The following is a 72,089-nucleotide window of genomic DNA, read 5'->3' on the forward strand; positions in this document are numbered from 1 at the left end:
GAAGACCGGTAAACCAAAATAACTAATTAAAAACTAAAACAAAAACAATCTCCCCGGCAACAGCGACAAAAATTGATGTATCTCTCGTAATCGTACGATATCGTGTAGGATATAGCTCTATGCAAAGAGGATGTCGAACCCACAGAGAGATATAATTTGTATTTTAGTTTTTAACTTTGTTCTATGGTTTACAAGTAACTCAATTGGGAAGTTTGTTAGTTGTCACGATTTAACAAACTTAAACTATAAAATAATCAATTAAAACAAATTAAACTAAATTAAACGATCAGAAAGGGAAAGTCTTAGGGCTTTGACTTCACCACAGTCGTTATACTATGGTCAATTGAATCAACTTTGGGATTTTAACCAATTCTGTTTTCGAATGAACTGAACTCAATAACATTCATTCAGTTCGGAGTTTAAAGAAAGATATTTTACAAATTTAGCTAACTATAACCTATCTGCGGTTAGCGTGGACTATTCACCTACCTCCTCTACCTACTTTAACTACTGTGTGAATGAACCACCTTTCCTAAGCATAGATTATGAAAACATTCGTTTGTAAAATTCATTGGAACACCATTATATGACCTCTATCCTTGTGTCCGGCAGGGCTCCGCCTGTGATACCCCCAGATTTCTGGATGCGGGTTGGCCAGGCCCATGCCCGATTACCCGAGGATATCAAACCAATTAGCAATAATCGAACACAGAATAATTATATCAAAAGAGATAAATAAAATTTGCTGAAATGAAAACTAAAAGAGTAATCCAATATTTGAAAACCTCAGAATAAATAACTCCATTGATAAATAAGATATTTCAGATACAACTGATTCACCACGAACACATATCGTTCTCCAACTTATACAACTCGGGAATCCATCCAGTGGACCCCTAAAATAACCCACTGAACTCAAAAGACTGGAAACAAAACCCAAGTCTAAACACAAAATATATTCCAATGTCATCGGTGGAGTGAACAACTATATCTGCTCAGCACGATTAAGCTCTGCAACCTGGAACTGACGAACACCTGTAAAGAATAATAGAAGAGTGGGTCAGGCCCACGAGCAAGTTCTAATCTAGCTGCAATCCATACAGTGACCCGATACGCAGATACACCGTAGATACCTCACAATATCTATCTAGTCCATACATATATATATCCACACTATGGGACATTCACTGAACTACAATAGGGGTCTCAACCTGAATAGAAGGAAACATGCGAAAACGCACCCAAAGGTGGGCATGAGTACCTAGACCTAACAGGGTACACCTCAACCTACTATAGTTAGCTACGCATCCACTGCATATACGCGTCCTAACTAACGAGTTTGAGACTCAAGCTCATCTCGTGGTACCAAAACCATATATTTAAAATCCATTCAAACCCATCCATAGAAACTCCAATAAATCGTTCAGCTTATTCAGCTGCACAGACTTATATAAGAGATCCAGTAAGTCGTTCAGTTTATTCAACTGCACAGACTTAAATATAAGGAGAATTATGTTTTTTATAATTCGTACCCTTCTTCCCAAAATAGGTAGGACTGAGTATTTTGAATCAGTCTGTCCCTAGTATGTCACCGTCCCATACCGGTACATACAATCCACAAAATCCATATAATTGATAGAACAGGCAAAGCTGTTCACCAATTAAAATCCATAAGGTAGGAATTAGCATTTTAAGCTAAACCATACCTAGTATGCCACCGTCCCATACCGGTGCATATAATCCTCCATATCCATGTAAATTACAACATTCAAATGATAAGCAAGTAATTTACAATGCAAAACCAAATCCAGATAATTGACAGAATTTTAATGTGAGAATTCAGCAATTAAAATCCAATACATAATTCCAAATAATTGGCCAAATTTAATATAAGAATTCAGCAATTATAATCCAATACATGATTCTAAATAATTGACCGAATTAAGTATAAGAATTCAGCAATTATGTTCCAATACATAATTCCAGGTAAATTACAAGGCATAAATAATAAGCACGTAATTTATAGTCCAAAACCAACCATCCATATCATTGCAAAATAGTATTTAGTATTTCAGCAACGTAAAACCAAGCGTTAATCCATGTAAAGTTTAATATTCCAACAACCACCTCCAAAACCATAATCCAACTCCAAGCCAAAATCCAGTTAATTGCTTAACCGTGTGTATATTACCCCAATTAAATCCTACAATACCATTCCGTTCAAAACCATGCAAACTACAGATTTATAACAGAGTAGTTTAGCAACCAAAATCTGAAACATGCATAGGACCAAGTCTGTTCACTAGAAGACCCTAATGTCCATTTAAACCAGTTTTAAATTTATGCTACACTCATTAAATCACTAATTTAGAAATAAGTAATTTAAATCTTTTCCATCCATTATTCACATTCAAAAAGGTTTAAATACGTATTATGCATTCGACTTGTCTACCTGTATAAACCATGCACTGAGAACCCTTAAGAACACCCAAGTGACATGTTAAACTCCTCTATTTACTTCCAACTCAGTCCCAGACTCACAACCCTCCAACAGTAGCAAGTAATTCGTAATTAAAAAAATATCAAAAATCAAATTCCAAGAGAGCCTGCTCAATTTTTGGAAAGAGCAGGCTCTTTAAGAGCCTTGAGCCAGCTCCATTACTTCACGGAGCCGACTCTTTACCTAGAAAAGATGAGGGAGCCAGCTCCCTCATTCCATGGAGCCGGCTCTCTCCCCTTCTAAGAGCCGTCTCCAACCTCTGCAATTCCTGCGACTCTCTGCTTTGCTTCCGGCCACTTTCCACCTCTACCAGCCTTTCTATTTGGCTTTAAAACAAATCCTAATAGTCTTAATAACACCCAATAGCATCTTAAAGGTTTGTTTACAGTTCGTTGGAATCAATTATAGAGATTGGACTTTCAACAGTTTTAATAGGCATACAGAACCAACACTGAACCCAGATTTGCAACTACTGTAACAGAGTTATTTTAACACATATAGATTATCAAAATATCATATAATAAACATGTATTCTCAGTTAACGATGAATTAAACCCTAGAGAACATCTAGGTGCACAGAACACAGGTCAAGGGAAAGAGGAAGAAAAGAACTCGCCTTTACAATTTTGGATGAAACCATGTCGCCGTCTTTCTAAGTTTTTCCGGCGATCTCGACTGCCGTCAAGGACTCTCCTACTCCAGTTCTAACCCTCGAATAGCCCTCAACCATCATCCTTGGTCTAGCCCAAATCCCTTGTGCCAAAACCTTCATCCCCTTCTCTTTAAACTCTCTGTTTTTCTCTCTAACTTATAGGTACGTGCAAAGAGTTTTGCTAACCCTAACAGACCACTCTATTCTCTATATATATGCTAGAACAGAACCCCGTCCATATATAATTAGAGTAAAACCCTAATTAAATCCTAGTTAGCCCATAGAGCAACCTAGGTTACAATACTCAGCCGCCTATACTTGAATTGCTATCAAAACTATAATTGAACTTAAATAAACTAACTTAATTTTAATTAAACTAAATAAAGAATAACACAATTAATTAAAATAAACAAACAAATAAAGAATTACACCCTTAATTAAAATAAAGAAACAAATAAAAAAATAACACAATGAATTAAAATAAACAAACAATTGGACACATAAGCATATAGATACAAAATCAATTTAAAATGCACAAAAATAAAATTTAAATTCCATTTTTATCCCTTTTGAAATTAGGGGTATTACATCGCCAGATACCGTACAACAAGGTAGGTTGATAATAGAACATAAATTATTATATCTAAGACAAGGTAATAACAATTTATATTTTACTAACGCATGAAAAACCACTTGAGTTGTCTCAAGTGCTCATGGTCATATAATCAAGAAAACATAATATATTGAAATAAACCCAGAGTCAAAACGATCAAACCATAATATAACGTTGGGTTACATCAGTGCCCTAAGAAAGGGATTAGCTACTCATGACAAGGTTGGATAGCATCTGTGTTAAGTTCATCTCCATCGTCACGGACGACACCTTTCTTCTCAGGATCTGCACTTTCAAGGTTATAAAAACCCTAAAAGCCACCACACCTTCAGCCTTCTGAATAATACGTAAAAGATATTGGAATTTTGGCCCTTTTCTATCAAGGCTTACGCCTTCTTTTATAGAAGAAAATATGTATTTGGTGGGCTTTTAGGTCTTCTGGCCCAACTGGGATGAGATACGGCTGAAAAGATAGCAATCCCGCAGCTTTTAATCTGACATGTCATGCAATGCTCGAGCTTCAGGAACGGATGCTCGACCTTTAAGGCTCATGCTCGAGCTTCAGGAACTAATGCTCGAACAATACTGGGTGGATGCTCAAGCTTCAGTGAATGGTGCTCGATCATTACATTAATACTTAGCCAATTTTCTTCAACTATTTTTCGAAGCGTCTTTTCCTTTTAACATTGCTCAATCTAAGCTTCTTGGGCTCGATCACTAGGTACCATGCTAGAGCATCTGGGTACCATGCTCGATCCTCTGTTGATAGTGCTCGATCATGGAAGTGATGTACGAGACCTGGGAGCATAGGCTTCAATTCAAAATCAACTCATTAATTTCCGATGCCTCATGCTCGAGCTTCAGGGTCAAGGCTCGAGCACTTTTGGTTAAGGCTCGAGCACCCTTGCAGTAAGGCTCGAGCATCAAGCTATTGATGCTCGAGCATTTGGCCTTATTAACTTTTCTTCTTTTCTTTGTTGAAATGCGCGAGCCTAAACACTTTGGCTCGAGCTCTATGGCTTCAATTGCTTCAAACTTCACCAATTCAACTCTCGGCTTGCTCTGAATGACCGGCAACGACTTGGTAAGCTTCGATATCAGCATAAAGTCTCGGTTTTAATCATTTATCAGGGAAAGTACCTGAAACACACATTAAGCATAAATTAGTCTAATAATGGATAGAAATATCACTTTAGGCCCTAACATATACGTACTTAGGGACTCGAATATGCATATATTCAGCACTCATCAATAACCCAATCCTTCAATTTATTATTTTCATGAAACTGTTCCTTTTCTTGTCTTAATCATCACCAAATTGGCTGGCTATATCATCAACACGTGATTTGTCAAAATGGGTGTTAACAATGCCCAAAAATTTTAAATGTCTTATCGGCCGTCGGTTACCCAAGCCAATAAGTTGTCTGAAATTTATATTATTTTGGAAGAAAATTTTAAACCATGGTTGAGTTAATCACTTGAAATAAGTCTATAAGATGACAAATCAATGATCTCTAAAGCTTTATTTATTATGGATCACCCAAAATATGATCTTTATTTCACATCAGCCATTTCTGATGATCTCGGCTTCTTCCTAACTTCTCAAAAAGTTGGCTAATATCAGTTGTTATAAACCCACAAAGAACTTGCCCCCAGCGTTTACCAACTCTACTAGGAAGGCATGATCACGATCAGCTAAATTAAGTTATTGTGTGATAAGTGCTGAAATGTGCACATTTCAATCCTTAATCTTAATAATTATAGAACCTTCATCTATCTTTATTTTCCCGTCTTAGTAATAATTTATTTCATGTCCGATTCCAAGCAATTAAGACTAATCAAAGCTTATTTCAGGTTATTACAGCTTGTTTGATCTCTCAGCAAAGGACAAGGGTTAAAAAGGGCAAAGAGGCTGCAAAAGATGATTCCTCAATCGATCGAGCCAGAACCCTAATCGATCGAGCGGGCCTGGCAGTTACGAAAATCAGATTTTAAGCCTTGATTCAAGGGGTTCGTGGTGCAATCCTTCAGGTGTCCTTATATACTGGGTCTGACTATTATTGGAGCCTTAGAGTCACATATAAATAGAATATATAGACCAATTTGAAGGGAGTTCTTGATTATTCATTGGATTGAATCCGGGGAATTCTAGATCTACAATTGGGGTTTCTCTCTCTCTATAGGGTATGCTCTCAAGGAGGATGAAGAAGATGAAGCCAAGCATAGATATGGGAATTAAGGCCATCAAGATCACATCCATCACCTTTATGTCCGGCTAAATCATCACTTAAGGCTTGGATGAGCCCTAAGCTTGTGTAGTTGTATCTTTTGTCTTTTTATTTGGGGAACTATAAGTTGTATATGTGTTTACTTAGTCCTGTGAATTCTAATTTGTTTGTACCAAGGTTTATATTGATAATTCTTTCAATTGATCCTCTAATTGATTATATGTTGTCTTATGTGTGGTTGATTGAGGATTGATCTTTACATTGAGTATTTTTTGTAATTGTGCTTAATGATGACCATACATTGTTCTTATTGGATACAATTACTCTTAGTTTGATGGATTATACTTAGTCTTGATGGATTGTTCTACATCTTAGATTAATGGTAGTTAGGTAAACAATTCATAGTTGATTTAATATCCTTTTATTTTGATAAATTTAATTTAAACAAAAATTGAATAAACCAGCAAGTTGAACATATTCACCCCATTTAAGTTGTTTATCCATATTATATTCCACAACCATTTTGCATAGTGCAACTCACACATCTTCTAGCCTATTGTGGTGTCAAAACTAGACTTATTGTCTTTTCAAAAGCTTCCAAACTAAACTCCTCCAACTAACGGTTGTGCAACTTAGTTAGTTTTTGGTGTGTTTTAAAAAGTTGCCCTTAACTTGTTGATTAAAAAAATTGAATATTGTGAAAACTCAAAAATGTCATAAGGTTAAGGCATGTTTGGTTTAATCTGTTTAGAAAATATATATATATAATCAAAAAATAAAAAATAAAAAGTCAGGAGCTGCCCCCTATGGGCATTAGGTGCCTCTGTCCTTGATTGTATTGAGCCAGTCTTGTGACAGGTTAAATAAAAATATAGTATTTTTCATTGGGGATATCCTAAAAAAAAAAAAAAAAAAAAATATCCTATTTCTTCCAATTTCATATAAAAGAGATTCAGTCTATTAAAAATTGAGTCAAATAGGTATCTTTTGTCTCATGGTAACTTGCCACAGCCCCTAATAAAGTTTTATTATTAAGTTAGTTGTAACACCCCCACATTTTCCACGCATAAGTTGATCAGGCTTATACACGAAAAACGAGGGATATCAAAAACAATTGGCAATATACAAGCATGGAATACAAAATGATGGAAATAAAAGAATTTAGACAGGAAAGGAACATTAAATAATACAACATCCATCCATCCTTTATTTAATACAGTACTTCATTACAACTTGGAAAATCCTACGTCAGGGATCCCTAAATATAACCCTGAGAGTTCAACGTCAAAAGTAAATAAAAACTGAAACTGAAGTATTACATAAAACTTCTACCCTGCACTGGATCGTAAGAGTAGATGAGTTCGGATGATGGTCCCACACTGCTAACCTCAGCCTTGAAACGGATACTGACCGTATCCTGAAATAACAACAATGGTGGGTCAACCCCACGAGCAAGTCCTCTCTACTATGACCCAAATCAGAGAATCAAATAAATTAATCATTATGAATCGGATGAGTACTATATCTGTATACATCCTATGGGAACTATCCAATGTATAACATGACCTCAACCAGAATAGACGGTGATCACTTAGACTCACACTAGGTGGTCAAGTGTCGCCTTTCCCTACCCGGGAAATCAGCTATTATACATGGTGCACGGTACTGACAACACAGACTATAACGAACTACACAGTGATAACACCTCGCAAAGTACTGATGAATATACTGAGCATATCAATTAGGCAACACATGCCAACAATATTAATAAATATACCGAGTATGTCAATTAGGCAACACATGCCAATAATATTAAACCACATACCCCGACAGCCACACACCTGTCTATCGCAACGAATGCATAAGGTATAAATGAGTCTAAACTTATTAGCCAGCTCATATGGTTCTATATGGCAACACATCCATATAATATAAATGCGACATAATTAAACAGTCCATTTATTTCCTGAAATGCACACAGCATAATATTCATGGTTTATATATCAATTAACAGTATAAACATCCTATAAGATATCATGGATAATTTATCTGATTAAAACCATGGCCTTATTTAATTTAACAGTAATGTTTGATACCATTAAATACGATAATAACACTATTTATATTTAACAATGTCGTTTAAATAAATCACATTAGTATCCGTACTGCGAACGAGCCAATAAATGCTTAGAAAAGATTAATCGGCCATAAGAATAAGTAATGGGTGTTAAAATAATAATTTCGTGGCCCGTTAAACCCGTAATTACCAACACAGTACCTAAAAATCCAAGTTTAAGGTTCTGGAATTTACAAAACAGGCCCTAGGGGTATTCTGGTAATTTCCAGCAGCTGTAGGGACCCCACACGCGCCCTCACGCGCCTCCCAGAGCCTCCCCACGCGCAGCCCAACCTTCCCCACTCTCCCACGCGCCTCCACGCGCGTCTGGCATCAGCCACGCGCTCCCACGCGCGTCTGGAGAGTCCCACGCGCGCGCACGCGCTGCCACGCGCGCACTAGGGGTGCCTTGCTGACGCGGCGTGTGCTGGTTGGTCGGTTGCATCAGATTTCCTACGTGCGCGCCACACCGGATCAATCCACTTACATCTCCTCCATCCAACGTCCACGGATCCGGGTGTACCGCGGTATCATGGACCGCGATGCACCGGATCAATCAGACTCCACTAATGGCCAGGATGCGCGCGTACACCCTCCTATGGTGCGCCGCGTCGCACCGGATCACTCCGGTCGTCTCCCCCACTGCCGGCGACCGGAAAACTCGCCGGAAGGTCGCCGAAAATTGCAGAAAATGCTCGGAAAAATCTAGAAAATTCTAGAAAAATCCCTAAAGTCTTATTTAATTATTTTTAGCCATTATTAATTTCATAGGACATTAAATAAATATATACTATCCTATATAATTAAAATTCCATTAATTTAATAAAATAAAATTAATTATTTATTAACCTCCTAACCTTGGCTCGATGCATAAAAATAAGCTAAACAATTAATTTATTAATTCAAAGGGGAAAAGTAGATAATAACTTGCCTTTTTGGATTTAAAATAAATCCGCCGGTCTGCGCGTAGTCGGGTAAAATTGCCTACACCGGTCCAAGCTTCTTTCTCTTTCTCTTTTCCTTTCACTCTTATAAAATAGCTCTCTAGAATTTATACTTTGCTTCTAACTCCCTTTATTTTCTTCTAAGGCAAGCTAGTTAATTTATATACAAAATATATAATATAAATATTACAAATATCTTATTTATAATAACTTCTCACCCATTTCTCATACTCCTACCTATATGGCTTTAAGACAATGCTATCTTTAATCAAGATATTTGATCCACCATTCTTACCATAGTAAATGAAATTCTATCCTAGTATTTAATTTTTCATCATTACCTTGATTTAATACTAATATTATTATTACTAATATTATTATTAATAAAACTTTTATAATTATTATTATTATATTATTATTAATATTATTATTATTATTATTATTATTAAACTAATATAATTATTATTATTACAAAATAATACATTATATCATCATAATAATGATTAATATAAGCATAACCAACAAATAAAATTATTAATAATAAGACATGCATATTTACATGAACAAATTTACTATTTTAACATACACAATTAATTTACATGCACAATTAAATGAACCTAATATAATAATGTAGTATGCACAAATAAATAAAATTAATTAACCTAACACAAAATTAATTTAAATACATTCTTTAAAATTTCGGGGTATTACATTCTCCCCCCCTAATAAAGGAATTTCGTCCCCGAAATTCACTACATACCTGTATTAAAAAGTTCTGGATACTTGGCACGGATAATATCTTCCCGTTCCCAAGTAGACTCTGTAGCACTATGATGGCTCCACTGTACACGTACTAATGGAATAGTCTTCGTGCGCAGTATCTAATTCCTACGATCGAGAATACAGTAAGGTTGTTCCAAATAGGTTGCATCGGGTTGCAACTCAATCTCACCCACATCAATGTGTTGGTATCGATCTTCATCCCGTAGAAATTTTCGCAGCATAGATACATGAAAAACATTATGTACCCTATGAAGATTATCTGGTAGAGCCAGACGATAAGCTACTGCCCCAATCCGATCTGTAATCATAAAAGGACCCACAAAACGAGGCGATAACTTACCCTTTGACCTAAATCGCATTACTCCCTTCATAGGAGAAACCTTAAGCAAAACCTGATCACCAACCTTAAACTCCAAAGCACGAGTTCGACGGTCAGCATAACTTTTCTGTCTGCTTTGAGCTGTACGCATCCGATCCCTAATAATAGCAATCTTTTCTGACGTGTCCTTAATAAATTCAGGACCCAGAAAGTTGTTCTCACCAACTCCAAGCCAACAGACAGGAGACCTACACGGTCTACCGTACAAAGCCTCAAATGGTGCCATACCAATAGTTTTCTGATAACTATTGTTATAAGCAAACTCTGAAAGCGGCAAATATTCCTCCCAATTGCCCTTAAAATCAAGAACACATGCCCGCAACATGTCTTCTAAAATCTGATTAACTCGCTCAGTCTGTCCATCTGTTTGAGGATGATAAGCAGTGCTAAGATATAGTTCTGTACCCAAAGCCTGCTGAAAGCTCCTCCAAAATCCTGATACAAACTTCGGATCTCTATCTGATACGATGGACAATGGTACACCATGAAGTTTCACCATTTCTGCAATATACAGCTTAGCATACTGTTCTGACGTAAAGCTTGATCGAACAGGCAGAAAGTGAGCGGACTTGGTCAATCTATCAACAATGACCCAAATAGAGTTGTGATTATGCTGTGAAGTAGGTAATCCCTCTATAAAGTCCATGGAAATACTTTCCCATTTCCACTCTGGTATGGGAAGTGGCTGTAACGATCCTGGCGGTCTCTGATGATCAATCTTAATCATCTGACAGGTGCTACATTTAGAGACAAAGATAGCTATATCTCTTTTCATGCTGGCCCACCAAAACTGGCGTTTCATGTCCTGATACATCTTGTCTCCCCCTGGATGTACAGAGAACTGAGAAGTGTGTGTCTCTCTCATCACAACATTTCTCAAATTATCAGCTGAAGGCACAACTAAACGTCCCTTGTACCTCAATCCTCCATCAGTCCCTATAGAATAAAAAGGAACATCTCCGGAGGCTAACTCCGAAACCCGGTCAATACACTGTTGATCTGAGAGTTGCGCTTGAATAACCTGATGAATGATAGAAGGAGTTACTACCACACATGCCATAAAAGCGTCTGCTAACTCATCAACCGTCTTCAAAGCATCCCACTCTGTTGTAAACAAAGCTGAAAGGCTGACATAGGGTCGGCGGCTGAGTGCGTCTGCTACAACATTCGCTTTCCCTGGATGATACTGAATAGAGAAATGATAGTCTTTCACGAACTCCAACCATCTGCGTTGTCTCATATTCAGTTCCCTCTGTGTGAACAAATACTGTAGACTCTTATGATCGCTAAACAATCGAAAAGTCTCCCCCAAAAGATAATGCCTCCAAATACGCAAGGCAAAAACCACTGCTGCGAGCTCTAGGTCGTGAGTCGGGTAATTAAGCTCATGAGGCTTAAGCTTCCTAGACCCATAAGAAACTGGTCGCTCTTCTTGCATCAACACACAACCCAAACCCTTCAGAGAAGCGTCGGTAAATACTAAATACTCGATTCCACTCTGAGGTGTGGCTAAGACAGGTGCAGAAGTTAACTTGCTCTTCAATTCAGCAAAAGCAGTCTGACAAGAATCATCCCATACAAATGGTACATTCTTCTTAGTCAGATGAGTAAGTGGACCCGCAATTTTGGAAAATCCCTGGATGAACCGGCGATAATACCCCGCCAATCCCAAAAAACTGCGAATCTCTGTCGGTGAGGTAGGCTGTCCCCACTCCATAACGGCCGCAACCTTGGCTGGATCTACTGCTAACCCTTCTTCTGACACTACATGTCCCAGAAATTTGACCTCTTTCTGCCAAAATTCACATTTCTCAAACTTCGCAAACAACTGATGTTCTCGAAGTGTCTGCAATACTGTGCGTAAATGTCTGGCATGGTCCTTCTCCGACTTAGAGTAAATCAGAATATCATCAATGAAAACAATGACAAACTGATCTAAGTATTCTCTGAATACTCTATTCATCAAGTCCATAAAGACAGCTGGAGCGTTCGTTAAACCGAAAGGCATAACACGAAACTCATAAGACCCGTACCTCGTGAGAAATGCTGTCTTTGGAACATCTTGTTCTCTGACTCGTAGCTGATGATAACCAGACCTCAAATCGATCTTTGAGAAGTAAGCAGCTCCCTTCAACTGATCAAACAGGTCATCAATTCTGGGCAACGGGTACTTGTTGCGAATAGTGACCTTGTTCAGTTCTCTGTAATCAATACAAAGACGAAGAGATCCATCCTTCTTCTTGACAAACAATACTGGTGCTCCCCATGGTGAAGTACTCCTGCGAATAAATCCCTGGCTGAGCAACTGTTGAATTTGATCTTTCAACTCTCGCATCTCCACTGGTGCCATTCTGTACGGCGCCTTAGCAATAGGCGTAGTGCCTGGAGCTAAATCAATAACGAAGTCTATCTCTCGACTCGGTGGCAAGCCTGGAATTTCCTGGAATACATCCTGGAATTCCTGTACTACCGGGATGCTGTCAAGAGATACTGCAGTCGCTTCCTGTGAGTCTTCCTCAAGAACGAATAAATAAGTGCTAGGCCCTCTATCAGGTTGTGGTACAACAAGAAGATACATCTCCTGTCCTGGTATAGAAAATACAATAGACTTTTCGTAACAGTTAACCTGAGCATGGTACTGAGATAACCAGTCCATCCCAAGTATAACATCATACGAATGCATATCTAACACTAACAAATTTGCAAGAAATCGAAGTCGGCCCATATCTATAAGGATATCACCGCTATACTCTCGTAAAATTGCGCCAACTCCCAATGGTGTATAAATGTTAAGGGGTTGGTCACATAACTGAGTCGTCATACCAGATAAGATAACAAAAGATCTAGACACAAAAGAATGTGATGCACCAGTGTCAAACAGTATACGAGCAGTTCTACCATGTATAGAAAACATACCCTTAATAGCCTGAGGAGCCTGCGCATTATGTGGCATGAAGTTATAAACTCTGCCATGATGCAACTGCTGTGGAGGTTGTCCCGGAGGAAATGGTGGTGCTGGAAGTGCCGGAAAATTCTGAACTTGCCCACGTGGCATCGGTGGGGCCGGTAGAGGTAACGGCTGATTAGGTCTCGGCTGCCCATACTGTCCCTGTTTAGCTTTGGGACACATCTTGGCCGGATGCCCAATCTCTCTACAGTGATAACAACGTCCCGTAAAAGGACCTGCCTGCCTCCTCTGTTGACTTCCCGACCACTGTTCCTGTCCGGTCTGAGGTATCCCACCTTGTCTACCCTGATTAGGGACTCCATCCCTCTGCACATCTAGGTTTCCTTTGTTTTTCTTCCAAGGTTGATGTCCTTGAAATCTGCCCCGATCATTGGACTTGGCACCACTGCTGCTTCCTTTCTCCCCTGTCTGGTAGTCTCGGTTAGTCCGCTTATCTCCCTTGGACTTCCGGTAATCACTCCTCATCTGGCAGTGCTGTAAGGCGGCATTAACCACCTGGATATAAGTAGTATATGCCGGACTACCTAAGATCACCACTTTAATCGGCCATATTAACCCCTTCACAAAGCGGTTTCTCTTCTTTTCTTCCGTATTGACGTCCTCTGGTGCAAATAATGACAAATTTATGAACTTCTGTTCATACTCAGCCACAGTCAGATCTTCCTGTTGCAGATCCAGAAATTCGGTCTTCATCGCTGATCTTACTGACATAGGAAAATACTTGCCGTCAAAGCGAGTCTGAAATTCAGCATACGTCAATCTGGTCCTCTCATCGACAGTAGTAATAGACTCCCACCACTGCAATGCATTGCCTATCAACATAAACGTAGCTAGCATCTGTTTCTGCACTTCGGTACAGATTACCATCCGAAGATGACGCTCGCTCTCCTGTTTCCACTGATATGCTAACAGGACATCTGTGGACCCCGCAAACGTTGGTGGATTTCCCCGGATGAACGAGTGACGAACTTTGTCCCATGACATTGGCTGTGCCACTGGTTCAGGAACAGGTACTATCGGAGGAGGTTGCTGGTTTCGTAAAGCAGATGCTACTCCTGCTGCCACAGCTCGTGCAATGATATCAGCAACTTGAGGAGAAAATTCCTGATTCTCATTTTGAGTTGGGGAAATACTGCGATGACGGTTCGCATTCCTTGTCCCACGCCGAGACATCCTTCTATTAAATTCAGAAAAATCTAACGTCAGTACATTATAATGGACCGACTAAAAGAGTACAAAGAACCCTAATACTTAGGCTCTAATTATCAGAATACACAACGCGGAAGTATAGTAATCACAGATCCCTAAGACACTCGAACCTGGAATGCTCTGATACCAACTGTAACACCCCCACATTTTCCACGCATAAGTTGATCAGGCTTATACACGAAAAACGAGGGATATCAAAAACAATTGGCAATATACAAGCATGGAATACAAAATGATGGAAATAAAAGAATTTAGACAGGAAAGGAACATTAAATAATACAACATCCATCCATCCTTTATTTAATACAGTACTTCATTACAACTTGGAAAATCCTACGTCAGGGATCCCTAAATATAACCCTGAGAGTTCAACGTCAAAAGTAAATAAAAACTGAAACTGAAGTATTACATAAAACTTCTACCCTGCACTGGATCGTAAGAGTAGATGAGTTCGGATGATGGTCCCACACTGCTAACCTCAGCCTTGAAACGGATACTGACCGTATCCTGAAATAACAACAATGGTGGGTCAACCCCACGAGCAAGTCCTCTCTACTATGACCCAAATCAGAGAATCAAATAAATTAATCATTATGAATCGGATGAGTACTATATCTGTATACATCCTATGGGAACTATCCAATGTATAACATGACCTCAACCAGAATAGACGGTGATCACTTAGACTCACACTAGGTGGTCAAGTGTCGCCTTTCCCTACCCGGGAAATCAGCTATTATACATGGTGCACGGTACTGACAACACAGACTATAACGAACTACACAGTGATAACACCTCGCAAAGTACTGATGAATATACTGAGCATATCAATTAGGCAACACATGCCAACAATATTAATAAATATACCGAGTATGTCAATTAGGCAACACATGCCAATAATATTAAACCACATACCCCGACAGCCACACACCTGTCTATCGCAACGAATGCATAAGGTATAAATGAGTCTAAACTTATTAGCCAGCTCATATGGTTCTATATGGCAACACATCCATATAATATAAATGCGACATAATTAAACAGTCCATTTATTTCCTGAAATGCACACAGCATAATATTCATGGTTTATATATCAATTAACAGTATAAACATCCTATAAGATATCATGGATAATTTATCTGATTAAAACCATGGCCTTATTTAATTTAACAGTAATGTTTGATACCATTAAATACGATAATAACACTATTTATATTTAACAATGTCGTTTAAATAAATCACATTAGTATCCGTACTGCGAACGAGCCAATAAATGCTTAGAAAAGATTAATCGGCCATAAGAATAAGTAACGGGTGTTAAAATAATAATTTCGTGGCCCGTTAAACCCGTAATTACCAACACAGTACCTAAAAATCCAAGTTTAAGGTTCTGGAATTTACAAAACAGGCCCTAGGGGTATTCTGGTAATTTCCAGCAGCTGTAGGGACCCCACACGCGCCCTCACGCGCCTCCCAGAGCCTCCCCACGCGCAGCCCAACCTTCCCCACTCTCCCACGCGCCTCCACGCGCGTCTGGCATCAGCCACGCGCTCCCACGCGCGTCTGGAGAGTCCCACGCGCGCGCACGCGCTGCCACGCGCGCACTAGGGGTGCCTTGCTGACGCGGCGTGTGCTGGTTGGTCGGTTGCATCAGATTTCCTACGTGCGCGCCACACCGGATCAATCCACTTACATCTCCTCCATCCAACGTCCACGGATCCGGGTGTACCGCGGTATCATGGACCGCGATGCACCGGATCAATCAGACTCCACTAATGGCCAGGATGCGCGCGTACACCCTCCTATGGTGCGCCGCGTCGCACCGGATCACTCCGGTCGTCTCCCCCACTGCCGGCGACCGGAAAACTCGCCGGAAGGTCGCCGAAAATTGCAGAAAATGCTCGGAAAAATCTAGAAAATTCTAGAAAAATCCCTAAAGTCTTATTTAATTATTTTTAGCCATTATTAATTTCATAGGACATTAAATAAATATATACTATCCTATATAATTAAAATTCCATTAATTTAATAAAATAAAATTAATTATTTATTAACCTCCTAACCTTGGCTCGATGCATAAAAATAAGCTAAACAATTAATTTATTAATTCAAAGGGGAAAAGTAGATAATAACTTGCCTTTTTGGATTTAAAATAAATCCGCCGGTCTGCGCGTAGTCGGGTAAAATTGCCTACACCGGTCCAAGCTTCTTTCTCTTTCTCTTTTCCTTTCACTCTTATAAAATAGCTCTCTAGAATTTATACTTTGCTTCTAACTCCCTTTATTTTCTTCTAAGGCAAGCTAGTTAATTTATATACAAAATATATAATATAAATATTACAAATATCTTATTTATAATAACTTCTCACCCATTTCTCATACTCCTACCTATATGGCTTTAAGACAATGCTATCTTTAATCAAGATATTTGATCCACCATTCTTACCATAGTAAATGAAATTCTATCCTAGTATTTAATTTTTCATCATTACCTTGATTTAATACTAATATTATTATTACTAATATTATTATTAATAAAACTTTTATAATTATTATTATTATATTATTATTAATATTATTATTATTATTATTATTATTAAACTAATATAATTATTATTATTACAAAATAATACATTATATCATCATAATAATGATTAATATAAGCATAACCAACAAATAAAATTATTAATAATAAGACATGCATATTTACATGAACAAATTTACTATTTTAACATACACAATTAATTTACATGCACAATTAAATGAACCTAATATAATAATGTAGTATGCACAAATAAATAAAATTAATTAACCTAACACAAAATTAATTTAAATACATTCTTTAAAATTTCGGGGTATTACATTAGTTGTGCACTATACATATTTCCAGTGACTCAAATAGAATCATTAAATGACACAAGTCTTAGACTACAAAGGCGCATTTATCAATTAGCATGCATTTGTGAATTTTTTGGTCTTTCCTTAAAATTTGTTATTTTCTTTTGTTTCATGTTGGTATTTCGAGTTTAGAATCCCTCCAGTGTTATTAAGTTTAAGGGCAAATTGCACTAACACCCCCGAGGTTTTGGTCAACGCCACTCAGTGGACGGTCAATGGCTTTTTTTACATTGACACCCCCTCCAAACCTCTAAGACCGTATGAAATTACATTGACACCCCCTTGTCAACAACTCCATTTAAATCATGAAATTACAAATTTAATCTCTTAACTAATTTTAATGGACCACACTATTCTCTTTAGCTCTTCTATACATATAGATATAGTTTATATATAATAATACTTATACGCCATAACTACCACCACAACCACACCCAAACACCACTCTAACCATTATAACCACACCCAAACACCACAACCACAATCACCACCACACCAGTAGAACAAAAAATTGAAAATAGCTATGGCCAACCTATATTTATACATCTCAAATGTCACCAGAACCACCACCATACCAATATAACACCACCAACACACCCAAACACTACCAGAACCACCACCACCACCACCACCATAATAGAAAAAATAAAAATAACCTAGACACCCTGATAGCCTAGACACTGCCATAACCACCACAACCACACCCAAACAACACCCCACCAACCACCACCAAGGTAGGAAAAAAAAATTAAAAACAGTCATGGCCAGCCCATACCTACCACAACCCCGGGGGGGGGGGGGGGGGGGGGGTGGTGTGGTGAATCAATCATGTCCAACCCAAACACCACCACCATAATCAAACAGGAAAAAAAATTAAAAGTAGCGATGGTTGTTTTTATCTCACCATTCCCACCAATTCTCTTCTCGCATCTCACACCCACTTTCCTTCCCTTACTCATCTCAATCACAAATCCAACACCGTCATAACCACCACACCGCAACATTCCCCCCCCCCCCCCTCCCCCCAAATTTTACAAAATTAACTTTCCCTAGCCATCATCTCCTCCACCACCAATTACGTTTCCCTCCATCGGCCATCAGTAGCTCCTCCACCGACGAGAAGAATGACGAGGGGTCCAATTTACCAAAAAATAATAATAATAGCATAGTAAGAAAGAGGGGAATAAGAGAGATCGAGAATAGAGAGAGGGAGTGTCAACGACTAAGTACTAAAATGAACCAAAAATAAATAATAATAATAATAAAAGAGTTAAGAGATTAAGGTAGAGAAAAACGCTTAATTATGAGGTTAGTTTCGTCAATTAACAGGGCTAATATTTTGTAAATTAATTGAATTAAATAATCGGGGGCAAATATGACATTTAAAACCACAGGGAATGTCATTGTTAAAAAAACTGTTGACTCACATCTGAGTGACATTGATCGAAACCTTAAGGGGTATCAATGCAATTTACCCTAAGTTTAAAGTTTGAACTACAGTTGGTGCAAGCATTAATGAAATAATGATGTGATAAATTAAAAATAATAAACAAAGTTGATATTTGTTAAGAGCCGTCTACTCGAAAAGGTTAAGCTGTTAGAGATGGTTAATTTAAATATATAAATCCTTTAACACACCCCCTCATGTGTTATCCTATCTTGGTCCAACACAAGTGTCAATTTTAATTATCAGGGTGATGGTGCGCTTTGAACAAAAGACATTTGGTTCTGATACCATGAAGAATAATATAAGACAGAAAATAGAATAAAAGAAAGAACAATAGAAGAATATTACCTGGTTCAACCACTAAACCTTACATTCATGGAAGAAGAGAGAGGAATTCTTCTTATTAAGTTCCAAAGCAAGAAGATTTGCTCCGATCATCTTTCTCAACCACAAGAGCACTCTACTCAATTTTCTCATACGAGGATTTGATTATGACTTCATGGTCTACTTTCAAGTTTTTTCGTGTCGGATAATAGCACAAATACTGGAAAATGAGGGTAGTGTAGCATCCATCAGGATATTGCTCTCGATGTTTTCATATTCTGGCTTAATGCTACTAAATAAAGAATTTTTTTTTATTTTTTTTAATCTTTTTCAGCCCTTTGCAAAAGAACCTTCGCATCCGTAGTATGTGGGTGACACGTATTCAATTCATCTCGCATTCTTTTTCGACTTCCAAGACGTTCACTGAATGTCTTTTTACCTTGTTGAGTTATTGCAATCTCAAACTTTAGTTTAAAGAAGCGAATGACATTATTCTGATTGTCGTATAAATTTGCTATCGAATCCCATGACTTTTTTACTGAGCCAGAAAAAGTAAAAATCCCAACAATATGTGGTTCCATCGAATTGAGTATCAAAGATCTAACAAATTGATCAATGGAGATCTTAGGACAAACTTTTGGTCCATTGACAAAACACAATATTTTCTTCCCACCAAGATACAAAGTTACAACCATTGACCAAGGTACATAATTAATACCATTCAAGAGGACTGATGAAAGTCTCCAACCAGGATTAGTGTTTGATTCTCTCATTGATTAAGGGTGAAGAAACAATCAGAACGCAAAACAAATGAATCGAAAAAGAACAGAAAAACTTACTACGATATGAACTTTAGGGTGAAAAAAAACAAAACCCCTGACTTTGAAGTCGATTTTGGTCCCTCAAACAATCTCGAATATAGCCCGAATGACATATTATTAGTCACGGATGATACAGTTCCAACCGTGCTACATTCTATAAATTTCAAGTTACATTTGAAAGTTATGGCACTTTTCGTGACAGTGCGAAGAAACCAACAAATGACCGAAACAACAACTTGCTCAATGATGAATCAAATTAGAGGAACTTGCTTTGATACCATATTAATAGTTATCTACTTCAAAAACTTAAGTTGTTCGAAAGGGTATAATTTAAATATATTAATCCTTCAATAATAACAATTTTGTAACCAACATCTAAGGTTTGCTGCAGTGAGACAAAATAGTTTAGGAAAAGGTTACTTACAAGTCCTAGGTTTCACATTTAAAAAAAAATAATAATAAGCACATCTCCCGTTTGAGAATTTTTTTTTTTTTTTTTTTTTTCAATTTAAGTCTTAAATCATTAAAAAAATTCATTTGTAACCTCAACCAAGGAATTGGACGTGTTAACAATTCCTTAACTATCAAAATAGAATATATTTAAAAAGGTTAAGCGGAGAAAAACCCTGTAATATAGGTTTGGTGCACAAATAATTCTTCCTTTTCGATAATGTGCATTTTAGTGCATAAAATAAAATAAAAAAAAGTGCAAATAAGCCTAATTGAGTGCACTTTTTGGTCAAAATTGACACAAATTAAATTTAAAAACCTAATTTGCCCTTTCCTTTTCCTATTATGCCCTTCTCTAAGGGACTTGTTTCTCTCTTACGCCGCTCACCACAACCAGTGGGCGCGGCACATCCAACTGGCAATGATCTGAAGTGTCTTGGATGGTTGCTTGCAACCTACCCTTTGGACAGTTGAAGTTGGGTCGATGTAGCTCGCCGAAATTAGTTTAAACGTGACCTGCAATTGGGTTCGCCGAAAATCGGTATGTTTGAGGTTAGCAGTGATGTACGACAGTGAGTTAACGATTCAAATGGCCCCGGCGCTGACAGTGCCGGCGATCTGAAGCATCGTGAGATGGTTAAGAATATCGGTAGTGAGGTCGTTGACGCGGAGGTCGAAGGCGCCACGACGAGAGCGGGACTTAGTCGGAGAAGCAGTCGGCGTAGCAACCAGAGCCTGAGCGAGAGCAGATCTAAACAGAACAGGTCATGTGTCGCCAAATGTGAGCCGTCGCCAATTCGGACGGTGAATATCACAGCGATCACATCCATGACAACCAAGTCTATGCGAAAGATGTTTATGTTTAGACCGGTGAAGTTCAAGCCGGAGATGGAGATGAGTGCCATCAAGAAGAGGCAGAGCCGCCGCACTACAGCGCCGATGTTTTCAGTGGCAGCATAGAGCTCTGAAGAAACTACTAGCGATTGCTCGGTCGACGGCGGTTATTGGTGAGGCGGTCGGAGATGAGGAGAACATCGGCGATCTGTGAGGCGAAGAAAACAGAAACCAGAGAGAGTTCAGAAACTGCATTGATCTATGTGGCCTTTGCAAGAGCTTGTCGGTGAAGTTCCATCCCCGAACGCGGCTGTTGAAAACGTATCGATGGGGTTGGCTGTCACCGGAGTTTCTGGGCTAAAACGTTTGTTGTGGATGTCGCCGGAGTTGAAGTACCGTTTACGAAACAAAGAGGTGGAGGACGACGAGTTTGAGTTTCCCCGCCGCCGCGGATCCACGACAGTGACCGTTGTTTGGAGAGAATCTGCGGGTTAGAGCACTCAAACAGAGAGGACTCGCTGTCGAAGAAGTCGGAGAGATAGGACCACAACAGAAGATCCGATTCTAGTTTAGTGGCTGTTGGCGACGGTGAAAGATGGCGAGCTCGGGACGCTATTAATAATGGTGTATACAGGAGGCAGGTGGCTGTCGGCAACGACGAAGGACGGTGAGCTCGGGACGCCATTAATGATGGTGCATATAGAAAACGGTGTCATTACTGTCACCGGAGATGGCAACTGATGAGAAGGGTATGGATCTGATGCTGTCCATCGTGCCCAGTTCAAGGTCCATGAGGATGGCGCGTCTAATGTGTAGGATCGTGGAGAGTGGGGCGCTTAGATACATCTAAATTGGTAATTTTACCTTTCTTTATATTTTTAATATTATTTTATTTTACTAGCAAAAAGGTATTATAATTTTTTTCTGTAGACATGGATATTTGCATCAAATTAAAGGTAAAGGAGTGTTTCAACCGGGCGCAAATCCTCTCCATAACACCTCATCATATCCTACTCATCTCCAACTCAGCACAGGAATAAAAAAGTTTATTAAGCTAGTTTAATGTTTACTACAAGCCTAAATGTCATATATTATACAATCTATAATATAAAAAAATTATACAATACATTTATTCCCATCTCTCTCTTCCTCTTCTAAACTTCTCTTTTCAAAATTAAAGACCAAAAATGAGATCTCCTCGCACACAGATGTCCAATCATGGCAGATGTTGAGATAGAGTTCAAAGGAGCACAACCTCTTCTCTTACGAGCTCGAGGTAAGGGAAGGTTGTGAGGATGGTGCGGCGGAGGTCGGCGCGGCAGTGGGCGGCGAGGAAGTGGAAGACAATGTTCTCCTTGACAGAGGAGGAATCAGGGTGTCTCTCACAGATCCATCCTTCCCACGTAGGTAATTATTTCTGCTTCTTCTTCTTCTACCACGGTGGTTAGGGAAACCTCCGCTAGATGTACCTGGCTTATCTAATAGCCATATCAGTTAAAGCAAAAAAAATCATCTATTTGAACAAAGCAAAGAAGGAGGGCAAAGAATCTGATGACGAAGTCCCAATCGACTCAAGGTCCAAGGCCTCCTCCCCTCTAAAGCATCTTCCAAAGTCAAAGTAACACCACTCTACACCACACCAAATGGCTCACCAAGCTGCAGTACACCTCTACACACCTCCTATCACAAGCGCGTCCCAACAAATTTTATAATTTCACCACAATTAAAAAAACCCCCAAATTGAATTTCTTCAAACCCTAGGCCGAATTGGGTGGTCTGTGCACAAATTAAATGTTGGGATGATGTTAGAGAGGATGAAGGGCAAGGAAAATGGAGGATGGAAAATGGGTCGTGTGAAGAAAAAGACAAAGGTGCAGAGAGAGAGAGAGAGAGAGAGAGAGAGAGAGATATATATATATGTATACGTATATATGTATATATATGTATATAGAACGAAGAAGGGAGATGAAAACGAAGAAGAGTAAATACCATAGGTGCAGATATATATATAGGTACAGATTATATACATACATAAGAAGGGTAAATACCATTTTTAACCTGCCATGTCACCCCTAGTCTCCATGTCAGCGATGGACACCCTCCAGTGAGAGGGTGTCTGGAGAGTATTTTTTCCCGTTTCAGCCGTGTCTTCTCTGATCCGAAGATTTCTGACAGAAAAAGATGCATCAATAACGTAAGATATGACATAAACACACAACTGGCTTAAGTATTCTCAAAACACACAGAATAGCCAAGCATACATACACAACAGAAGAGAATTGCAAAAGGGACCATTTGAACCAATATATGACTGCATATGCAAAACACTCACCCAACAGTCCCTGTACTTCCACCTCCTGCAGTACGCACACGCTTGTTGACCTTTGCAAATTCCACTTGGCTCTCTCGCCAACCTGGTCTTCATCATTAATTGCTCACCCCCACATTCTCCGTTTTGGTGGTTGCTTTCCTCCTCAGATTTTGCATTGTGGGTTATAGCTCCATCATTTTGGTGGTTGCTTTCCTCCTTCGATTTTGCATTGTGGGTCATAGCTCCACAGCTGCAAAAGGCACATACAAATTCATGTCAGTAAAATCATAGTGTTTCCCACATTTATGATATATAAAGATAGAAACTAATATTTTCATCTCTGATTCTGACAGGATGGTATAGAACAATGGGTTGGGACCTAGGGACCACGAGTAAGAGGAAAAAGAGGGAGATAACTCTCTACTTCAAGCATAGATTCTGAAGTGTTTAAATAAGTTGTTGGAAAAAAAAAAAAAAAAATTGAATATAGGTTATACAAAATTTTCATTCCTCATTAATAATTGAATACATGCATTTCTTTATCCCATGCTCCTCAACATCATCTTTCTACTGACCACGATGCGAAAGGTTCCATTTTAGAGACTGAAAATAGAAAAATATGATTGCATTAAATCATATGTTGGACATACATAAATATATATATATATATATATATATATATAGTCTCTTCTATGAGATCACATCTCAATCTCCAAGAAGAAGAAAAAAAAAATTATAACAAACAAACAAATAAAGAACAAAATTTCAAGATAAAAATCAGATTTTAGAAGGTTCTCACCAGGGACGGAGCTATATGTGGATTTTTTTTTTTTTTTTACCCTTAGTTAATTTAATTTTTTTAATTATACACTTATAAAATATTACTATTGCCCACCTCAGCCTGCGAAATTACTAAAAAGTTTCATTAATGCCCCCATCTATTTTCTGGCTCCATTCCTGCTGGTTTTTACTGTAGTTCCACCTTAAGATCCGTTTGGGAGAAAGAGCTGTCGGAAAATTATACGTTAAAGTTAATCAGTTTACGGAAGAGGAAGATAGAAAGAGAAAGTTGTGTTGCTTGTGGAGGGCTTCCCGCGGAATTATGATGCATGGAGCTGTGAAGATGATATATGGCTGTAGTCTTCTAGTTTTAAGGCTTATTCTTATCTCTTAACATTACCAAAACCAACGACTGACATGGATTAATACGTGAGTGATGTAATCTTATATAATTCTATAACTTGATTAATGAAAGGATGTGAGTTGAGTCAACTAATTTATTATATCGGGTAAACCTTTTAAGTATTAAAATGAAAAGATATATGAATCTTTGATTAGCGAACTTGTTCATAGTCTATACGAGTCAAGCGCAATATTGCTTGGGTTTGGCTCGTTTATTAAACGAGTTTGGAGATTGAACCCAAAGAGCTTAAATCGTTCACTTAACAAACAAACCCGAGCCAAATTGAGTTTGATCCCAAATTGTTCATGAACAGCTCAGTTCATTTACAATCCTACACAGAAACAAGACAAGACCACCAACACCAAAAAGAAATGATTAACTAGGAACAAGTATAAAGTGCCATGAAAAAAAAACTCTCACCCAGAAACTTGAGTTATAAAGTAATATAGAGGAAAATCTTATTAAACGGAAACACGAATTTAAAAAAATATAATAAAAAGAAAATTAAATAAATAAAAAAAGAAAAGAAAAAGATCTATATACAATTTACGATTTATTATATATGTTACAGAGGTATAAATTCCAGTTTGTTTATACCATGGCAATCGATAAAACTAGATTCACAAACACAAAAAATGAAGTAAAAGAACAAGCCATATGTTTTGTAATATAAATATGAAAAAATTAAAAATATAAACACCAAACGTTGTGTGATGTAGGTTCTCGTTTTTAATTTCATTTTAAGATAGAAAGAAGGTGGAGTGCCAATATCCTGACGAAAATAATATATATTTATATATTTATTATAATCGAGACAAATTCAAAATTTTGACGCTTAACCAACCCATTTCTAACCTTAGAAGCAACACTCGTATTCATTCCTGTATGTGTGGAGTGGGGTTGATTAATAATCGAATAATATCGTGTGTTTGTAAAAAGCCACATTGATGAAAAATATATTAATCAAGAGTGATAACACTCTCAGTGCATTGGAGATCAATTCAGGAAATTGTCCAATAAGAAAATCATTTGGAAGAGGGGATTTTTAAGGCACTTCTATCTTATGCACGAGTCCCTAGTAATAATTATTAATGCTAATTATTACTAATGCTAATTTGAAAGCAAAATTTGCATTTGGCCACCAGAATTCCAGCCCCCTTTTTTTTCTTGGTTGTGATAACAGGATATAACAGCGACAGCGAGCGAATATAAGTGTAAATTGACCTATTAATAAGAATATTTAATAATATCAGAATTATAAACCGGATAATACGTCTACGGTGAATCATATGTGTATGTAACTTCCTTCTCTCTTTTTGAGGTGCCATATAGCCCTTGACCAACGACTTTTCGATTTGCCCTTAATGGGCTACTTCAGGTTGGGCTTGCCCACTTTGCACTCCTAAATGTCCCGAGCTAAGCATGAGCTTATGCTTAGCTCGTTTTTTACGGGCCAAACCATTGTACAATACTACAATTGTACATTTCACACATTAATGAAAAAATAATAATTTTCCTGTCTGATTCCAAATATGGATGATAACCACACCGAGATTTTAAAAATATGTTGTGATTCGCTTGAAGAAACTTGTTAATCTTCAAATTTCCCATATTATTGTGCTTTCTCTGTTAATAGGAAGGTAGAAATTGTAGCATCTTGTTAATGCCGCCATACTTCTCTCCAAGGCTCTGCTTCATATGCGCCTTTAGTTGTTCCTTACTGTTTTTGATTAGTTCCCTGAAATTTAAAGAAAAGCAAAATCAATATAAAGGATTTGAATGACCACGAAAACAACAATGAGAAGAACAATAATAATAAGGCAATGCTTGAACTTCAAAAATACTCACGGTATAGAATTTATCCTTTGGATACATATCAGGAAGAGGACGCTTTCGGATTGTAGTACCCAGAGTTGGCATCTAGATTTCTAAGCACATTCCTGATATAGAAAGATGTGCATCATTAGCATAAAATACGACCAACACCACACAACTGAGTTAAAAGTATTCCGAATGCGCAAAGATCAACCGAGCACTTGAACTAGTATTCTATTCCAGAAGGGATCATTTGACCCCCTCCCCAAAATATTAAAAGAGAACAAGATAATATAAGCCATAGGTTATATATGACTCTATATGTAAACGCTCACCTAACATTCAGTACGCACATGCTTCTTAACTTCGTCATAACTCACCCCACATTCTCCATTTTGCTGGTTGCTTTTCTCCTCAGATCTTCGAAGAAATTGCTGCTTCGGATACCTCTTCCTGGATTCATCCCTGGCCTCAAATCTGTCAATGAAATCTGCATAGCTTGCTGCCTCATAACCATTCCGACCGTCACTTTTGACATCATAATCCAGCTCAAAGGTCTCCAATTTCTCCTCCGGCGCAATGTTTTTATCTGTCCACTTTGCTTCCACCTTACTACGCCTTCTGAAAAGGCAGACACAAAGTTCATGTTACTGAATCATAGTTTTCCAACATTTATAATATAGATAGATAGAGTCTGAATGAAAAAAAAGATGAGTTGTTGCCACAATTGAATTCCCAATGCTCACAACCCAAGAGAGGGCGTTCTACAAAACACAACCCACTACCCATCATGAAGTAGAATATTTCATCTCTGATTCTAGCAGGATGGCATAGAACATTGGGTTGGGGGCGAGGGACCACGAGTAACAGGGAAAAGAGAGGGAGAGAACTCTCTGCTTTAAATATATATTCTGGAAGTGTTGAAATAAGTTGTTGGCAACTTCTAAAGTGCTATAAGGTTATGATGCAGCTAATTCGTTTGCCATGAGTTATGAAATGCAAGAGGCTCCATAATTGCTATTTGACGTTATCACGTAATATGAGATACCACTTACTAGACATATCCTTGCAACAAAACACAGTCATCCCATCCCCCCTTCCCTCCTCCCCCAAGGCAAGATTGCAGCAATGTAAGTTCACTTTGTAATACTCCAAAGTGGACACTACATTAAAATATTCCATGATTGATATCTAATCTGATTCAATCCTTCATAATGGTATGTATATTTTACAAACTTCAAAGTAAAGAAGAACACAGAAGACACAGAGACAGATAGATTTGGTGCTCACCTCACATCTTCAAAGTGCACTCCAGATTTTTGTTTGAAATAATGTTCTTCATCAGAATCAGAATCAAAATCATCACTGTCATGTCTCCTACTTTTCTTGTGCTTCCATCTTGATTTTTGCATCTTCTTGTTCCCAACATCATTATCAGAATCACTTTCGGAAGCACTCCCCAGATTACTTTTCCGATGCTTCTTCTTGATCCTCCTCACATGCTCCCCGCTACTACCTGTATCAGAAGAATCATCCCCGTGGTTTCTTCTTCTGCTTTCTTGCTTCTTGTGGCTTCTTGAATCAAGAAGCTTCTCCTCCCCTTCATTCTTCCTACTTTTAACACCCCTTCTCACATCATCATTTCCATTGTCAGAATCTTCCCCATGCTGCTTACCATCATCATTAAGGCCTTTTTTCAGTTTATGTCTTGCTTTATCATCATCATCATCACAATCTTCAGAATTTGAATAAATGTACAGCTTCTTTTGTTTGTCAAACTCAGATGTGCCTATCCCAAGAGCAGCTCTTAGTGTTTCCATCTGCTTCTCCTTTCGAGCAACAATCTGGTGGGTTCGTGTATCTGAATCCCTGAATACAGCATGCAGATAATTTGTTCATGTCTATTTCATAATCACAAAATTGAAGAGTATGATAGGCTTGATAGCTATCAAGTACGTCAGATTTAAAATTAAAACACAAGCATGAAAATAGTAATAAGTTACTTATCTTTTCTTTTTCTTGTTTTTTTGATAAGTAAAAATTTTATAAAAAAATAACTTATCTTTTCAAGCTTGAAAGACAGATTTTTCCTGCCCTAGCAGTAATCTCTGCAGCTGACAGAACAGCACAGAGCTTGCTCTCTTGTGAAAATAATTTTCATTATAAAACAAGCAAAGAAACATGTCAAGTTTTAGGCACCCAAAAACATTAAAAATATATCCCTCCAAAACAGAGCCCCAAAAGGACATGACAATGAAAAACATCACCCTAAACCTTGCAGCCAAAAGGAAAGGCGGCTTAGATTAGCTACTTCCACATTGCTCCCAGGGCGAATATTGACAGGGGACAACTGTGTCATGTCCGTCATATTATATTTACGTGATTTCATGCCACTAAATTGACAGGTTCAATAAAAACATATATAGCACACAATTATCAGTAATCATGATTATTCAGTTTAATTACCGGTTCAAATGATACCAAGAAGGCTTTATATTCAAAAAAAAAAAAGGGAGAATACTTGCAACCCAATTATACACTGCACCATTAACATTATCATAAAGGACAGGGACCGAATTGACAAGTTTAACGACAAAAAAGTGTATTATATACCTGTGAATAACATTAATAAGATAATTATTGCTGATAATAAAAACTTATAAAAAAAAATATATACTATTTTTATAAACAAATTGTACTTTAAAACAAAATTAAATTTATCAGAATTATAATGAAGGATTTAATCAAAAGAAAGAAATAAAAAAATGGAGTTGGAAGAGGGCACATACTGAAGAGAATATTACGTACCAAAGAATGCAATCTAACTAATTCATAGGTTCAGCCGTTTCTTTAAGACGAGCAAACATTTTGTTCTTCTTTTGACCCATCTATACACCTCTAAGCTTACATTAGTCTATTGAATATAATAATTTAAATATTAAACTCAGAAAAATATTTTTTAACCAAACTTCTCATTTTCACCAACATAACTACTAAGGCCTAAGATGCTGCTTACAGCTTACTTAACTCTGCGCAAAATTGCCACCAGCTATTTTATCCTCATATCTATCTATCTGTGTGTGTGTGTGTGTTAGTCTAAATAAGGACATAGATAGCAGGTAATGTATGTTATCGTGGCTCTAACTCGTTCGAGACATTAAAAATTCTACGTTTTAGGCCCTCGTTTTTTTTATTTCCATCTGTTCCCCCTCCATTATCAGGAAGTTTTCCTGATTCATTGCCCTGACTCTTTTAAGAGTTGCAGGAGGAGCAACATTTAATTACTTGCGTAGAATGCATTATATATAAACTAAATATCCAACACCCTTTAATATTTGAAGGGGAGAATTATTTCTGCCAACCCCCTCTCTACAATATTGCAGCCTAAGGACGGTTTAAAAAGCATTCCTCAAGTATATCTAATCTAGCCTTTGAAATAGAACTTGATTTTAGTTACTATTAAAAGCAAAATAAGTATTTCACCAAATCCAACCAAATACCAAAATTACACCACCATATGGAAATGAACCAACAAGCAGGCAGCTGGTTGAAAAAGACTTCTTATCAATTTTCCAACTTTGTCATACTTCAAACAAGTTTAAAATAAATATATATATATATATATATATATATATATATATAAGAATATGTCTGTGCAATGAACATTACTTGATGGTGGTGGCTGCACCAGTGACTTCATCAAACCCCTTGCCCGGGTGGACCTTCACACTTTTAGGCTTCCCGAAGAACTTGTTGGTCTGTATGTATCCGCTGGTACCGGAACCCCTGGGGGTCCGTAATCCAAGTCCATTGTACATTTCACTGCATAAACAAACAAAATTCACAGAATGAATGAGAAAACCCTAATATAAAAAGAAATTGAACACTCTGACTCTTAACCTTTAGTTTGGTACTCGGGAAAGTGGGAAAGAGTGTTTCTAGTAATGAATTTAATTTGGTTTTAACATAATAAATGGATCGATTAAACAAATTTAAAACATTTAACAAATTAATCAAAAACCCCAACCCTTTGTTTGGTTCTCGGAAAAGTGGTGAAAACAAATTTAAATATATTCACAGATTAATCGAAAACCCTAACCCTTCGTTTGGTTCTCGGAAAAGTGGTGAAGGTGATTTTAGTCATGAATTTCATTCGATTTTCACAGAATTGGTGAATCGATTAAAGACGAGATCTTAAAAACGAGAGAATTCATGAAACCCTAAATATATAAGTTGTAGAGAGAGATGAGAGTATATTCACCTGAATCAAGAAGAGGAGCGACGAACTAGCACGAAGGTCTGCCGAACACAGAGAAAGAGATTGCAGATATGAAGTTAAACGAAGAATATGGTAAGTGTAAACTTATGGTCAAAATATATGTATTCCATTTATTGGGCTGCGTTTGTTTTTTTTTTTTGGCACGGCTTGATTTTGAATATATTGGAACCAAAAAAAAAAAAAAAAAAAAAAATTCCTCTATGTTTGTAATAATTTATGCAAATTAATAGGAGTGACAAATTACAACACGACACAAGTTAAAATGATTTGGGTCTGGCATAAACGTGTTTGGGTCATAAAGGGGTCGATACGATTAACCCGTTTACATAATCGTAAACTGAATTATTATAGGTAGTTAAGTCATTTCAACATAAACATTATCTATGCCTTATAATATTTCTTTTTATTTTGAATATTTAGATTATTTATAACAATTTATTATTATTTAATATTTAATTAAATATTAAATATCTCGTTTTGATAAACAAGCCATTAAATGGGTTAGCACATTTACCTATTTAATAAACGGGTTGGGTTAGTATTAAGGATTCTTGACACGATTATTAAATGGGTTGAGTTTGGGTTTACCTATTTAGTATAATACCCTTACATCGACACGACACGAACACAAATGGTCACCCTTACAAATAAGTACATTATGTTAATTTAGCAATTAAAATATTTAAAATACTCCCATAATTCTTTTTCCTTTCTCTCTCCACTCTTTTTCCCACTGCAACATACATAACTGGATTGCGATTTTAAGGTCACCGAAATATAAAGCAAGGCTAAGCTCTCGGGTTGGTTATCGAATTATTATTGAAACCTGAAGGCATAGTTGATTGTCGTGACTGTCACCGAACTGTTGCTTACCAAAATAGTAAATGTTGTATTTTCTCTTGCTGATCAGAGCAAGCTATCATAGGTGGAACAAGCCGTCAAAGTTGGTTTCGTTATTCTGAGCTTTTTGCGGGGCTTTTGGACGTCTCTCTTCACATGACATAAACATAAAGCTTGGTCGGAATCATGAAGTGGGTCTCGTCACCGTCGAAACTAGCGCATTGAAGTTCTCTTTTTTGGGGCTCTATCTGTTCGGTGCTTCGCCGGAGTTGGGTCTCCATTATAGATAGGTACAGATCTGTGAAGGGCTCAGTGGGGGAGAATACCCCCACCAAGATTTTTTTTTTTATACTATATACCCTTGGAGAATTATTTTTTTGTACTTTATACCCTTAAAATTTTAAGTTTGCCCCCATTGATTTTACAAAACAACCCACTGCATATATATATATATTTGCCCTACTACATTTCACATATCCCTTACCCTTTCACACTCTCTAGGATTTCCCTACCGAGTCGCCCCCACAGATATAATTTTTCGAACCCGTCCCTGGTTGTAGAGCTTGTCGTTGCTCGGAGCTCGTGGTTCTGTCCACCGCTGAAGTTTGGCTATGGTTATGGGTGAAGAACCATGAATGGTTGCTAAAGGTTCGGTCACCTTCATACTTGAGGTTGTTGTCGTCACCAGACTGGGCCAATCCTTGCTAGACTCCCTGATTGACAAGATAACAACTCGTCTTGGCATTGTTCGTTCTCTAGAGTTTTGACAAGATGACGACTATTCACTCTCTAGAGTTTTAGCAAGACATCTTTTCATTGTTCGTGCTCGTGATTGGCAAGACGACGACTCACAATAGGTGCAGAGTAATTTACAGAGAGTGGCTTTGAAGAGAGAGAGAGGATAAAAGAAAAAATAAAATAAAATGAGGGTATTTTGGGATTTTTATAAAAATATTTGGACAAAATTGATGATTAGGAGGCAATTTGTTCAAAATTAAGAGGGATATTGTAATGTTGCCAATTTTTACCATTTTTTATTTTCTAGAAATTTCTGATTTTTTCCGAGGGTGATTTCGTCTTTTCTCGTTTTGCGTGTCGGACACCGTGGGGTGTACCGGTTGTGTTTAAGAATTGGTTGGGGGCATTCCATTGAATTCAGGACTCTTGAAAATGCAATGATTGCCATTTCGGTATTAATCTGTTTTTCAGACCGAAAGGTCCTAGGTGGGACCCGCTACCGGAATTGTTATGCACAGGGGTTGCGTCACGGGTCCATTGCATTTCATGCATATTTATTTTATGCATAATTTTATGTTGTGAGTTAAATTGTGTGATTGTGGGTTAATTAGAGTATATATTTATTTTGTGGTGAAAAATTAAGAAGGGTAGGATTTTTAATTGTGGTGGGACCCACCACTAAGACTTTTAGTGGCCATTAGGCCATTGTTTGGCCTCATTTCCTCTCTCTCTCCCCGGTACTCTCTCTACCTCTCATTTTCTTTTTCTTTTTCTTTCTCTTCAAAGCATCAAGCTTTGATTTCTTCCTCATCTTTGAACATTTGGTAAAACCTTATGAAGCAAAATTGAAGAACTCGTCAAGGCCGTCGATTTGATAGGAACCAAACACCATTTAGCCAAGCCTTAGGATTTCGAAATTAGGGCTTAATTTGGGAATTTTAGGGCTTTTCTCAATTATTGAGGTAGGGGTCTCTAATATATAATTTCTTATACTTTTGTGAGTTTTTTCTTTATAATTTGTTAATTTGCATGCTTATTAGTATAGATTCTTGCAAATTGCTTAAATGTTATATATGAAACATGTGACTATGTGTGAGTTGATATGTTGTGATTAAGTATGCCTCTGTGAAATAAAATTTGTGTTTTTGTATGCTTAATATGTTAGAACAATGTGGAATGAAAGCATGCGTTATGTATTTTAGAAATTTATTTTGAATAGCATGTGTGAAAATTCCATGGTTGAATTCATGATAAGAAGCATGAAGTATTTATGCATCCATTGGGAAAGTAAAGGGAAAAAATGTTTTGAAAACAAATAAAATTGTTTTAGGAAAATGTTTTTAAAAGTGTCTGTGAAAACCGGACGCCTAGGAGGCGCCTAGTGGTCCATGATGTTAATATGGTCTAGAGGGAACTAGGAAGAGACCCTAGCGTGGTTGAGCTAACTAGGCCGGATACAACGCCTTGGAGGTGCCTTGTGGTCGTGGATTGTTAGCCAATCCTCCTTTTGTGACGCCTTGGAGGTGCCTTGGGTCGGATTGCACTATCGGTTTCGAAGTTGAAACGGAAATGTTTCGAAAATGTGGAACGACATTAGTATGACATTGCATTACATTGGCATGCATTTTATACATATAGTTGGATGGCCTATTTAGTGGTTTTGATGATATTGTTGACGATGTTGTGTTTTTCCCCCGATTAATATGATCCCGTTTACTTTTATCCTATATTTTACGTGGATTCACGAGGTCGTAAGAAGTGTATCTTAGGTGCTTCCTACTGAGCTTTATACTCACCCCATTATTTTAATTCAGGAAAGGGAGGTTGCCTTGACGTTTCTAATGGGTGTTTGATGACTTCTAATGAAGCTTTGGGACATTCTACGTGTATCATTTTACTTGTACTCAATACATGTAAATCAATGTATATTTGTCTATGTAGGATTCATGGTGTAAATTGTAATTAATGTATAAAGAGGCCATGAGGCCATTTTGAATCAAATTGAATATTGCTTATACCCTTTCTTTACAAGCATTATTGGGATTTTCATGTTCAAGCCTTAAATCAGGTTTATAAGATGTTTTGGGATGAGTTTAAAGCTTAAATTTTGGCCATGGTAGATGCCAATGAGGTCCCCAAGGTCCTATGCACTTGCAGTGACCAAATTTTAGACTTCCCAGGTGGAGAGCCGGCTCTCCCCCTTTGGGAGTCGACTCTTTATAGCCGAGTAGCTAAATTTCGTCAAAAACATGGCGTGGAGCCTGTTCCTTTAGGGTCAAGCCTGCTCCTTTGGAATGGAGCATGCTCCTTCGGTGTGAGTGTAGCCTGCTCCTTTTGAGTGGAGTCGGTTCCTTTCGTAAAATGAAGGCGGCCAGAGCCGACTCCCTTGCTGCTTATCTCCTTTTTTTTTTTATTCAGATTGTGGATGGCTTTAACTTTCTCGTTTTAAATCCAAATGGGTTCATTCTTGAGTCAAATTTCAAGTATTTTTTGTCAACTTTCCAATGAAATTAATTTCACTCAAAAATTCAAATTGTAGAGAGAGTTATGACCTTTTTAGTTGGACTGCTCCGGGATTATTTGAAAACGAAAAGGGCAATTAGGTGAAATCTTCATTCTTATGTCCGGGACTTTGTGTCATAGGTTCAAATGACCCTTGTAACTTATGTTGACCTATTTAGACTCATTTAGAGTTATATAATTAATTTACACAACCTAGTTGACCGTTTTGTCCTCGGTTGTTTTCGGGTTCGGGTAAGGACCCGGCTAGTGATTCGGACTCACAGGTTTGGGTTGTTACAAATTTAATATCAGAGTAGTAGTTCAAATACCATTAGGACAACGGGTAGAGGCCTACCTAGGATTGCATGGAAAAGTTGAATTGCATGACTATGTGCTTATGTGTTAAGGTGTTCAATTGTTCGAAAGGCATGCTTACTTGTTTATCTGCCTATTTGCTTATATGATCACATGCTTATGTGTTTAAAATAATGTATATTATTACTATGATAATGATTGAAAATATATTAATTTTGATATGATGATAAATATAAGGAGTATGGTAATGGCAAGTGGTAGACACAGTGTGAGCAGTTTTTTTTTTTTTATGTTAATTGTTACGGCCCAAGTTTTTTTCAACCCGATGCGTCAGTGATGACCTAAAAGTTAACCCGAAAACGGATTCGAAATGCGTAAGCGAAAGACAAACCAAGATCTCTAGAGATATAAATTATCCCTAAGACACCAAAGTGACCTTCCCTGAAGTCACGGAACTTAAGGAAAGGCGAATGAGCAAACGAGAGTCAAAACGGGTAAAAATTGTTAATTAAGGGCAAGATGGTCAATCCACAAATAAAAAGAGAAAATTAACTCTAAATAAGTCAAACAAGGTGAATACAACATAATTTAAATATTTCACAAATTTCAAAGAGGTTCTAAAAACTTTGGCCAAGAATTCCACAAAACGTCCATTCCCGGTTTAAGCGAAAATTGATACTGTCTCACTAAAACATGAACAACTCTCACTGTGATTTGAATCTGAGAATGGTATAGGTACCATTGGAAAGCTGACTCAAAATTCTTGAGTTTAGGCTTAAGAATCACCCCATTTGGATTAGAAATGAAGAAGTTATGACCATTTGAAATCGGAACAACAATACTGAAACAAAATCTGGAAGGCTGGTGTATAAGGGCTATTTCGGTCGACCGAAATGGACAAAAACTTTCTTGAAAATATATTTTTGAGGGGAGGTTACTTTGGTAGACCGAAATAAGGCATCGGTCAACCGAACTGAGCCAAAACAGCACCTAAACTACTGGAAAATGAGTTTTTGTTGAACAATGAAGTTCCCAAGAGCCATCGGTCGACCAAAATGACTCGAGAAGGTGCTGAAGAACCTGTTATGAACAAGAAATGTTGAGGTTTCACCCAAGCCTCAAACTCCAACATGAATGTGGTCCAAAAACGAGATTTTAAGCTATGTAAGCATGCCAACAAGTGTACTTTAAGTATTGAAGTGTGTTACAATAGCCTATAGCCTCATTACATAACATTTACTCCGAATCACATGCCAAACCTCAAAGTTAGGAAAATTACATTTCAAATGCAAGACTTGGAATTTAAATGCATACACTTAAACTTCAAGTTTTGTGGCCTTAGGCCTCAAATCATACATATCAAATAGGTTATAAATAGTTTATCCAAGTACACTTTACATATTTTGAACCTAACTAAGTATTACAACATCAAAAGTAAAACTTAAACATGCTAACACTTGTATGTGAACAAGAATATTTTAAAAGAAACTTTAAATCTCCAAACCACCCAAGGCAAGTGCAAATCTCCGAATCTTAAATCCTGCACCTGAATAATACCCCCAGTAACTTCGGGGTGAGAAACATAAAGCTACTCGTAGGAAATGAGCATGTATCTACTGGATTTCTTACAGATTTTTACATTAACATGAAACAATTCAAAAGGGTCATGCCACCTAACGTCTATGTCAAAGATGAGACTCAGGAAGTATTTTAAGCTACTTTAAATCATTTCTAGCATAAAACACATCATTTATGCAATTTCAACAACATAGGAGCATGTTATACCAAGCAATAAGATATAGATTCTCAAAGTTATCAACTTGAAATCTAAAATGCGAAAAACAACTAAAATGGGTCATGCTACCTAACGTCTATGTTCCAAATAAATCTATAAGATTATTCATAAGTTACATTTGAACAATATAGCATAAATGTACTTAACAATATTAAATCGCCAATAACCAAAACCACAAGTCACAATTAAATATTGGTTGTCAATTTGGAATTGAATGCGAAATCAAATAGTGGGAGACTTGGACATCAAATCTAGGATAAAGCCAAGAACTATGGTTATTCCGAGCATTAACCCACTGGGAATACCACCCTAGTGCGTACTATAAAATAGGGAGAACTCATACCTCCCATACTAGAGCCAAACTCTAGCCATGTCTCAATAACAATGTCCCAAATGACTCAAATATAAATAAGTTAACAATTTATATACGAAATATATAATGCACGAAAACCACCTTCTGTGCACAAGTAGGTTGAAACCACACATTACATGCTCTAAATCCACAACTATTATAGGATGACAATGTCGAATCTTCAAAGTGCGATTCGTTATATGCTATAATAATATTACATGTCGAATCTTTAGTGTGCGATTCATTACACGCTATAACAATATAATTCAATATTGAAAACATAAACTCATGAATCTAATACAAGTCTAAAATCATGATTTAAACATATAACCAATGTCAACCACATGAACAAATCATTAATGCAATAGAAACGAAAATTAATTAAATAAACTAATTAATTTCTCTAAGTTTCAAATTTCAATCAAATGACCCCTAATTAACACATGTTAAATAACATAACATAGCCATTACATATCCCACATCAAAAACTTAATTATGCTATTTGAAACAATAAAATGAAATTTAATTAAATCATGGCAATCAAATCCCTAATTTCTAAAACAACATCAAATGGTCCTAAATTAACATGTACTAGTATACAAGTCCTAGTCATCACAAATATCAAATTAAAAACTCATTTAAGCTAATGGAACCATTAAATAGATTTTAATTAATTCTTTTAATTAAAATCTCTAGATTTTCATACTTATCCAAATGCTCTCAAATTAAAGTCTGTTAAAGAACATGCCAAGACTTAATTTAAAGTATATCACAAGTTAATTTTATGCAAGGTATATCCATGAGAATTAAACTTTCACCAAAGATAATTATTAAATAAAAAGTGCAATTCTTATTCAAATAATTCTAATTTAATATATGTTAACAAACATATTAAAGTCAAACTTTCTAGCATGCCACAATTTAATTCTAATTTATATATCATCATGAGAATTAAATCTTAAACATAGAAAATAATTAAATTAAATTCTAGATTATGAACAAAAGCATGCATACAAGTTGCATAAGCATCAATAGCATGCAAGACAACAAAAATATAAACTATAACATCCCTACCTCCATTTGAGATGAAATCTCAAATTCCTACCGAAAGAAAAGTGCTCTGAATCTGACGATACTCCTAAGTTATGTCGGGGACAACACGGTGATCATAAAACTCCAAAGAGGACATACCAAAATCCTAACTTGGTCTCAAACCCGAACTCAGAAAATGGCCAAAAACGGATTCTAATAGCGGGGAAAGATACGCGTAGTCAAGACAAACATAAAACACAAAGACACTACGACTTTTTAACAAATGAAAGAAGTCCAAAAGGAGAGAGAGAAGGTAGCAGCCCCATGATCTTCCATGGCTACCAGCCAAAAGGGAGGAAAAAGATGGAAAAAGTGATTTTTCACTTTAAGACATTTTATTTATAGTAAAACCCTAAAAGTGCCTTGAAAGGGCCCCACCGGATTCGAAAAAGTGAAATTTGAGCAGATGCGCTCCAATGGTGAAAATCTATGAATGAAAAAGAACTGAAATGAGAAAATATGAACAACAAAAGAAACGACATCGAAAATCGAGTCTCGAGCAGAAAGATATGCTTCAAACAATTTCAGCGGTAACCGGGGCCAGAAACCCTGAAACTAGAGAAAAACAATCAGAAGGAAATTCTAAGAGTACCGACTCAACAAAAAGTGAAAATGAATCCCGTACGAGGATCCAAGCTCAAAATAAGGCATTTTGCAATAACTTTCATTAATTACACAATGGCCCCTCCAAAAAGTGAAAACTGCATAACTGGCCTGGAATGAAAATATCTTTCAAAAATATTTTCTTAAAAATCCCTGAAATAAAATATATTTAAAAGATATTTAAGAAAAACACCCTAAGAAAAGAAAATATTTCTGAAGAACTGTGCATCCATGCCCCTATGGACACAGGGAGTAACCAGAGTACCTTTCTACAAAAGTAAAGATACGTATTTCGTATAAATCACTTAGAACGAAGATATGTGAAATCAAAAACCAACTCCGAACACAAAAAGTGAGGTTATGCCAACAAAGTGACAATCGGGGAAAAGACAAAATAGGGAAAAGGACGAAAAGTGAATAGTGTCGAAAAAATAAAAATGTGGAAATGACTCGGTCCTCAAAGGAAGTTATCAATCCAAAGAAAAGAGTCTCAGAAATCATTCCAGAGCACTCAAGACGACACTAAATGACGAGAAACTGAACTCAGAAAAGAAAATATCAACGGAAAAAATATATATCCGTGAAAATTTGAGAAGAAGGAAAGGAAGAAAAATGATAGGGTCATTACATTAATGCGACAAGTTAGGAGCATGGTTGTATCATGGAGTGGGTTATGATTATTATCAGTATATATCAATGTGTTTATGCGGTCGAGTATTGGATGGTTGTGTGAGTTTTGACTTGAGTAGGCGAGAAGTTCGGTTGCTCCAAGGTTGTTCGGTGCCAGTTCTTATCGAACGAATGACTTGGTCTTTTAGCTCGTGGCTTGAGTTATTTAGTGTGTAGTCATTTTAATCTTCTCGGTGCATTTTGTGCGGTGCTTAGAGCACAATTTTAGGATGGGCTTGTATTTCATAGTTGGGTGTCTATGTTGTGTATGAGTTTTATGCATCGGTGTATGGGTTCTTGTGACCGTGGAGATCAGGTGTGTGAGATGGAGTTTTTGTGGGAGAATGGTATGACCTTAGGAGGTTAGTGTTTGTGACTTGGGTCACGATTTAATGCTGAGGTTCTTTTCTAACCAGTCGTGGTAAGTGTGATAGAGGTTATTTAAGTCACGAATGTAGTCTAAGGGTTGTAGATGTGTATTTCTGATTTTCTGGTACGGTCTAAAGAAGCGTGTTGGTTCTAACTGTCATGGGGACTTGTTGGATTCTGTAGGTCTATTGTGACATAGGACCGGTTGCTAGATGTAGATCATTTCATGATCTTGTAAGAGTCTGTTTTAAAGACTGGTTTATCGAGGGGTGATCCCTATTTCAGAAAATTACAAAATGTGCTACGAGTAATTGACTCTCAATGAGTCGATTGCATGGCTAGATCGATGACTGGGGTTTTGGGTTGGCACGACAGTCTAGAGAGTCTCGAGGTGGTATATAGTGGTTAGTTTTAGTTATGTAGAGCACGATTACACGATTAGGCAGCTTGTGTGAGGTCACTGAAGTGCTCGGTCGTTTGCAGATGAAGTAATTTATGGTAAGTACTATGTTACCAAATAGACTATGTTTTGGAAGTTGAAAGTTATTGTAATACCCCTAATTTTAAAATGATAGTCTCGGTATTTATTTATTTGTTTTAATTATATTGTTAATTATTTAATTGATTATTTAACTAATTACTTATGTGTTTAATTGAATTAGGTATTTCTTGATTATTTAATTATGTGTCTATGTATTATTTGTATTTGTCTATGTGTTAATTATTTAATTAGATTATGTGCTTAAATGGTGTTTTGATTAATTGTAAATTAAATGTTTTCTTTTATTTTATTATTTTATTTTATTTTTCTTTATGGTTATGGTTAGTAGTAATGGACCAACCAATTGGGTCCCATGGACTACTTGGATAGGAGGTTGGATGTGTGTGGATTATTACCCATGGATAGTTGTGTATGTATGTATATATATATATATATATATATATTATATACATTTATAAAAAGAAAAATAATTTATTAATTACTTTTATGGTAACTTGGGTAGTAATATTTAATCTTATGTATATGTTTTATATTTAAATAACAAAAATATACATAAATTTGATACGTGTTATGTTTTAAGTTACTTTATAATATTATGGTAACTTAAGTATTATTGGATAATCTATTAATAAATAATGGAATGTGTATAATTTATTTATTTAATAAACATATACATAAATTATATACGTAACATATTTTACTTACCTTTTTAATATATATAAAAGGGAAAGTAATTTATTAATTACTTTTATGGTAATTTGGGTAGTAATATTTAATCTTATGTATATGTTTTATATTTAAATAATAAAAATATACATAGATTTTATACGTGTTATGTTTTAAGTTACTTTATAATATTATGGTAACTTAAGTATTATTGGATAATCCATTAATAAATAATAGGATGTGTATAATTTATTTATTTAATAAAGATATACATAAATTATATACATAACATATTTTACTTACCTTTTTAATATTTTAACATTTTTTTTTTTTTAAGTTGACTTGGATTGGGAAAAGGGTTAGGGTTATTTTATTTAACCTATAAATATATAGCTATAGGTTGTAAAAGGTGGTAGAAATATTCACGTGATATATTCTAGAGAGAGAGAGTTAGAGAGGGAAGGAGGAAAATGAAGGAAGGAGGAAAAAAAACCCTGTAGAAAGAAGATCAAGGAAAAAGAAATTTAACTTTCGATCCGAAAGTTTAAGGCAAGTTCTTCTTCTATCTCTTTCCCTTTGATTCGTGTTTCTATACATGCCTAGTAAATTCCAGGATTTATTAAACACATAAAATTAAATAATTATGTATGTTTAATTGGATTAAAATATAGGTTTTATGAAATTGATTCATATCTGTTCTTGAGTTATGAATTGATAAATGCATGATTTTGATTTGATTTCCGGTTTGAATTTTTATATGTTTACATTATGTATTTTTCATATCTATGGAATGATGGAACGTAGAAACATGCCTAGGATTCCTGAACATTAAATAGGAACTAGGTTTGGGTTTAAATAAATTTAAATAGATTCAATCATAATGATGCTTGCTATTTGAATGTTTTAAACAAACGAATGGATTTAATCTTTTAAAATGTTTTAGCAATTAAGATTAAATGTGTAGGATGAATTGGATATGGAGAATGTTTAGTTGATGGTACAATAAAATATCATCATGTATAAGATTCAGTTTGTGTAGGACATATGATATAGGAAGCTTAAATAAATAATAAATCATTCCTATTTTGTGATAACTTGATATCATATTATCATAGTTATTTCTGGATTGTTTGATGTATTTCCTTAATCGTTACATCAATTGTTGGATTGTGTGGTTTAATGCACCAGTATGGGACGGTGGCATTTTAGGGACGGATTAACTTATCAGTTAAGTCCTACCTATTTTATATAAGGGAATGGATTAACTAAAATGTTAAGTCCTACTTATATTCAAGTCAGGTCAGCTGAACAAGTTGAATGACTTTTAGAGGATTAATTTATTATATAAGGGAATGGATTAACTAAAATGTTAAGTCCTACTTATATTCAAGTCAGGTCAGCTGAACAAATTGAATGACTTATGGAGAATTAATTTATTATATAAGGGAATGGATTAACTAAAATGTTAAGTCATACTTATATTCAAGTCAGGTCAGCTGAACAAGTTGAATGACTTATGGAGGATTAATTTATACTGGATACGATGGTTACTAAATTTTATATGTATAAGTATGGTACCATGATATGAGCTTGAGTCTCAGGATCAGTGGTTAGGGCGCGTATATCGCCAGGGATATGTAGCTAGATATAGTGTAGTTATGTACCCTGGTAGGTATAGGTACTCATGCCCACTATATGTGCGTTTTGCATGTTGCCTACTATTCAGGTTGAGACAACCCTATAGTCTAGTGAGGTTCCTTTAGTGTGTGTATATATATATATACGGGCTACTAGTTACTGTTGGATTGACTAGGATGTATACGTGTATCAGATCTCTGCTTGGACTGTAGTAGAGTAGAACTTGTTTGTGGGCCTAACCCACCATTATTTTTCAGGTGTTCGTCAGGAGCAGAGGTTATTCGTGCTGAGCGATGATCAGTCTACTTCATTCTTCCGATGCTACATAGGGTTCCTTTATGATTCAATTTCCTGATTTAGACAGTTATTGATGTCATTTGTTTAGTTTAGATTTTCTAGGGGTCCACACAGTATGGATTCCCGAGTTGTATTTTGGAGTATTTTGGAGGATCAGTTGTATCAGAAGAGTTTATTAACTAATGGAAAAATATTATGAGGTTTATTATTAGATTATCATTTTAGTTTCTTGTCAGTATTTTATTTATTCTTCTTTATTCTTTTGTACTCTGTATTCGTTTATTATCAATTTATTTTGATATCCTCGGGTATTCGGGCGTGGGCCTGGCCAACCCGCATTCGGAAATCCGGGGGTATCACAGTTATGGGCTGGAGTTGTATTTCAAGTTGTGTCTACAGTATCAGTAGATAGTGCTTGATGTTTGTGGATCTGAAAAGGTAGACTGATGATAAGAAAGATTGGTGCGAGGTTGATCTTGTAGGTTTAGTTGGTAGCCCCATTTGACTTTTGTCGGGGCCAAGGGTGTTTTAAGGAATAGGATTGATGAGAAGTAATGATGTGGAACCTAGGGCATAAAGTTTTCTTGTTTAGGCTTGTAGATCACCTTAGGAAGAGTGGTTTAAGTAGTCGGTTAATCGTTAGTGATTGATTGCATCATTGATGATTTTAAGGAGACAGTTGGGTGTTAAGCATTCTGAGATTTGCGCTCATTTTGTTTTGAGGATTTGTTGGCATGGCATTGCCGTATAGAAGTTATTTTTTAGTGGTAAATAGTAGCCGTTGTGGGGAGTATCTAAAGTAATGGTTATTTTCTTGTTATGATGGTGTTGTCTTAAGGATGTTTGAGGAAGAATCACTTGGTGGTGACTTAATGATACGGTGAGATGGGAGGTTCGAGTTGTCCTTCGAGAAGAATGGTATTAAGGGTGTTATGGTGTGATGTTTAGTACTAATGAGCAAAACGGTTTAAGGTATGATCCGAATGTGGTCTGGAGATTTTGAGTTGTTAGTTGTGTACTAATAGGTAGGTGATGGGATTGTGCGCCAATTGAGGTGATTATGGACGGTTTAGTCATTAGAGCCAGTGAGGACGATGTTGCCAGTTAGACACCTTTTTCTTTTGACGAGTAGTGGATTGTTATGATTAAAGTTACGGTCTTGTGTGCACGGTGTTCAACGTAGTGTCGTCTAGAAAGGTAGCGATGGAATGGGTGGTAAGTATCATTTTATGGCTTAGAGGATGTCATTTGGGAGTGACAGGTTCCAAATGGAATGGGACGCAGTGTCCAATGTACTATGATCGTTCCTAGTGTTGGCACGCTGTAAGCAATTGGTGCCCTTATCTGATTGGTTTTGGTTAACATGGGTATCGCGATGTAGCATAAGTGAGGTTCTAGTGTTAATAGTGTATAACGGTCCGTTAGTGGCGAGGTCACCTAGATTTGTGTTTGCAGTCCTGTATATGTTTCCAGTTGGTTCTTTTTATTGTGTGTAAGGAGTTCATTTATCTCAGATGAGATTGGGTGTCCACGGTTGGACAATTGGTGAGTAGCGTATGACAAGGTGTCAAGTGCATTCGGGTAGGAGTTGTCAGTTTTTGGTGAGTGCGGGGTTCATTACCCTTTTTATTTGTTCTAGTCCTGATAGGGACGTCGTTTGTCGTATGTCTTGTCCTTCTAGAAGTTATGCGCGTCCACGGATGGACGGACCTATGTGTGGTTTGTTACGCTGTTAAAGTTCACTGGTAAGGTTTGGTTGAATAGGTCGACTCACTCCTATGGAGGGAAGTGGAGTCTTTGGTTTTTGTAGTACTTGTTCTGAAAGTGGTTTTGACCGGTGGACTGTGAGGCACGAGTTGTCGAATATGGATTGTATGTTTCTGGTGTTTAGTACTAGCGGTGATAGCTAGGGAATGTATCGTGAACGGCAGTTTGAGGATGATTAGGTGATGTGATATGAGTCATGTACTCGGATGTTTTTATAGGCGTTTGATTCGAGCAGGGACAAGTGTCGATGTTGCCTTAGAATCACGTCATTAGAGAAAGTGACTGTGGGACTCCATCGAGGAATAATGTGGATGATTGACTTTGGTTTTGAGGTTTTAGGCATGAGATGGTCGTAATATGTGTTTTGACGAGATAAAACTTGAATCAAGTAATGTTATGAGTTGTTTAACTGGTATGGGTGTTATGAGGAAATTAGAGATCTCTCGTGCTGGTTGATGATTGTGATGTTTGGTGCCGTGTTATTTTTAGCTTGTTACGAGTTATATGATTAAGGAATGATTGGGATTTTTAGATTAAGTATGTGAATGTATAGTTGTTGAGGCTGCGTAGAACGATGGATTGATAGTAAATGGATCTTATGAATATGTTGTGAACTGTGTGAGATTGTGTTTGAGGTTTGAACCTGAGGACAGGAACGACGTCTGTGTTGAGACTGGATCGATGATGAGAATAGCCTGGCTAACCATTTCTCCTAAGTCAGTCCATCTTTAGCACGATGTCGGGTCAAAGGTTATGATTGTTTTGGTTTAACAAGAATAGTGAGAGCACGAAATTACAGCCTGTGTCGGTATGACAGTGTGGATTCAAGTGGTTTGTCTCGAGTGATGAGGTATGTTAGGTAAGACCAAGTGTCCGATAAAAGGTTTGTGGTACGATCATTAATTATTAAATATCTCGTTTTGAGGATTTATGTCCAGGATACAAGATAGTATTGCTGACCTTAAGGACTCCATCTAAGGACAACCTAGAGGTTTTGATGATAACAAACCATTAATGATGTTTAAGGACTAATGTTTACATTGAGTGTTATATAGATTATTCACATTCAAATGATAACATCAATGAAGCACGAAAGATCATTCCAAGTATTCCATTACTCAAGTTCACATCTATGGAAAACAAAGGAGACAAAGTAACATGAAGTTGCAAGGAACCAAATGACAAGTCCATCCAAAGATAGCTTGGACTACAACGAGCAAGAAAGCAACTCAAAGGAAGGAAGAAAGCAAGTCTACCTAAAAGTCTACACGATCATGGATAAAGCTTGAAGAAAAGGGGTAGATAAGATGGTGAGTGTTTATGATTCAATGTCAAAGTATTTATGAATCCATTTGAAGCTCATTTCTATAGGACCATGCATATTATATCATCATTCATATGCTCCTATATCCATTAGTAATAGAGTATGCACTTCATTCATATACAATTGATATATAGAGTCTTTGCTAAAAAGTGAGTTAGTTCAAGCTTTCATAAGCTTTGAAAGAACTCATCATTTATGCTAAAAATGCTAAGACCATGCACATCAATCATATAATTCATATTGGTTAACAATTAAGGTTTGAGAAGCCTTTATTACCATGAGTTGGTAACGGACATTAGGACCCCAGAATGCGCGTCATGAAAAACTGTGTTTTTGGTTAAGTGTGAAAAATGGATTTTTAAAATAATGATTATTTCAAAATAATTTTTCCCAGTAATAACTCTTTATACTTAAACTAGCCTAAACTGATTTTACCAAAATTTTTGACCAAGTCTACATTGGTCTACATAAGGATTCAATTTTACCAAAATTGTCGGAAATCCAAATTTGTACTAAAACTGAATTTTTACATTTTGATTTATTTGGATTTCAATTTTCTAGTATTATTTTATTAAATCCAAATTGGGGGTACTTCCTTATTTACATTGTAAACTTAAAGTAAATGGGCATATAAGACATTTACTTAAATGTTTCAAATGGAAATAAGGTCTGTGTAGATGTCTTGTTGAGCACTATCTAATCTGTTAACTTAGAACAATTCATGAGGCAGCAGGTTTATTTCGCTCTACCGAAATTCAGGACCATTATATTTTGGTCTACTGAAATAAGGAATCATGGCCAACCTGAACCATTTCGGTCTACCGAATCAGAAAAAGGGTTTACTTCGGTCTACCAAACCAAGAGTACTGAGAGGATGATGACCAAGCTTAAAACCATTTCGGATGACTGAAACACAAGGGTGTTTCATTTCGGTCGACCGAACCTTGCCCAGATCTGAATTTGAACGGCTATTTTGTCTTGAACTCTGTGCACACCAGCTATTTTTTTGAATAGCTGCATCAGAACTCTATAAATAAAGTTGGCGAATTTAGGATTTAATGTTGCTACACTTGAAAGACATCTTCTAGCATCCAAAGAGTTTTTGTTCTTCATTCATATCATACTCTCTCATTCCATATCATTCATAGAGTGTTGAGCTTCAATCTATTCATATATATAATCTAGAGTGAGCTGAAAGTTGTGAGCTTTGATTTGCATATCAATCTTTGAGAGATATACTTGTATGCAACAAATTTGATCTTCAATTTGTAAGGGCTGGTGTGGCCCAAGGAAGAAGAAGCAAGCTAGCTTCATATTTGTAAAGGTTGGTGTGACCCAAAGGAAGACTAATAAAGAATGTCTCTTAGCAAAGTGAAGCAAGGAGTTGTTTCATGTAAAGGTTTGCTCTCCACCCATAAAGAGGTGCCATAGTGGATTGGGAAGTCTCAAGAGGGGTTTTGAGCCGAGGAGTAGGAGTTTTTGAACCTCGCTAAAATCGCCGTGTGAATGTTTGCAATCTCTCTTCCCTTATCTCCTTTACATTTATGCTATTAATTGCTTATGTTCATATCTTGATTATTGCATAATTGTTAGAGGGTGTTAAGTAGAATTTTCAAATTCAAAAATTGGTCATTGTTTGCCATAGACTCTATTCACCCCCCTCTAGAGTCAATACTTGGGCAACAAGTATGTTTTATTGTTCTGGGGACCCATGATTATGTAGTCGTTGGAAGATCGGTTGTTTAGTATGATGATTGTCATATAGTGCGGTTAGTAGTCACTGGTGCGGTTATGCGATAGTGTAACTATGCAATAAATAACGAGTGATTGATCTGACATGAATGTGTAGATTTGAGTTTGAGCTTAATTGTGAGATAGACGGGTTCCTTGTCTGAGGATTTTTTGTCCTTTAAAGGATTAGTTGAGATTTGTTGTTGTCATGTTCAGAGGTCTTGTGACTGTTCTTCTTTTGGGTTTCGGAGTCTTGCATTGCAGTGTAGAGTGGACCGATGTTCGTTTTGAGTCGGGTATAGCGTAGAGCGTACCAGCTAGTTTTGTGTTGTTATGTTTTGAGTGATGAGTACCCTCATTGTGTGGTGAACATTGGGTTTTAGTGGCAGTGGTTTCTGATTGCCTGGTGACGTTCGGTGTCAAAGTCAATAATGTTGGTGTGTTCATGGTCTTGTGGTTTTATGAGGTGTTTCTCGGGAAAGTGTGTGGCTGTGGGCCTCCTTCTTTAAGAAGGGTAGATTTCGAGGATGAAATCTTTTAAGGAGGGTAGATTGTAATGTTTTCAATTTTTACCATTTTCCATTTTCTGGAATTTTCTTATTTTTTTCGAGGGTGATTTCGTCTTTTCTCGTTTTGCATACCGAACACCGTGGGGTGTGCCGGTTGTGTCTAAGAGTTTTTGTCACGACCCAAAAATTCCAATAAAATCCTTAATTTATACAGATCCAAATACATCAAAATACACTCAGGATCAAACAAAATATCGTCTTTTATACAAAGTCAATTTCCTCAAATATACATAAAAATTCTCCAAATAAATAAAATAAAATCCTGCAACACCGACTCTTCATCCTAAGCCCGAATCTACGCAATCCCCGTTCATCTTCGGTACGGAGGGTGGTGAGATTGAAAGTCCCAGTAGGAAAAACCATAACAAGAATTTCATGGAGGTTTAATAAAATAGCTTCACAAAATAAACATATACAGGTGAGTATAAACAAAATACTTATGCATTTAATTAAAACATTTAATAAAAACATTGAAGCAAAACCTTCCCATGCCATTCAAGGTATAGAGGACCCTATACTGAAAAAGAATTCCTCACTGGATCATCAACACTTCAAGCTCCAAGACCTCCTCTGCAACCTCGGCTCCCACACACTGTCATCTCTCTCAACTCACTCTGTGTCTCGGCTTTTTTTATGACTTCTCTCTAAAATTTTTTTCTGTTTAACTCACTCAAGTCACAAGACATACATATATAGGAAAATGCACTAACTTCACAATCAAAATATCAAACATAATTATTACTTCAGTGGACCCCGCTACCCACCTTTTCTTCTTCTTTATCTTCTCATTTCTTATCTTCACTTTCCAAACATAACTACTACATCAGCCACAACAAAAACTACGACCACGTGAACAAATTCAAAGCCAAGATATTTGGTCCAACAAATCTTCTGTGGGCCCCGAAACTACATCATTACAATTTTCCTTCCCCATTACGTTTTGCCTTGCTTCCACCTTTTCATTCCATCAATGCAAATTATATATATAAATCATATATATACAATAAATCAAAACCCACTACTAATCATTTCAAGTAGGACCCACCAACAATTGTTTTCTTCCATTTCCCTTTTTATTTCTTTCCCATTTTGGCACCTTCACCCTTTTCTACTTGATTACACACACACACACACACACACAAACTATAAAATAATAATAATAATAATAATAATAATAACTACAACTACACCTCCACCTCCAATTAAAAACTAAATAATCAATTTTTTGACTACTAAAAATCAACTCTTATAAATATAATTTAAATTCTTAAAAATCCGGGTCATCACAGTTTTTGGGGCATTCCATTAAATTCAGGACTCTTGAAAATGCAATAGTTGCCATGTCGGCATTTTTCTGTTTTTCGGACCGAAAGGTTTCAAGTGGGACCCGCTACCGGAATTGTTGTGCACGGGGGTTGCGCCACGGGTCCGTTGCATTTCACGCATAATTTTATATTGTGAGTTAAATTGTGTGATTGTGGGTTAATTAGAGTATATATTTATTTTGTGGTGAAAAATTAAGAAAGGTAGGATTTTTATTTGTGCTAGGACCCACCACTAAGACTTTTAGTGGCCATTAGGCCATTGTTTGGCCTCATTTCTTCTCTCTCCCCCCAGCATTCTCTTGTCCTCTTATATTCTTTTTCTTTCTCTATAAAGCTTAAAACTTTGATTTCTTCCTCATCTTTGAGAATTTGGTAGAACCTTATGAAGCAAAGTTGGAGAGCTCCTCGAGGCCGTCGATTTGATAGGAGCCAAGCACCATTTAGCCAAGCCTTGGGATTTCGAAATTAAGGCTTGATTTGGGGATTTTGGGACTTTTCTCAATTATTGAGGTAGGGGTCTATAATACATGATTTCTTATACTTTTGTGAGTTATTTCTTTATAATTTGTTGATTTGCATACTTAGTTAGTATAAATTCTTACAAATTGCTTAAATGTTATATATGAAACATGTGACTATGCGTGAGTTGATATGTTGTGATTAAGCATGTCTATGTGAAATAAAATTTGTGTTTTTGTGTGCTTAATATGTTAGAAAAATGTGGAATGAAAGTATGAGTTATGGATTTTAGAAATTTATTTTGAATAGCATGTGTAAAAATTCCATGGTTGAATTGATGATTAGAAGCAAGAAGTATTCATGTATTCATTGGGAAAGAAAAGGGGAAAAGTGTTTTGAAAACAAATGAAATTGTTTTGGGGAAATGTTTTTAAAAAGTATTTGTGAAAACCAGACGCCTAGGAGGTGCCTAGTAGTTCGTAGTGTTAGTGTGGTCTAGAGGAGAGTAGGGAGAGACCCTAGCGTGGTTAAGTTAACTAGGCCGGATACAACGCCTTGGAGGTGCCTTGTAGTCGTGGATGGTTAACCAATCTTCCTTTCATGAAGCCTTGGAGGTGCCCTGGGTCGGATTGCACTAATGATTTGGAAGTTGAAAAGGAAATATTTCAGAAATGGGGAATGACATTGGCATGACATTGCATCACATTGGCATGCATTGTATACATATGGTTGGATGACCTATTTAGTGGTTTTGATGATATTGTTGACGATGTTGTGTTTTTTCCCCGATTAATATGATCCCGTTTACTTTTATCCTATGCTTTACAAGGATTCACGGGGTCGTAAGAAGTGTTTTTTAGACGTTTCCTACTGAGCTTTATGCTCACCCTATCATTTTAACATTTTTCAGGAAAGGGAGGTTGCCTTGAAGTTTCTACCGGGTGTTTGACGACTTCTAATGAAGCTTTGGGACATTCTATGTGTATCATTTTACTTGTACTCAGTACATGTAAATCAATGTATATCTGTCCATATAGGATTTATGGTGTAAATTGTAATTGATGTATAAAGAGGCCATGAGGTCATTTTGAATCAAATCGAATGTTGCTCATACCCTTTCTTTACAAGCATTATTGGGATTTTTCATGTTCAAGCCTTATATCAGGTTTATAGGATGTTTTGGAATGAGTTTAAAGCTTAAATTTTGGCCATGGTAGATGCCAATAAGGTCCCCAAGGTCCTGCACTTGTAGTGACCAAATTTCAGACCTCCCAGGTGGAGAGCCGGTTCTCCCCCTTTGGGAGTTGACTCTTTTTAGTCGAGTAGCTTAATTTCGTCAAAAACATGGCATGGAGCTTGCTCCTTTGGAATAGAGCATGCTCTTTTGGTTTGAGTGGAGCTTGCTTCTTTTGAGTGGAGTCGGCTCCTTTCGCAGAAAGGAGGCTGCTCCATCAAAATGGGAGCCGGCTCCCTCGCTGCTTGTCTTTTTTTTTTTTTTTCAGACTTTGGACGGCTGTAACTTTCTCATTTTAAATTCAAATGGGTTAATTCTTGAGTCAAATTTCAAGTATTTTTAGTCAGCTTTCCAATGAAATTAATTTCACTCAAAATTTCAAATTGTAGAGAGAGTTATGGCCTTTTTAGTGTGGACTGCTTTGGGATTCTTTGAAAACAAAAGGGGCAATTATGTGAAATCCTCATTCTTATGTTCAGGACTTTGTGTCACGGGTTCAAATGACCCTTATGACTTATGTTGACCTATTTAGACTAATTTAGAGTTATATAATTAATTTACACACCCTAGTTGACCATTTTGTCCTCGGTTGTTTTCGGGTTCGGGTAAGGACCAGGCTAGTGATTCGGACCCATGGGTTTGAGTCGTTACAGACAATACAGAGAGTTATATGCACTTTTTTTTTTTTTTTTTTTTTTTTTTTTTTTCTTCTAATAGGGAGTTTCTTGCACATTTTTTTTGCATAATGGGAGTGTTTCTTGCCCTTAACCCTAATATATTATGTTAAATATTTAAAATTATTATTGTCTTTTTATACGAGTGAATTATAAAATTATTATTTTATAAAATTTAATCAATGAAAATGTTGGAAATGAAATGTTAGGAGTATTGTTGAAAACATGCACCAAATCTTAGAATAGTTAAAGTAATAAATGCTCAACGATTTATTTGTATATAATTTGTTCAAAATTCAGGAATGTTAATTTAATTTACTCAAAAATAAATAAAACCTAGTCAAGCATCCGATGCTAAACTTCAAGCATTCCATAAACCTAAACAGAAGATAAAAAGACAAGCATTCACTCCCATCACTTGATTCCATAAACCTAAACAGAAGATAAAAAGACAAGCATTCACTCCCATCACTTGACAACACGATGATTATAAGAAGTACATAGATGAAACTGTTATAAAAGACAAAAATAAGAGACAACAGAAAAGAAAAAGGAAATTGAATACTAAGTTTGAGTAACCTTATTAGAGATGTTTGCAATTTATATTGATTCAACACACTTCACATTAGAGGGAGAAACTTTTGCGAAAAAAATAAAAATAAATTAGAGGGAGAATTTATAAAATTGAAAGTTACTGGTCATTTATAATATTGTTTTATTTCCTTCCTTTACTATTTGGAAGAATTACAATACTCTATTAATTTTTAACGTTTCTATGCGGTTTGGAAATAGTTAACTCAGTTTGCTTTACTTTTAGCATAAAAGATCCATGCTCGTTCCTTTGTGTTACAAATTTAGCCTAGCTAAAAACATAGACATACATCTAAGGCCATATTGCACTAAATTCTCCTATTCTTTAAAGAAACTTTTGCAAAATATCTACTCTACTATTTTTTTTATATCTATCTTAATTTATCAATAGTTGCAAATTGCCCATGTTGTAATAGATTAGTAGATATACAAAATGATATGTATTGATCATATATAAAAGGGTTACGTGCATTAAACCCTCTCAATTATGATTGATGGCAAGAAACCCCCTTGAATTAAGAAAAATCTCTTCAATTATCAATTTGTTGCAACCGTCACCGAGAACCGTTAACAGAAAAACTAAGGGTGCGTTTAGTAATATTTTCGTTTTCTGTTTTTGCAGTCTTAAGAAAGCAGAAATATGATTTTGTTTTCTTGAGTGAAAATAGAAAACAGAAATGATGATTATTAACACTTATTGTTACTACAAATTTGAAAACATAAAACAATAATTGTGTTTAGTAATATAACATATTTGTTAATATTCTTTAATTTTTTTTATTTTTTATTTTTTTATTTCTATTTTATTTTTTTCATGGCAAGAATTTTAGGAGTTAGTGATTAGAGGGGAGGGTAGATAACTTGAACACGAACTCTCGGACACATGGAGCAACCCAACCACTCAGGCACGACACTTGCTTCCATTAATATCAAAAAGTAATAAATTTAAAAAATCTAATTTAAAATTATAAATCTTAAAAATACCCAATATATCATAAGTACAAAATTAGATATACGAAGACACAAATATTCCCACCAATTATATATATAAATACATGTATATTCGTGATGTATACATTTATGATGTGATATATAATATATTTAGCATATGATAATTTATTATGAATAAAAAATATTAAATAATATATCTTATATGTAATAAAATATATATTATGTTATAATATTGTAAATTAATTATAATTTAATATTTACATATAATATAATATAGATATGATATATAATAATATAAAATTATCTACTGCTTAATAATTTAATAACATTATATTCTATATCAAAAATTATTTTGTCACAGAAAATCTTTTACATTATTATTTAATATATAATATATTAAAATATATTTTTATCAAATAAAAAATAATATACAATATTTATTTATTCTATATTAAAAATATATATATTTTATTAACATTTAATATGCAACTTAGTATATAACACAAATAATATGAATTTTATTTGAAATGAATAGTGCCTGTGCAAAGGGGTGCGTACGGATCGGATCAGATTACCAGACCCACGGATCGGTGGTGGATTCTAAAAAATTGAATCCATAGTTCACGGATTTGATCACGGATTAGGCTGTCAAAAATCTGATCCGATCCGTGGCATATATATATATATATATATATATATAGCTACTTCCTTTTCACTTCACTGCTAGTCTGCTACTTCCTTTTCTTTCTTTTTCTTTCGCTTCACTGCTACTTTTGGACCTTTGATTATTTAATATTTGCCTATTTGGTTCACTGCTACTTTTAGACCTTTGGTTATGTAATATTTGGTATATGGATCTGCTATCACTTTTTTTATTTCACTTCACTGCTACTTTTGCTTGCTACTGTTCTGTAATATTGGCATTCTAGTCCTACTGTTTTTTCAGATAATTTAGATTACTACTATCCTTTTCGTTATGCAATATTTTACAGTTTGATTATTCTTGTTATTATGCATTTAAATTGGATTAATCTATGTTCTATTATACACTTTTGTAATTGGATATGAAATTGGTAAAAAATTAAAAATAGACTAATTTGGAAAATTCAGTCCGCGGATTGGATTCGATCCGATCCGTGAACTAACGGATTGGTGGCGGATTCAAAATCCCCTAATCCGTTGTGAGCAGATTAGATTAGGATTGATACCTAATCTGATTCGATCTGATCCGTGGCCATCCCTACCTATGCACTAACATTAGTGAAAACGTTCCTCTGCTACAGTGCTGAAAACATAAGAAACATCATTTTTATGTTTTCTCTTTTCTTCACAAAAATTGAAAACGTTTTCTATTATAGAAAAACAAAAACACTTTATGGAACGCGATTTTTGTTTTCGTTTTGCCTTTTTAAAGGTTGACAACAAAAAACAAAAAAACGTTTCTCGTTACTAAACATAATCTAAATTACCGTTTAGCCCTTAGTTAAACTACGTCGTCTAAGTTGTTTTATGTTGTTGAAATGCTAATGTAACAATGTAATTTTTAGAACCAATAGAGAAGCCATACCTAACCCCAAAAAAAGAAGATTTATATGTATATGTTCATCCGAGTTTATATATGTACCTCTAATCCTACGCCCCCTCCCTGTTTATCATGCGCACCCATCTTCCTCGACCGACCTCCATTTCATCAACCTACCATTGTTTTTCTCCTTATCTATCTCTCTCACCTACGCTTGTCCGTCAATCTTAGTTTAGTTCGGCGAGCTGTACAGGTGACAGAAGTTAAAGCTCCACGATTTGTAAGTTTCTCTGGTGACCTAACCAAGAAAACCAGCTCCGACGAGCTTCAGTACAGTTCGAAATACCCACCCAACGATGAAACTCACAGAGCCAATTCGGTGAAGTTCACAGAACCAGTTCGGTGAGCTTGCTCAACTCCGGCATACCACAGTTTGTCAGTTCCGGTGAGACCAGAGATAAAATAGCTAGATTGACCGAACTACTCAAAGACCTGCATGAGGTCTAATTTAAGTCCCTAATTTGAGAGTATAGGATTGCAACATCCATCAACTCCGGCGAGATACCTTCAAAGTGAACAGTTCCGAGGAAACCCGTTCAAGTGAGCTCCATGTTGCAGGAGCTTGCAGAGATGACTGAACCGAGAAGATCACACTGGCAAAGCTACAAGTGACCTCGACCCACATCGACGCACAATTAGGACTGCAACTTGGGCGAGCCAGCCCAGCCCAACCCCAACCTGGAGATTTTGAAATTTGGACATACAATTCACAAATCGGGTTCATGTTTGGTTGGGTTTTGGGTTTTGTTAAAACCCAGACATATTTGGGTTGGGCTCGGGCTCAACCCGAACCCAACCCGAAACCCAAAAAAAAAAAATAATAATAAAATCTTTTTCTTCTTTCTCTCTCCTCTTTCTCACTCTTCTTTCTCTTTCTCTCTCTGCCCATACATACAATTTAGCAGTCAGTGGCTGAAGCTTACGATGGAATGAGAGAGAGAGAGAGATCTGGGTTTTGATTTTTTGAACAATCTTGGAGATCTTGCAATGGAAAGAGAGAGAGAGAGAGAGAGGGGCTGAAGCTTGCGATGGAGAGAGTGAGAGAGACACAGCGGCTAAAGCTTGCGAACCCGAACTGGAACAGCGGGCGATGGAAACTAAGGGATCTGGGTTTTGATTTTTTGAATAATCTGAAATGATATGCCGATCTGGGTTTTGATTTTTTGAACAATCTGAAATGATATGCCGATGTGGGTTTTGAACTTTTGATTCTTGCAGACAGTTAGATAAAACTGAAATATGTGGGTTTTGAACTTCTGATTCTTGTAGATTTTGTAATTTGCAATGGGTTTTGAATTTGCAATTAGAGAGAGAAGTAGATTTTGTAATTTGCAATAGGTTTTGAATTTGCAATTAGAGAGAGGGGGGGGGGGGGGGGTGGGGGTTCAGAGAGAATGGAGATGGAGGTGATAGGGGAGGCTGAAGTGATTTGCCCTAAAAATATTTTGTTTTAATATATAATATTTTATATATATTATATTACATATTCTATATATAAATTTTCAAAAAAAAAAATAAATAAATAAATAAACTCAACCCGTCAACTCGATTCAACCCGTCCGAAAATATTCGGTCCGGGTTATGATCGTAACCCATGTTGAGTATAATTCGGATTGGCTCAATCCAACCCGCTTAGGGTTGAAGCTGGGTTGGGACTAGGCTGGGTTGGGCTAACCTAAGTTGCAGGCCTACGCACAATTCAGTTCAACGAGCCCCAAATCCAAGGAAGCCCTGTTCAAACCAACAGGCTCAGTTTATCTCGTTCTGGCACTAACCCCGTTGCAAGCTTCATGCACTGCATGCAGAACCAACATGTTGCATGGTCATACATCCAAATGCTTAAAGCTCTCATTACCGCCGTTGTGTACCGAAATGGTATGAACGGAGCAAGCTTTTGGGTCAGTCTAGGTGTATATACAATAGTATAACAGTCACAAGGCTATATTTGAAATAATAAATTTTGCCCAAGGCATATGTGTCACGTGCCTCCACGTGGGAATTAGTACTCTAGTTGAGAAATTCTAACTTATTATTAGTTGATTCTAACAGATTATTAATAATGATTTGGTATAGTTAAATCAGGCATTATTATTTCAACTTTTACAATTTAAAAATGTTCTAATAACATAAATAATAATAAATAAATAAATAAAATCAAATCCAACACATAGTTTCTAAACGACACAATATTTAAGTCCTCACTAATGAGAATGTACATAATTTTAACCAAAAATGTGGATTAATAATAAATAGACACGGACTCTTTTAATTTTAAAATAAGAGATGACAATTAATACACCATCTCTAATTTAGTAAATGAGTATATATATCCTACCATCTCTAATTTGATAATTAAAAAGGAGGTGTGTATATATTATTGGTCCACATCATGAATAGTTAGCATAGTGCACATCATAACTGATGAGGACTTAAATAATGTCTATTTCTAAAATAGAAGTCACATGTCATTTGTCAATACAGATTGATTCAATGGTTTTGACGTCAAAATTTGACATACATTTAATATATATATATATATATATATATATATATAAATCAAATAGTTGGCTCAAGTGGGTAATTCATTTGGCCAAATGCCTCATAAAGCATCAAATGTTAAGTGACAGAAAAATTATATCTAAACCTTGTTGGACCGAGTTAAAGAACATCCTGCTCAGGAGCAACCAGAATAACTTTTGGAACTCAGCTACTCACGTGACGTACGTGGTACCGAAGTTATCAATTGATTAAGTTGTGATCAACTCCTAGGGGGTGTATAGGTTAATTTGTCCAATTTTTGTAATTGATTAATTTACTTACAAATATGATCAATTAAATATTTACAACCATAAAATAAATACTATAAAGTAAAACAAGTAAAGTAAAGTTTGAAAGATGACAAAGATTTTTAGCGAGGAAAACCAATTAGAAAAACCTCAAAGACTTTCATGCTATCCCAGTCGAATCTATCCACTATGTATTAAGCAAAGTACACTGAACTTTGATTCAGGATCACATCCCTTCACTCTACCAAGACCCAATTTGCCGATCGCCCCTGGTTTTGCGACTCCCTCGTTTAACAGCTCGCAACTTCAGACTTACTCCTTGAACCTTATAGAAAAGTTGTTGGTCAATCAATAACATTCCGTGAATGCCTTGACTATTTCAAAATATGATTAAAATACCTCTCTTCTTTAAATCTAATTTTTATGTGAAGGTAGATAAAATCTTGCTTATCGGAATTTCTGAATCTTCAATTATACTCCAATTCTGATCAGGTAGAGAATATCACTCCTAAATTACTCTTGTGTTTATGTGTGTGCTCTAAAAAATTAAATCAAAAAAAGTCAAATTGATTTTCTGAATTAAAAAATATCTCTTAAAGGCTCTCTCAAAATAGTTGAAAAATTACATTCTCAAAAGTCGTACTAATTTTAGATTAAAAGATAAACTATATAGATTTTTGGATGACCTAAAAATACTTCAAAAACAAGTCAATTTCGTGCATGGTCATTATTGCAAAAGTTTATCCAAAATAGAAAGTCAAAACATATATACTAGGAATTAAAGTTGCTCTTTCGTTCAACGAAGTTGAGCCGGTTCCAAGGCTCAGAACTGGTTCCAATTGGCCAGATTTGCAATCCATTAGAAAGCCTTTAAAAGTTGAACCGGTTTCAATAGGCCAAATTGAAAAACCTTTGAAAGTTGAACCGATTCCATGACTCAGAACCGGTTCAAATTGGGCAGAATGGAAAAACAACATTTATCTTAGAAAATTTTCTCTAAATGCCTAATTTTGAAACCATACAAGTGTTCTCACACACTCACTTACCTTCCTAATGGTTGTTCTCATCATCACGGAGTGTAACTATAACGACCTATGACATTTTGAATTTTTTTTAGCATTTTTCAATTTTTTCATATTTATTTATGTTTCGCCTCGTTTTGTCGACACCGTTTAGTGTGCCATGTAGGTTCCAAGAGTTGTTTAGGATTTTTTTGGAGTTTAAAAATCTTATAAATGCATTTCAAGTTGTTTTGGCATTTTTCTGAATTGTGGTTCAGAAGATCCCATGTGGGCCCCATGCCCGAGCTATTTTTTAGGTTCATTGCATTCCATGTTTTATTACTTGGCTTATGTTTATGTGATTGTGCGTTTAAATGCATAGCTGTAGCTTATAGCGTGTGTTTATTTGAGAGGGGTAATTTAGACCATTTAAGGGTCAATGTGGGACTGTGGGACCCATGATTGACCAAGTCGGGGTTTAAGGAAGCCCTGAAACTCTCACACACCCCATTCCAACCCCCCCTTTTTTTTTTTTTTTTTTTTTTTTTTTTTTCTAGGAAATTTCAATACTCAGACAAATAAATAAATAAATATATAAAACAATAACAAAAGATCATTTAGCGCGGTTTCTGGGTTGGAGACCAATGTCATTTCTGCGAGTATGGACTGTTGAGTTCTTGTTTGGGCCGAGCCCAAATAAAAAGTCCGTTTTAGCAATGAAGAAGATCCAAATCCAATATGTTATTTAGGATGGGCCCACTTGAAATGAAATGTCAGGTCCAACATAAAAGCTCAGTTAAGGTACAACTCACAGCACTGATCATGTGCCCACCATTTGAATTTAAGTCGGCAAGACTCACCCGCGCTTACTTGCCCAGATGATATTAGCCGTTTTATACATAAGAGTAATCTTAATTTTCTAGAAATTTAACAGCTGGATTTTATTTGCAATTTTGTATATATATATCGAAATTATATATTTCCAAAAGAGAGATTAACATAAAAACGAGTAGTACAAACTAATCGACATACAAGATTATCAAACTTGACAAGAAACATTCTTCAATTGAGCTTACTTATTCTAGTCTATCACAGTTCAGAGCTTTCACAGATCATCAGCCTCATCAGTGATCTAGTTGAGATCAATTTCAAACAACACAAAGTGTCCAAGTAATTTGAGAATATACCACCCAAAAACCTTCCATTTCTTCTTCAAACTTCTCCTTCAAGAATATTAACATATGAGACCTAATGGGAGTCTGTACAATCAACAAGTGCAAAGAACATACCCCTGCCTCCTCAATCTCTCTAATACAGTACTAAAATCACAAAAGATAATCTCTATCCCAAAAATTTCGATGGGTTACCTGAAACAATATCGTACTACCACGCAAAACGGCTTCCTGTTCCATCAAGAAACCGGTCAGTATGCCACCCCTTAGCCTGCAGTTCGGAGAGAAATGGATAGAACACGTCATTCATCCTCTCATAGGCTTCCGGTAAAACAGCAGTAGTGGGCTCAGGGACAGACTTCTCGAGGTTTGCAGCATATGCAGCGACAAGCCATCCCCTCAAAGCATCTTCACCAGTAGCACTGTGCTCCAATACCATGTCGGTCCATCTAGTTCCACGATTTATAAAAAATTTCTCCTCAGGGAATATTTCTTTAAGTTCGCGAACTTTTGAAGGCTTGACAATCTTGCGCAGAGACCTTCCCACTTTAACATTTCCAGCGTCCTCTATGAGACGGCCGGGAAATAGAAGATCTTCTCTGTATCTTAGGTCAGCAGGGCTTGATATTTTTCCTGTCTAAATTGGACACCAGTGAAAGAACCTCCTAAATGAAAAAAATATTACAAATAAATATATTAAAGTGCAGGATTTGGCTATAAACCTTAAGAAAATCAGCCACAATCATTGCAGTTCTCTGTGGATTCAATGTGTTGATAGGGGTAGCTCGCATTTCTTCCGAGACACAGTAAACATGTATAACAGAAAGAAGAGATCCAACAACCAACTGCAAAATTTATCAATGATCAGTACCACTATTTTTCTCATAGGAAAAGAACGACATGATCCACTATATCTTTCATATAAAACAAAACCAAAAGAGTCCTAGTAAAGCACAACCCATGTGAAGAAGTGATTCATACTGCTCTGGAATTACCCATGACTTGTATCAACATTATCAAGCACTGATACCATGCTTCAAATTTCCTTTTACTCTTAACTTTTCTGGTATCCACTAGAAACTTGAAGCCTTGTACATCTATATTAATGTCTTTCTTTTAAACTGTTTTTAGTTTTTATAAATCATTTGATTAATAAAAAATAAAAAAATAAAAAAAACAGAATATTACTTTAAGTTAAAAGGATAAAACCTTGCCATTTACCAAAAGGAGACTACAATAAATAAATGGTGCCATCTACAGTTTCCAGGATATCTTAGAAGCCTGGCAAAATAAACTCATTGCATCAGGGCTCCAGGTTCCAGAGTGTGGTTAAAACAATGCTGGAATCAGCAACTGGGCCGTTGCACCAATGAGTTCAAAAGGCCGAAGTAAAATTTTCGATATTGTCTGAATATGGTTAACACTTGATTCATAAATCAACCTCCTATTACTTATCAAAAAAATAAATAAATCAACCTCCTATTAATTAAGTGTTCACTAAATAAAATTTATCTGATGTTCTTCCAACCTGAAAGCTTCTTGCTGAACTTGAGAGACTGCTGCAATGGTCCCAGCATCGAGTTCATTAAATCGTTCCATTTCAAAATGGGAATACTGTAAATAATCGTCGAAACCACACCAGCATATTCAAATTGTGTATTCGGAGGAAACAGTCAGAGGGGACATAACTTCAAAACTTGGTGGTTCTATTCCAAATAGCTTCAGAATAGCGCGGTATCAGCGTCTTACTTCCCAAAGGGAGGTCAGAGGTTCAAGTCTCAGAAGAGACGAGTGTGTGTGAGTATCAACTAGGAAAAAAAAAAATTAATAGTTCCATAAAAAGTAAAAAAATAAAAAATACACACTGATAAGGTGCATACCATCATAAGAGATTTAAAATGGTACAATACCCCATATATATTTGGAAATGCCCTGTGTTCAAGGTCTTCATAATATGCTAAGCCAAACGTTGCAGAATGTAACATAAGAACCTTTACATGATATTGGACAAACGAAGAAAAATGGGGCTAATTTACACTGATAAGGTGCATACTATCATAAGAGATTTAAAATGGTACAATACCCCATATATATTTGGAAATGCCCTGCATTCAAGGTCTTCATAATATGCTAAGCCAAACGTTGCAGAATGTAACATAAGAGCCTTTACATGATATTGGACAAACGAAGAAAAATGGGGCTAATTTTGTGGTATCAAAATAATGCTTACACTAAGAAACCATAAATAAATTTTCTTATCCATTCCACTTTTGCAAATCTAGCGTGTTTACTGTTCAATTTGTGCAGAGTTGAGAATTTTCGGGACACTCGTTTTAAAAATGTTCTCCCTCCCACCCCCACCAAGAAAAACATACTTTATCTATATAAAAGCACAAAGAAGTTGTTAGAATCGTGATCCTTTGTTAAAACATAAACTGTTAAGATCCTATATTATGAAAAGTACACCACAAATAAAACCATAAAAGAATATTAGCTCAATCTTTGACTTTAATTTGAGCAGTTTTGCTTTTTTATACATATAAGTAGGCATTGGACCCAACTGCAAAAAATATAGTTAGACCATCCACCACCACCCTCCACAAACACACAAAACAACAAGAAGAACAATATTAAATAGAGAAAGAACAGGAATTAAAGCTGCATCAGGCATGTCTTGATCTGCAATTATACCACAGAATGTCAACTCCATCAAACTTCATCTTTTTCAGTGAAGGACATTGGTAACAATAAGATTAAAGAAAAACCCAGAAAAACCCATTTTCCCGTGTAAATTGTTTTCAATACATGAAAGACTTTGGATATGATGTCATGACCATTATTAATTTATGGGGAAAAAATAAAATAAAACTAGAAGCAGTTGAATGCAAATATCCAAAATAATATACAATGACCGAAAATGTACCTTTCCTTGCATTGACGAACAGATGGTAGCTGCTAACTGAATCCCTACTCCTAATCCAACAACATTAAAAAGAGTTGAGATGGCCTCTCCTTTTGCAAATAGGTCACTAAGATTGCCTTCTTTAGCAAATGAAGAATATATTGGCAATCTTGTTGCTCTTGCTGCAACAACTGCCATTCCCTGTCAAACCAACCACAAAGAAAATAAAGTTTCACGTAGATGTGCGAACAGAAGAACTAATACAAGTTTGGAGATGAGAGAATGATTCAATGAACAAAATTACAAAACAAAAGTACTTATTTATTGCTTTTTTTGCTGAGAGTGGTTAGAGTCATCCATATAAATTATGAATGTGTGAAGAACTTACCTTTGCAAAATTTCCAAGGCCTGCCATTTCAAGAAATAGGTGTGGGCACAAGGGGGAAAGAACTTCCAAGCCAGTGCCCAAGTCGTAGAGCACATCAGCTGCATGGTAGAGGCTTATTTCATTAAATCTAGAAGGGATACATTATGGCAAGCCACAAAATCGAATTATGCAATTCCACTTAACAGTCAACAGTAGTAGCAAGAGGAACAGGTTATAGTACTATTTTGAGAGGAGGGGGGCGGGAGGGGGAAGAAACACTACTTTCTGGAGCCAAGATGCATACCAAGAACTCTCCAACTTTTGGGCTCCGAATCCATCCTTGCACCCAAATTGCTACATATGAGCTTTCCTACATGCTGCATGCCATCCTTTAAAATCTGCATGTATCAACACAATCAAAATATTCATAAACAAAAGGCCCACAGGAGTAGGATTTCTGTAGCTGTCAAGCAAATTAATATCTTACCCAACTCACGGCAGTTGCCTGTGCAGGTGTAGGTCGCAAGCCTGCAGCAAATAGCAGTGACTGCAAAGGAGTAAGAACATTAAGAAATTCCCCCACAGTAGAGGTGGTTATTCCAAATTTTAAGTAAAAAAGATGGTATTTTGCCAAAAGGTGAATAATTTTGAACCTCATCAAGTCTGTAAATGCACACACAAAGACACACAGATAATAAAGAGAAAACAAACAAGAAGAGCTGGAAATTTGTGTTCCATGGGAAAATTTTGCATTCCACTATTTGGTGTAAAATTCTATGTCAAAATCAATAATTTGGGAAGTAAAAAAAAATAAACAGCTCTTCTGTTTCTCTGCAAATGCTTTGTAGGTATTAGAGGAAGACCTGGGTTGATAGCACAGATAATGCTGCGCTGGAGAAGTGCTGCAAAGCCCGGAACTGTGAGTATCTAAGATACCCCTCATTCACACTGCACAAGCATAGCACTGGTAGCTAAAGTGAAAATATTGAATGCATTTGCCAAGCTTGTAGTTCAGACAAGAATAAATCAATTTAACTCACCTATATGGATAACCTGAAGGAAAAAATTGATTCAGGAAGGATTCAACCATTCTATGAAATACTGGTCTTGAGTCATCAACCACCTTCACCTACAAATGAACTCAAAATTTCCAGGTCAATCAGTTTTGAAAGCATATTCTAGATGTCTAAAACAATTACTGCAGAAGAATACTACTAAATTTCACCTACGTTGACCTGCAAAGGCATCTAATAACATTCAGGGTGGAATCAAGCTCCATGCAACATTATAATCCGTCAAGTTATGTTCCATTCATCACAGATGCATGTCATGAGACTATCACGAACTACAGATATCACCTTCCAAAAATAGAGCACCTCATCACAACTTAAATGACTAAATAGATGCCTATGCTACCCTTGTCTCTGACTAAGTGAGAATCTGCGTGTGGTGGTGGGGAAGGAAAAGTTGGCGTCCATCAACTTGAATTGGAATGGATGCTAATAAAAAAAGTGCACATGTTTAGTTTGGCGATAGGAAAATTTTCTGCCCATTGTTTTGTGAAGGGTGTCTGGGAAATGCACAAAACAAAGAGTAAATGGATGAATGAGATTTGAAATAGTTACAATGAAAGGATATGGTTAGACGGTGTTTGCGATCATGGATTGGATAGTAAAAAAAATGAAAACGTTAATGAAGACATGGTTGCCAGGAGACAGTTTCTTGTAGCAAAGGGCATGATTAGACTTTGGTCAAGTGGAGCAAGAAGACTTTGGTCGAGTGGCGCAAGAGAAGTTCAATGGATTCAAATCATCAAGTTATGGGAACATGCGCTTGCAATCTAGCATGTGATGCCTACTGCTGGTTGCCAGCACACATAGCCAAATTGCAATTGAATTACACAGGCTTGTGACTGTAAATGTTTTTTTTTTTTTCTTTTTTTTTTTTATTCGTACTTCTACCTGCACAGATCACATGGGTTCTTTTATAGATTAGCAGAAGCAAGAAGATGCTCTGGTCCTTGATATCTGAAAGCTTCATCTAAGGTGGAAGAATTTTGTTATCCATGACACGTTGTGTTCTTCAAACAAAGCATTTGGTTAATTAAGAATCATGCAATCATGACTAGAACAACAGCATTAACAACTTTGGACTACCAAAAATAAAAAATCAAATCACTAGTTTAACCTCTTCGTGATTAAGATAGCTCAAGCATAGATATAATATTTAGCTTTGAACTTTTAATTGCACTTCAGTATACAGCTGTAATGCCGTATATATATAGAAATGCCATTCAACTAACCTGCAGAGTGGCCTCCATGATAAATTTTCAATTTTGAGATTCTATGTTTGGGAACAGAAAGCTGGCAATAACATATTCACTAATCTCTCAACAAGAAAATGATTCCATTAAACTGGAAACATTACACCAGATCAATCAAACTTCAATTTCCTGCCAGTTTAAAATGGGAAGCAAATTTGACTGCAATCAATCAAGTTGAGGTTGACTTATGTGGCAAACATGTGCAATATAGAATCAACTTCAACCTATAATATAATGCCCATTCTTCCCTTCACCACCTTATGAGCTAAACTACGATTCTTTTAACTGTTATTTATTTATTTATTTACTTATATTTATTAGGTAAATACTCACGCATACACTCACAGACCCTCACAAATGCCCACATGGGGATCGAACCCTCACTTTCCCACTGGGGATGAGAGGTTATACCACCTGGGCCAATGGTAGAATTTGACTGGCTTTTGTTCTAATGTCAACCATCGATGATCTATCAACTTTTGATATTATATCACATCCATTTTTGAAATTCAACAAGAAGTACATACATCACTACTTTACAAAGCCAGATAGGTGTCTGGTAAAATGTTCCCAAATGCCATTTGTTGCTTAGATTCGCCAACATCACAACCATAATATCAGTTTGAAAGCTTCCTTGCAAAGATCATAACATATCTAACATGAGAAGATCACTTATTTCAAATATTCAGAAACAAACTACCCAAATAACCAAAGAACAAAGAAGAAAGTACTCTTGGGAATTCTGGTCTTATAAGAATGAATTCCTCTCGGCATCCGATAGGCAGTAAACACTCGGAAGTAGATGTACCAACACAAACCCAGAATTAGTAGCATCCAACATGACTATGTTCGGGTTCCACATTTATTAACTTGAGCTTTGCCGTTTACATCCATTAATTGTTTTACTGTCTGAAGAGAACTATTGCATCATCATCTAAATACTTGTATTTTACAACATGTAAGTAACTTTTATGTGAATGGAGTTGACCACATGAATTCTCTCTCTCCATTCTATTCTATATACACCGTGTCTCCTCTAATATTTAATTTTTTTAAGTCACATTAGTTTTGGCTGGTCTCACGGTGTCTTACTTTCTATGCAAACTACTCTTCCCTTTCTTACGGGCAAATTGATGGGTCTACGTTCTATGTCCATACCACCTAAGTTTATTCTCTTATTTTATCACTAATAGGCGCTGTTCTTAAAATCTCCCTCGCATTTTGATTAATATATCTATTTTTCCTACTCAGTCTTATTGTCCACCTCAGGATCATAATTTCAGTTACGTGAATCCGTTGTTCTTATCCCTCTTTTAGCGTCCAACACCCTACCCCAGTACCCCATATAAGGTAGCTGGCCTTATGCTCGTCCTATAAAATTTTCCTTTTAACCTGTTTAGAATTTTTCTATCACATAAGATACCACTAGCTTATCTCCATTTGGTCCAACCTACTTCAATCCTACTAGTAATGTCATAATCTATTTCCCCTTTTCTTCTATTACTGATCCTAAGTATCGAAAATGATGATTTCAAGTGATCTTACGGTTTTGGATAGCTACTGTTATATTATTATTTTTCAATTTTCTTATTTTATGTGAATGCAATAAATTATCAAATTCAAAAGTGCCAGTTACTATTCATGGATAGTCAATTTAGTAAATACAGAATAAGAAATGAAGCATAAAAGTGTATATATATATATATATATATATATATATATATATATATATATATTGTTTGAATTTGTATATTGGAAAATTAAAGTATGAAGAAAGTGAGAGACTCACAGATAGTAGGCCGTGGGAGTCAAATTGGTAGCGGCGAGAGACGGCGTCGGAGGTTTCAATCCAGAACACAGGTCCTTGAAACGGCGTCGGATCGTCTGGCTCTTTCTTTCCCATCTTTATCTTTTCCTATCAAAATTTCAAGCAAATGGGTCCAAGAGAGAAGAAATTGGAAAGTCTGAAACAACTACAAATGGAAGAATTTGAACTTCTTCAAAGTGACCGAAGATGATAACTATACCCTATATATATATATATATATATGTTACATTCATAAAGCGTATTAGAGAGAGATATACCAGCAAGTTCATGGAGGGAAGGTCGATAAAGGGATTGTCCCACGCCGTGAGAAACAGGATTCGATTCCAAAGCAAAGCAAGTGAAGGTGTGTGTTGTTTATCGTTAAGGGGTTCTGTTCAATAAATAATACTATCCAATAAAAAACTCTTGTTGAATATATATTATAAAAAGTTAAATATTATGGTAACTCACAGTGCTTAAAATTAATATCATTTAAATGTATTTATAATTTTAAGTTAAATGTTTGGTTAAATACATGGGAAAAGATAACTTTAACCTTAATTTTTTAATCTCTTTTATTTCGTACCTAAATGACCATTATACCCACACCCACCTAGCAGAGACCCAATTTGAGGAGGCCGAGAGATAAAGAGGGCTTTGGCGGTGGAGAGTTGCAGATTCCAGTCACAAGTTGAGGAACCAATCCTCTGATGGGTGGTAGGTTGGAATTGTGTGAGTGGTGGCGGCCACGAGTGGTGATGGGTTGGGATAGTATATACATATATGTCACTCCGCTTCGAAGAACCTTAAGCCTTGGAATTTAGAGAGGAAGAAATGGCAGGGGCGATCAAAATGGTTTTCTAGACACTTTCGGAAGCTAGCTTCACTCACCGGCACGAGGAAGAAAGAACTACTCTGAGACCAGCTGGTTCGTCTACTTGTAATTAAAGGGCTTGCTAGTGGAGCCAGACCCGGACCAGCGGAGCATTCTAGCTAAGGGGTAAGAAGCCCGCCTGAACATGCTGCGTAGATAGAATAGAATCGAGGACTGCATATAAAATAGAAAAAAACCATTAACTTTTGTTTTATTAAAGCCTGCTTTTGATTTCCATGTGTATGTACATTCTGATGGCAAGTGCTTTGAGACTTTGACAGTATTATTAACTGAAATTTTAGTTGAGCCAACTTCAAATAACATCTGGTATGTATCTGACTATCTTCATATAAATAAAAAAAATTAAAAATTAAAAAAAAAAAACCTTTAATTTGGCACTTTTAGGTATGAGCATAATTTAGAAATCGTACAAGTTAATTATTACATCAGGTCCTCAACCCACTAGAAGGGATCCTTAATTTTCGTAGGATTGAATGTCAAAATGCAAAAAAAAATATGAGGGAAAGGGGTATGGTTGCTGCTGTTGTGAGATTGGAGTGGGCTTAGGGAGAGGGAAAAAAAAAAAAAAAATGGATTCATGCAAAAAGAGAGAGAAGTGAAAGAGAGAATGAACATATCTTCCTGCGAGTGTGGAAGCAGATTGTCTTTGTCTGTATATATATATATATATCTCTGTCTGTAACGTGTGATATATATGTCTGTGTATATATATATATATATATGTCTCTGTGTATGTGTGTGTGTATGTATATAATTTGTAAATTTACAACTTTTTAGGGGTATTTTAGTCTTTGGTTTGACAAATTCAAAGGGTGATTAAGTCATTGTTAGTGAAAAACGGAACAAAAATTTGTGATGTGAGTGATAATTATTTTCTATGAAGCACAGACATCGACACAAAACACTGGTACGACACGACACTAATACGGTGACATGGCAAATTTAAAAAAAATAGGATACAGACACGGCAGAAATATTCCTATAAAATAATATATATATATATATATATATATATATAATTAGATATTCAAAATATAATTACTAGAATATTGCACATTCATTTTCCTAATAACAAACAACAAAACAACAACTAATAACAGGACCAATTTCAATAATTTCATCTCTCTTATAAGAAAAACATAAACAAGACAAAACAGAAAATAAATGAAAATTAAAGTTGATCCAAATTCTAAACGAAGATATACAGAAGAAACATAGTTATAGTGGGCTAAATATGTACATGAATAAATATATATATTTTCAGTCCTTCACAAAGTCCGTTCATGTAACTTAAAAAAATATATATATATATTAATTAATTAATTAATTGTTTTGTTCATATATAGAGATAATTGAAGAAGATGAGAGACTGGGGGAGGAAGTAAGAGAAAATAAATTTACTGTGTAGTGCTCTGTTGTTTATAGTTGTTTTTTTTTTCCAAAATTTTACTTGTAAACTTCTAAAAAATTACATTAGGTACCCCATTTATCTTTAAAAAAAATTACAAAATATACCCTGTCGTGTCTGAACCGTGTCCCAAGCATGTCTGAGCTCGGACACGCATGTCCGTATCTGAAAAGTGTCCGACACTGGTACAGGACTCCTGGGAGGAGTGTCCGTGCTTCATAGGTTATTTTTGAAAGATATTTGAGAATGATATTTGGCCAAACCTAGGGTTGCTAGTGAAATTAACCCTAATTTAACTCAGTAGCGCATAAATTATTGGGTTAATTTTACTCACACCCCATCAGGTTTGACCATATTACACCCTCAAATATCTTTTGAAAATAACTATCACTCACATTATAAACTTATGTAAAATGACTTAAATGCCTTTTGATTTTGTCCAAATAACATTTTAACCTAAAATTATATTAAAAGACTAAAATATCCTTAATAGTTTTGTAAATTTACAAAATTATATATATACACATACATACATATATACATGTATATATATATTCATATACACGTAGACATAGATATATATACACACAGAGCAGCCCCAATTCCGCCTATCATCGCGGCGGCGACCCTTCCCCTTCATCATCTTCACAGACATATATATATAGCAGTCCCACATATATATATATATATATACACACACACAACAACCCCAATTCCTCCCATCATCGCGGCGGTGACCCTTCCCTTTCACAGCTGCCCCAATTCCGCCCATCGTCGCCACTCTGTGATTCTCTACGTGAACCTAAATCAGCAGATAGTTCACGAACGATGGCGAGGATGAAGTTGACCGTAACAAAAAGAAACAGGAGCAAGACCACAATCGACGACCGCTGCAGGCTGCAACACCACCAGAATCCCGTAACAACCACCACCATTCTCACTCCCATAAGACTTAATGCGTCATGGAACAGACCCATACAATTAATCACGAAACTTAGGGTTTGGGTTCTGATTGATTGATGATTGAGTTTGTGGTTGTCAATGGTGATATATGATGAAGAGTTTCGAGATTGATTAGTTATTGGTTCGGTCGACCATGAGTTCCATGGTTTCAGGCAACCATCGACTCCAACCAAATACGAATTCCATCACCACCACCTGTTCGCGCAGTTTTTGTTCCCTATGCCGGTCGATGGACTCTTCGCGGGCATGCCAGAGTATTTGTACAAAATACCCAAAATATGTAATTGAACACCAGTCTATCCCTTTTTCTAATGGCTGACTCTCAGGCGATTGTGTGGGAGAGAGACTAGTAAGAACTCCCAGCAAGGTTCTTTTATGCCTTGTTTGTAGCAAGGACTTTTTAGAGTATCTAAAGAAATGCAACGGCTGATGAATGTTTGAATGGATGGAATGGCCGAGTGAAGACAGATGGCGAGAACTTAATCAATCGCCATCAGCCAAACATAATGGCAAGAATTTAATCGATCGCCACCAGCCAAACACAATGGCAAGAATTTAATCGATCGCCACTGAAACGTGATAGCAAGAATTTAATCAATTGCCATCAGCCAAGTAATGACAAGAATTTAATCAATTGTCACTACGATTCAATGGCAAGAATTTAATCAATTGCCATTGAATTGAAAGCCTAACTAAAATTGCGTAATTAAAATTGGCGTAATTGAAATTGAAAGAAAGTAAATGGCTGAATCGAAATAGTTGACGAGGATCTAATCAATTGCCATTAAATTGAAATAAAGAAATTGATAGGAAATTGACGTAGAGTCATTTGAAAACATTTTTAGTTGAAATGCATGTTTTGTGGTAGTGCTAGACAAGTTAGAAATGGAATACAATACTTCTATTTATAGAAGTTCTAAAACCAACTAATTTCTAATTATTTCTTGCTAAAATCTCTCTTGCTTCAATCATTTTCTTTTGAAATTCAAATTGAGCTACGGCCCAACATTCCTCGCCTTCAATATCGATGCTCCAGTTTCAATGGGAAAGTCTTTACTGAAATCTCTCTTTTCCTTGATTTGCTTTACTTTGTTGCTGAAAATAGGTCGTACTCCAGTAGTCTTTCA

The 72,089-nt window shown here is 36.2% G+C and overlaps 2 protein-coding genes and 1 long non-coding RNA gene across 4 annotated transcripts; all 3 read right to left on the reverse strand.

The window, feature by feature from the left end:
• Nucleotides 1-14,642: 14,642 nt before the first annotated feature.
• Nucleotides 14,643-23,699, reverse strand: LOC132306799 (uncharacterized). The gene is made up of 2 exons (XR_009482102.1): nt 23,214-23,699; nt 14,643-14,899 (listed from the first exon to the last, which is right to left on the reverse strand). It is a non-coding gene; the product is annotated as an uncharacterized LOC132306799 (long non-coding RNA).
• A 2,187-nt stretch (nt 23,700-25,886) lies between these two features.
• On the reverse strand, nt 25,887-30,839 carry LOC132306798 (histone H2A.Z-specific chaperone CHZ1-like). Of its 2 annotated transcripts, none has more exons than XM_059804373.1 (6): nt 30,736-30,839; nt 30,144-30,296; nt 27,765-28,343; nt 26,855-27,095; nt 26,508-26,599; nt 25,887-26,397 (listed from the first exon to the last, which is right to left on the reverse strand). In XM_059804373.1, the coding sequence occupies exons 2-5, from the start codon at nt 30,290-30,292 to the stop codon at nt 26,588-26,590; spliced, it is 981 nt and encodes a 326-aa protein (XP_059660356.1). In that variant the 5' UTR covers nt 30,293-30,296; nt 30,736-30,839; the 3' UTR covers nt 25,887-26,397; nt 26,508-26,587. The 2 variants fall into 2 exon arrangements, with proteins under 2 accessions (XP_059660356.1, XP_059660355.1); XM_059804372.1 differs by having other exon boundaries at nt 26,810-27,095.
• A 29,331-nt stretch (nt 30,840-60,170) lies between these two features.
• Nucleotides 60,171-68,110, reverse strand: LOC132306800 (protein root UVB sensitive 2, chloroplastic). The gene is made up of 10 exons (XM_059804374.1): nt 67,975-68,110; nt 67,679-67,804; nt 64,607-64,695; nt 64,430-64,514; nt 64,054-64,113; nt 63,871-63,964; nt 63,588-63,685; nt 63,221-63,400; nt 61,020-61,142; nt 60,171-60,934 (listed from the first exon to the last, which is right to left on the reverse strand). The coding sequence occupies exons 1-10, from the start codon at nt 67,984-67,986 to the stop codon at nt 60,509-60,511; spliced, it is 1,293 nt and encodes a 430-aa protein (XP_059660357.1). The 5' UTR covers nt 67,987-68,110; the 3' UTR covers nt 60,171-60,508.
• Between the last annotated feature and the right edge of the window lie 3,979 nt (nt 68,111-72,089).

Source organism: Cornus florida, unplaced genomic scaffold (genome assembly GCF_030987335.1).
Source record: "Cornus florida cultivar Cherokee Brave unplaced genomic scaffold, ASM3098733v1 CherokeeBrave_3.0.0_Hap2_Chr05, whole genome shotgun sequence".
NCBI lineage: Eukaryota > Viridiplantae > Streptophyta > Magnoliopsida > Cornales > Cornaceae > Cornus > Cornus florida.

What these genes read in the sequence shown, in the direction of transcription:
- LOC132306800 (XM_059804374.1), bottom strand. An exon ending in CCTTCAGGTTATCCATATAG is followed by an intron (nt 64,515 to 64,606) that starts GTGAGTTAAATT and finishes ATGCTTGTGCAG; the next exon opens with TGTGAATGAGGGGTATCTTA. An exon ending in AGGCAACTGCCGTGAGTTGG is followed by an intron (nt 63,965 to 64,053) that starts GTAAGATATTAA and finishes TGATACATGCAG; the next exon opens with ATTTTAAAGGATGGCATGCA.
- LOC132306798 (XM_059804372.1), bottom strand. Translation starts at nt 30,292, where the DNA reads ATGTACAATGGACTTGGATTACGGACCCCCAGGGGTTCCGGTACCAGC. An exon ending in GGTGCAGCCACCACCATCAA is followed by an intron (nt 28,344 to 30,143) that starts GTAATGTTCATT and finishes TGCTGTATTCAG; the next exon opens with GGATTCAGATACACGAACCC. An exon ending in GTGCACTTTGAAGATGTGAG is followed by an intron (nt 27,096 to 27,764) that starts GTGAGCACCAAA and finishes CTGCCTTTTCAG; the next exon opens with AAGGCGTAGTAAGGTGGAAG.